The sequence below is a fragment of the Microtus ochrogaster genome, linkage group LG5, assembly GCF_000317375.1.
Source record: "Microtus ochrogaster isolate Prairie Vole_2 linkage group LG5, MicOch1.0, whole genome shotgun sequence".
NCBI classification, from domain to species: Eukaryota; Metazoa; Chordata; class Mammalia; order Rodentia; family Cricetidae; genus Microtus; species Microtus ochrogaster.
In genome coordinates this window covers 36,931,948-36,991,939 of record NC_022031.1, presented here as the reverse complement: position 1 = coordinate 36,991,939, position 59,992 = coordinate 36,931,948, and the positions used below count along the sequence as shown (strand labels likewise).

The window sequence follows — 59,992 nt, the reverse complement described above, 5'->3', positions numbered from 1 at the left end:
AGAGGAGAGGAGAGGAGAGGAGAGGAGAGGAGAGGAGAGAGTCACTTTTGAGCCACTCATGGTGGCAGCCCTTCCAGTGTTGAGGCAGGAAGATCAAAGCCAATAGTATTGGGGGTAGGGGTGGAGATTATTTTGGGTCAGAATTTTTCTGTGTTTGGTTTTGTTTTGCATAGTGATAGATCAAAGGTTGGCAAACTCTTTTTCTGTGAAAGATGAGGTAATGCACTAAGTATTTTCGGCTTTGTGGGCATCCAGCCTCTGTTACACCTCCCTAATTCTGCAGCTGTAGCCTGGAAGTCACCGTAGACAAGACACAAACACAAGCGCACTGCTGAGTTTTCATACATCAGCTACAGAAATGAGAGGTGGGACAGGTTCAGTGCAGGGGAACTCAGCTTCCCCAAGCTCTCCCGGAGATAACGGGCACAGAAACTGCAGCTTCCATGATAAAAACCTAAAGTGTGACATTTGCCTTTGGTGCCAGGAAGTCTGCAGTTATGAAGAGTCGTGAGGATGACCAAAGTTCAATGAGCAAAGTTTTACTAGTAGTGACCCACCCAACTCATGCATTGACGACATACCGTAACCAGATAGGATGCGGGCCTGACATGGGGATTTCTAAGTTCAATATTCCAAGTTCCAGCTGATTCCACTTAGCAACCCAACACTGGAGTCCAGCACCGAGATTGGGCTGTGGTCTATCCAAGGTTACTGCATATTGTATTTCTGCATTTCTGTTTCTGTTTGTTTTGTTTTGTTTGGGGCTATGTATTGCTCTAGGAGACTCCATTTTACAGGCAACTTTCTCCTCAACTTGAGGGGAGAGGTTGACTACGACCACTTGAGTGGGCCTAGAAACTGCCCCATCTGCTGGGTAAAAGCGATGGACGCCCAGCGCTGCAATGGCGTGGTCCTACCACAGCCTGTCACCTGACCTCTGGTGCTTATGTCAAGGACGGAGGACTCCCTGACTCAGCTCAGTCCCCCGCTGTTGAACATCTCCTGACCTGTCTGCTGGACCACCTGTTCCTCTGCCTGGACCTGGATCTGACCTGCCTTGTCCGGCTAGGCATTCAGTTCTGTTTAGCCTTTCTCCTCAAAGCTGAATTCTGCAGCTTCATTCTCAAACTGGCAGCTCCAGTAGCAGTGACTCCCAGCACTGGTCTGGTTCAGTATTTTATCAATACTACTACTGCTCAGCCCACTTCTGAAGCCTCTTGACCTCAGCGGCAGCCTCTTTTTACATATATGTATAGAACTATATAGGTATATTTGCTGTATGATATGAGAGTTAATTTTAATGACTAGGAAAAAAGAACTTACATTTGCTGTGGCCAGGCTACTAAGGGAGGTGGGTTTTATGACAAATTATTGTCACTGAAACTTCTAAATCTTGCAAATTTACCGCTATTCAGTAAATTCTGACATTGTGCAAAGACATAAATGTGTTCATCTATGTTTTTGGTTTTTTGCTTTTGTGACAACAGGAAGAAAAAAAACCTGCTGGTTTGGCAAAATTTAGAGAAACTAAAGAGGGTCCAGCCAGAACAGTCTCTAGAGGTAGAAAAAGAAGTATCTGGGACTGGAGAGACAGCTCAGAGTTTAAGAACACTGCCTGCTCTTCCAAAGGTCATGAGTTCAATTCCCAGCAATCACATGGTGGCTCACAACCATCTGTAATGAGATCTGGTGCCCTCTTCTGGTATGTAGGCATACATGAAGACAGAACACTGTATATATAATAAATAAATCTTTAAAATTAAAAAAAAAAAGTAACCTAAAACTTAGGACAGAGTAGCGTGTAGCAATAATCTCTAAGGATGCTGAGGCAGGAGGATCAAGAATTTATATACACAATTAACATAAAAAGTGGCCATGAGCCGGGCGATGGTGGCGCACGCCTTTAATCCCAGCACTTGGGAGGCAGAGGCAGGTGGATCTCTGTGAGTTCGAGACCAGCCTGGTCTACAGAGCTAGTTCCAGGACAGGCTCCAAAGCCACAGAGAAACCCTGTCTCGAAAAACCGAAAAAAAAAAAAAAAGTGGCCATGAATTTGAAAGAGAGTGGGTGGAGTGTATGGAGGGTTTAAAGGAGGAAATAAAGGGAGAAATGTAATAAAACTACAATCTTAAAACTAAAAAATTCTGTTTTGCACACATTATATTTTGTTGTGCATACATTATTATAAAGATGTATTAAGATATTTCTCTCTTTGTTTGCTAACGGTAGAGGCTGATATAGTTGATTTTCAGATATTGAATAAACCTTACATACCTTAACAAATCTCACAGGACATGGCCATCCCTAGCTATAGAGCTGGGCACTGTATAATCTTCATCAAGTTGCTGGATAAAAACATGGACTACCTCTTAGGAAAAAAAAAGAGTAGAGCCTCCAAGGATTAACTACTTTCTGAGCCAAGAGTTCAGCCATGAGCAGAAAGGGGAGAGGTAAGAGCTCACAGAGAAATAGATTCGCTGCCCCTGGAGCAGAGCCCGGGGAATTGTCCAAGAGAGCATGATTGGTTTTCAGGTTTACTAATGGCTGTTATGTGCTTCTAAATAACTCCTTCCTTAGTGGGAATTTCCACTGCGGTTTGCCTATTGTCTGTCTCCCCATTAGATATTGGAAGTGGGGGAAGATAAGTTACAGAAGAACTGCAATATGAATACAAATAATGCTGTGAGCTACTGGAGAGTAGTTTGATATGATTCCGCATTACCCCAAACCCTTTTGAAGAAATTAAGATTTTTTGAGACAGGGTTTCTCTGTGTGGCTTTGGTGCTGTCGTGGAACTTGCTCCGTAGACCAGGTTGGCCTTGAACTCACAAAGATCCACCAGCCTCTGCCTCCCGAGTGCTGGGATTAAAGGTGTGTGCCATGTGTATAATGTATTTTGGTCCTTTTCACTCCACATTGCCCTCTCTCATGTCCCTCCTACTCCCACTGAACCTCTTCCTCAGTTCCCTTCTGCTTTCCTACTTTCATGTCTTTGTTGTTTTGTGACTGCTAAGTTTGATTAGAATTGCTTCCGTGTGCGTGCGTGCGTGCGTGCGTGCGTGTGTGATTTCTTTCTTGGGGTATAGGCAACTTATTAGTGGCTACACTGATGAAGAAAATGATTAACCCACCCTTATCCCAAATCTTTAATATAACATGTTAGTATATATTATATATTTAACATATAACACTGTACATATAATATATGTAATATATACTTACATGTAAGGACATATAAAATCAAGGAATTGGCACTGGCAAACGACTGTCAGTTCACTGTGCACCCCAATACTACCCTCCGGCAGAGGAGCCACTGGAGTCACGTGCTCATTTAACGGCCATTCCTCTTTACTTTTCTTCAAATAGATTGGGCATAATTGCCCACTTTTCTTTTTGCTATCATGATAGTGACATTTTGGAAGGCTCTAAGAAATGGTTATTTTGTGAAAAAGCTAACCATTTGGAGTGCTCTGCTTCCCATAGACATTACTGGTATTTCGTGGAGCATTGCTCTGAAGTTCTGTGTCCTTCATCTGACTTCCATGTGCTTATTCGTGTGATTATGGACTCACGATCTCCATCCACTCTTCAACTGACCCCAAGCTTTTTCTGTCAGTGTTTAACTTCATGCTTACATTGTTCTGTACTTGGCTAACTGAATTAACCTCTGAATCCTTTTATAGATCTTCGATTTGATATGATTCATCTTTTTCAATCTTATCTTGTAATTTATCTGGCCTATCAAGGAGTTAGGCTTATCTTCTATAACACTTAGGCTGTTTAGGCTGTTTCTTTGGTTTTGATTTTTTTTGGTAGGGTAGGGTTTAAGGAACAAGAAACTAAGATTTGGTGGCTAGTGTGCTCATCAACTTGATAAATTTTTGCTTCCAGACAGTCATGCTTACTTAGAGATCCACCTGCCTCTGCCTTCCAAGTGCTGGGATTAAAGGGGTGCACGACCACTCCACAGCTATTATAGGTGTGGGACCTATACCTGGGTTATTTGGTGCTGAGGATGGAACGTAGGGCTTCAAGCATGCCAGGTAAGCACTCTATCTGTTGGGCTACACCCCAGCTCCCGTATCCATTGTCTGCCTTTCTTTCTTTTTTTTTTTTCTTTTTTTCCCAGATAGGGTCTCACTGAGCCCAGGCTAGTCAGGAATTCACTAGACAAGGATGACCTTAAACTCTGGATCCTCCTGCCCCCACTTCCTGAGTGCCATGACTATATTTAAATAGTACCACATACAATTTATAACGTAAATTTCCTGATGTCTCCATCAATTCCATTCTCTATAGCCTGAGTGGATGACAGGTACAACTCTGTGGTAGAGCCTTTGTGTAGCCTGTGTGTAGTTCTGGGTTCAAACCCCAGCAATGCAAAGTAATACCTCTGAGTGGAAAGTCATGAATTCATGTCACTTTCTCTCGTTCAAATAAAGCATCAGAAGATGAGTGTTTTGCTCTCTGCATTCACCTCTCTTTGGCGCCCAGCTGTGCTCTCCTTCTGCACAGACTTACGGAGCAGCTTCTTTCTAAAACCATCTGCATGGACTTAACCATGTCCTTTTCCCACTTGGGCTGATTTGGGTCACTCTACTTTGTAAAAGCTTTTGTGCCGTATGCTAGTCCTGGGAACCTCTAGATGCTGCCCCCTTTATTCTGCTTGGGCATTTGTACTATGTCCTTACCCAGCCCCATCCTCTTCCTCCTGCACGTGCCTGCCATCTGGACTACTGACCTTGCTGAACTCTTATTCCTGGCTTCTGGACTGACTTTCTCAGGAAGGGTGGAGCAGGAAGAGGAAGAAGGTGATTTATAATTTATATGTTCCTGTACTTAAGGGACTATACCGGGAACTGGTGTAGATGATGAAACTTTGCACTTGAATGAGCTTTTGGGGAGGACAGGACTTGGAACCACAGATACAAAGTACTATATATTTTATATGTGAGAAAAATCGAAGTAATTTGTAGCTACTGGAAAAGCTTGAAGATGCCTGCTAACTTCTTGCTCCTTCTACGACCATCAAGAAGTCTTTTTTTAAGCTCTCTTTGAACCTTGTTATCTTTTGTTGTTCATTTTTAGACAGAGTGCTCTGTAGTCCAGTCTAGATTACAACTTATTTATCTAAGGATGATCCTCCTGTCTCCACCTCCCAAATTATGAGGTTACAGGATTATGCCACCTTATCAGACTTTAAATTATTTAAAATTTTTGTTTGCAGACAGCAGAGTTTACTATGGAGCCCTGACTGACCTCAAACTCGAGATTCTCCTGTCTTCACCTTCTGAGTGATGCTTGGATTACAGGCCTGTACATCCATGTCTAGCTCTCAAGTTTATTTTAGCCAAAAGAACTCTCTCTCTCTCTCTCTCTGAGAAGTGATGCTTTGGCACCAACACGCTGGCTCAGCAGGCAAAAGTGCTTTCCATCCAAACCCAATAACCTGAGTTCAATCCTCAGATCCCACGGTAGAAGAAATGACTTCCGATGGTAACCTCACCCACTTGTGACATGTGGGAACACACACACACGTGAACAGAAGTGGTGTTTAAAGGCTGATTCTTACGAAATGCTCTTGCATTTGTGTGTCCTCCAGTTTGTGAGGGCACTAAGGCAGTTGTCAGCCTAAATCATTACCTGGAAAGGCCTTTGGGGAGAGGGTCAACTTGGGGAATGAAGGTCCCATTAACTTAGCCCAACTAGGCCTTCTGAGCTCCCAGCCTCCATGAGCACCCAATCACCAGGGCATACACAGGACCCTGGAGATACACTGTGTGAAGCTGTTTTGAAATTTCTAGCTGCCCTACTGCCTTGGTTATTATTACAGGAATCAGAACCGCCAGCCAACAGCCCATAGTGAAAAGCTGCTGCCGCCACACTGCCTGGGAGTTGTGTTATAGGCCTGTTAAGTGCCGGGCATTATTTTATGCCTTCTGATCTTCATACCCTTCTGATCTATGGAGGTGAAACAGAAGTGGAAACTGGCTGGTACAGAAAAGGTTTATTCCTTAGTGGGTTCTTCGTCTTCCCGATCCGTAGACAATTAGCAGACGGTGTTATTTTTCTTGGATTTCTGGCCCAGAAGATCCTGGGATAGATCTGTGGCCCTAATGCTCTTTTAATCCTGTTTCCTGGCTATTGTCTGGACCTAGACTTGTCTCCATTTTCCTCTGCTCCTTTTTCAGACAGGGAACTAATATGCCTCAACCCAGCTCAGTCCCAACCAGAATTTCCCCACTAGCATAGGATGGTGGAGTTAGCTTCACCTTGACCAACTGTCAGAAGAGAACTTGTGACTTTGCTCTTTAAAATAACTTAGCATGAGATGGCTCAGAGGTTAAGAGCATTGCCTGCTCTTCCAAAGGTCCTGAGTTCAATTCCCAGCAACCACATGGTGGCTCACAACCATCTGTAATGGTGCCCTCTTCTGGCCTGCAGGCATACACACAGAGAGAATATTGTATACATAATAAATAAATAAATATTTAAAAAAAATAAAATAACTTAGCAATAAAGGTCCCCTTTTCCTTTTCCCATACTAAGACAACCATTTCTAGAAGCCAGGTATGGTGGCTGACAAGTCTGGCACTTGGGAGATTGAGGTGAAAGAATTGCTGTGCGTCTTCTAGGCTAGCCTAGGTTTCATAGAGAGTTCTAGGCTAGCCTCGGCTATAGTGTGTGGTCTTCTGTCTTGAAAAAGGGAAGGAGGGAAGGAAAGAAGAAAGGAAGGAAGGAAGGAAGGAAGGAAGGAAGGAAGGAAAAAAGAAAAGTGCTCACAAGTATCCCTGGTCATAATAATTCAGTTCTACTTGTAGTGTCAGACTTGTGAGGCTGAGGCAGGAGGAAGCCAAATTTGAGACCACCCTGGGTTATTCAGAAATAAAACAAAGCAGAAGCAGACTGAGCTGATTTTGCAGAAGAGTAATTGGGAAGACCAAGAAGGTCTTCTCCATAAGGTAGGATTTGAGAAACCTGAATGAAATTTGAGGGAAGACTATCTCTAGTCCAGCGCAGAGCAGGAACAAAGGCCCTGAGATAGGAAGAGTAGGGAGGGGCGGAAACAGCTAACTACTTAGAAGGCAATTGTATAAAGCAGACCAAGATGATAATGGCTTAGACGGCTGCACATCTGCAGGTGGTAAACTTTGGCATTTGAAGGTAGCAGTGACAAATGTGCTGAGGGACTGGGAACAACATTTGGGAGCAAAGGATAGCTTTCGGGTTTTGGTCTTGGGGAACAGTGCAAACAATGGTGCCTCTTTCTGAGGGAGAAGAGGATGAAAGTGGACTGTAGGGTGTAGGGGTCAGGTTGTTGTGGGCAGGATTTGTTCAGGTGAGATGACACAGGAAGGTGAAGGTTAAGGAAGAGGTGTGGGCTAGACAGAAATTGTTGGTGTCATCGACCTACAGTTAATAGAATCACACCTGAGTAGTAAGTGTAGTCATAAAAAAGCCTCAGGGACCACAGCCTCAGGACCCCACCAACAAATGGAGATGAGGAGGAGCAGTCAAAAAAAGAGGCCAGAGGAGCCACCAGAAAGCCAACAGAGGACACGCACATTTTATATGATTGCAACCAAATGTCAAACTGCTCAGCCTGTTTTCTCATCTACGAAACTGAGACAGTTAACAATCCCTATTCCAGGGCATACACTGGTTAACAATACACCCTTCAAGCCCAGGAGTAGCTAGAATTAGTTAACATTTCCCATCTTAAGGGTTCTCACCACAGGGCGAGGTCGCATGCTTGTGGGCATGGGACCTGCACACAAGCCTGTGTGCAGAACAGTCCGTTTTACATCCTACACTGTTGCACCTAGAACCAAGTTGGGTTGGCCCCTGAGGTTTCCCCATCCCGACAAACACCAAAGCGGGATTAGAGCAACTTGGTCCTTTCCTCCTTGTAGGACTCCCAGTAAGCCACCCCTTCTTGCTAGACCCCCTCACAGGCCGGACGACCCAGCTAGGCTAAGACGATCTTTGGAACACCCCAGAGAATCGGTCCGCTGGCCTCGTGGGGCGTCGAAGCCGGTTTCCTAGACGACCTTTCTCCGCTCCAGTTTCTCACTATCCTCAAGGGCTACCAGCCAGTCCTTTAGGCTTCACGCTGCTGTCCCAAGCCCACACTCGAGTCTTTGGGTACGCCAGGAAGTGGTGGGACCGCCCGAGAGCAGTTCGTTTAGCGAGGAAGCGTGGTTCGAAGACACTTAAGTCCCACGGTGAACGCTCGAAAGAAAAGCCGAGCGCCGCTGGGCGTGGGATGCCGGTTCAAGCCCTGGATGCAGTCGGGCTGGCGGAGCGCCACGTTTAGTCCCCTGGGGCTGCTGCTCCCTGCGTTCCACCCTCCCGAGGGCCCGCCCCTCAAGCCCCGCCCTCCCGTAGCGGCCAGCATCCCCGGCTGCAGGTCCCGCCCCTTCGGCTCTCCCCCCCCCCCAGCCTCATCCTTCAAGCCCCGCCCTTCTCAGAAGGCCCCCGTTGCGGCCCCGCCCCTCCGGCCCCGCCCCCTCAGGTTCCGCTCTCCTCGCCTTCCGAAAACCCGGTTGAGGCCCCGCCCCCTACCGAGGCCCCGCCCCGTGCCCATCCGCGCCTGTGGCTCCCTGAGTCCCGCGGCCCGGGGTATCGGCTTTCTGCCGCGGGCGGCCGGCGCTGCCCTCCCTGCCACCCCCTCCCCGCCCCTCCCTCAATCGCTGTGGTCCGGTAGCTCCTGGCGGGCGGCCTGCGGGCGGGCCGCCCTCTCTTCCTTAGCCCACCCCCTCTTAAAGCCGCGGCGGGAAGATGAGGTTTCGGGAGCCGCTCCTGGGCGGCAACACCGCGATGCCCGGCTCGTCCCTGCAGCGGGCCTGCCGCCTGCTCGTGGCCGTCTGCGCGCTGCACCTCGGCGTCACCCTCGTCTATTACCTCTCGGGCCGCGACCTGAGCCGCCTGCCTCAGCTAGTGGGAGTCTCCTCTCCATTTAAGGGAGGCACGAACGGCACCGCCGCCAGCAAGCAGCCCCTGGGAGAGCTCCGGACTCGGGGCGCACGGCCGCCGCCTCCTCTAGGAGTCTCCTCGAAGCCTCGCCCGGGTCCCTCCAGCCCTGGAGCGGCTTTTGACCCCGGCCCGAAGAGCAACTTGACTTCGGTCCCAGTGCCCCCTACCACTGCACTGTTGTCGCTACCCGCTTGCCCTGAGGAGTCCCCGCTGCTCGGTAAGAACAAGGATCGGAGGTCAGGGACTCCTAGGATTTCCTCAGTAGGGTCACGGGGACGTCACCCTATGATCTCTTTCAGACTGCTAGTCTCAGGGTTTTGATCAGAGTACTTAATCCCCCTAGACCAACTTCGGGGCTGACCCTGGAGAGGTTGGCTGGTTGTGTCAGAGGCTGGGGCCCTGTTGGGAAGTTCTCAGGCTCTTCTGGCTCCAGCACCAGAAAAGGCCCTGGAAACACCCTTGTTCTTGCCCAAGGTTCTGGAAATTTTGGAGTTGGGGTCGGTTTAAAGTAGCCTGTAGACTGAAAGGCCGCTTACTGCCTTGCCTACCTGTAGCAACACCGGTAGCAACTTCTTCGGTTTGAGGACAGGACCGACTGAGGAAACCACCTCCTATCCCACCATCCTCCACTCTGCCTTTGAACAAATGGCTTAGCTTTCTCTTTAAGGGTCGCTTTCTGGTTAATGGAGATAATAGACCGCTTCTGGTTTTAGGGAGTTGTTTTGAAGGAGTAAATGAAACACTGTAACTAGTAGTTTAAATAATGAGGATGAACTTTTAGAAAGTTGCTACAGTTGTGGATTTCTTCCTATTGGTAGGTCCTGGACCTAGGGGTCTCCCGTCTCCCACTCCCAAGTTCCTTCTCCTGAAGGTTCCTCTGAACCAAAGTGAGCCTGACTTTCTCCAGGGTCAGCGTGCCTGTGTACTCAGGGGACTGGAGGCCTAAAATGAGCCAGATCGCTCCGGAGCGCTGGGGGCTGCACTTTTCTGGCACTGCTGTCTCGGTGATCTGAACCCTGACCCTTCCTTCACCAGGCAGGCAGTGGGTAGATGGGCTTACTTTCTAGTACTAAGGAGGCTGGCCCAGGGTAGACCTCTGTGTGGCCTGTAGACCACAGGTTGCTGCTGTCGTTACCAGCCAGGTGGCTGCTCTTTTCTAATTCAGGTTTGAGAGAATGTTGTTCAGAGGAGCCCCACCTCCCCACCAGCAGGCAGGCAGCCTGCCAAGAGCCCTGTCACGTTCCCGGAGAGCCCTGGCAGAACAGGCCTTCCTATAGTCTCTTGCTCAATTTCTCCAATAATTACTTCAATATTTTCATATCAAGTTTGGGAGGAACCTCTTGGAATTGGCCAAACACGAGCAGGAAATTGAATTCCTTTGGACTGGGTTGTTAATCTGGGAAACAGGAGTAGTTGTCTGGAGGGTGAAGGAGAATATTAGTCCTATTGGTAAATGCCAACTTCAAACATTGTAGTGTTCCTTCCTGGGGTGTTAGATAAGCTTGCCTGTGCTTACCTCACAGGGTTGTTGTAGGACTAATTGAGATTGTGTGCATAGTAAGCACAAGATAGCAAGTAATCAATAGTAGAGTTTGAGGCTGGGAGGCATTGTTTCCATAGACCCCGTAGAGATGTCACTGAAGAACACAGAGGAGGAGAGCAGGTCCCCAGATTACAGAGCGTCTGGGCCTTTTGCTTTTGTTTTTGGTTGTTGCCTGGGCATTATGCAGATAAAAAGACAAATTAGTTAGTAAAAAGTACTCCAGGGTCAGGCACACACCTCAGTCAGTGGAGTCCTTGCCTAGCATGCAGAGAGCATTGGGTGTGATCCCAGCACCACGTAAAACTGAGCTCTGTGAACATGCCTGGACCCTTAGCACTTAAGAGGTGGAGACAGCAGGATCAGAAGTTCAAGGTCATCTTCTGTGTTGTAAGTTGGAGGCTAGCCTGGGATACATCAGACCCTGTTCGTTTAAAATAAAAATCAGGTGCCCATGTTTATAGTTGTTTGGAGTATAGGGTCTTCCTGCTGAAATATGAGAGACAGTTGTGGCTATAGTTCTGCTGGGTTTGGCTTGGTAAATGTGGTGTTGCTAAATTAATTCTAAAACAGACAACTCAAAAGGACCTTTTAGAGAGACAACATTTTAGACTGCAGAGCCAGAGGCCAGGACCTGACTCTCTTCATGTGACTTGCATGGGACTGATGTTTAGGCTGCTGCAGAGGCCACAATCCCAGAGGTTTTTAATTAACTTATTTTTTAACTGTGCTCTTAGATTTGAATGTTTAGGTGCAACTTTTGGGGGGCAGGCAGTTTCCTGGCCAGGAGGAATCTTAAGAAAGCTTTCAATCTGCCAGGGACTGCGTGCGTGCGTGCGTGCGTGCGTGCGTGCGTGTGTGTGTGTGTGTGTGTGTGTGTGTGTCGGGGCGGATAATCAGGCCCATCTGTTCGGCTGGGCAGGTGTCAGTTGAAGCCCTTGGCCGTGGTTTTGAGGTTGGTGGGAGGAAGCATCCCTGGGGGTTAGCACTGTGGCCCTTTCACTACTTACAGTTCCTTTCCCCGAGTTCTCTACTTTCTGGTGTCCAGCGGTCTGAGCCAGACGCTTGGATCTTTTTCAGTTGATAGCTGGTGACTTTGAGGTGGTAAGGGACCAGACCAGGCTGCTGTTAGGTTGCTGTTAGATCTGGCTTCGGTTCACCAGGACACTTGAATGGACTTTAGATAGGCTGAGGTTAGAATCGTGCTTCTGCAATAGGTCTGACTGGGGGCAGGCTGCACTGTTTGGGGTACTAGTGACAGCGGGAGGACTCCTCTGTCCTGTGGGGCTAGTATGAGTCCCTGGCTGTCTGTTCCATCCTCCCCAGCCCCAGTGCAGGCTAGAGGGGCTGGCTGACCTTTCCTGAGAAGTTCTCCAACTTGCCCAGAGAATTCTAGTTAGTGCAGCCTTTTTTCCCTCTAGCCCCGTGACAGGCTTCCAGGTAACTGTGCGCTGTCCACTCTACTGACCATGGCAATGAGGCTCTCTTTTCTGGCCACCTGGATGTTTGCTGGAGATGGGAGGAGCTGCAGCCTTGCGGCTCTTTCCCAGAATGTTTATCTTTTTCTCGAATGTTTTATCTGCTCATATTTGGCACAGCTCAACATGATTTGACTGGCTGTGGCACAGGCATTTTGGGTGTGGTGTTGGTCGAGAAGGTAGACAGGCATATCAGGCTGGATTCATTGGGGGAAATAACAGGCTGAGCTGGGATCTGGGACAGATAGTGCAAATCCCTCAAGGGGGCAGGGAGTTCTGGGCATCTTCAATCTCAGAGGCCCTTCTTGCCCAACAATGCTTTAAGGAGATAACTCATCATTTGTTCAAAAGGGAAGATAATTGTGTGTGTGTGTGTGTGTGTGAGTGAGTTGCTTTTATTTATTTGTGTATGTGTGTATATGTGTGTGGACCTGTGTGCCATGGTGTGAGTGTGGAGATTGGAGGACACCTTGTGGGAGTCAGTAGTTTTCCACTCTGTGGGTTTCAGGGATAGAACTCGTGTTGTCAGGCTTGGTTGCAAATACCTTCACCTGCCGAGCCTTCTTGCTGGCCTAGGATTCTTATCTAGATGTAAACAGGAGCTCCTGATAGCCAAGGCCCTTTTAGATCACTTGTTGACGGGGCAATTTCCCTGGCTTTTGGAGGGGGCTGCTTTTAGCTGAGCCTCTGCCGTGGCTTGTGAGTGACACTGAAGATGAAGTACTTGCTAGGTCTGTTCTGGGCTCTTGGCTCTCAGGCATTTCTCTGTATCAGGCTGCTGCCTCCCTTCACCCGTGTGTGCGTGTGCGGACACAGGCAGGCTGATTAGAACAGCCTGTGCTGGGACACGTGGGAGAGGACTGTCCTTGACTTATCCACTCTGGGATGACTGTTGGGACCTCATCCCCCTTTCTTTTAAGGGTGAAATCTCATCCTGGGTATTAGAGGAGGTGCAGAGATCTTCACTTGGATGCAGATCTTGCAGCTTTAAATTTGAGTAACTAGCCCTTTAAGCCAGTTTTGTCTTGCTGCTTTTCTCTGGAGGCAATAATTTATTGATGTGCACACAGATCCTACTGTCTTTATCTAACAGTCATATTAGACAGAACCTAACTACCTGAAGCAGTGAGGTACATTCTAGGAAAAGCATTTCAAGGCCTCACCTCATTTCAGACACAGTCAGGTAGCCAGAAAGTGGATACCTGATTGCTAAAGTCCTTCAGAAATACCCTCCATGACAGTCTGGATCTTTTTTTTTATGGTAAAACCTGTTCATTTCTCCCAAATAACATTATGGCTGGAAAAATGAGCCCTGCCTGTTCTTTATTCTACACTTGCTAGGGCTGTGGCTCAGTGATTTGCATATATAACGCCTTGGGTTTAATTCCAGCACTGGGGGGAGGGGGGAATCCCAGGTTCGAGTGTGGAAACCACCTTGGCAGAAGGGCGTCAGATGATCTGGGGACGTGGAAAATAAGAGCCACATGTGGGGTTGGCTTTAAATCATGGTTTCTTGGTTTGGCATTCTTGGAGGGGACTCGGTGGTTTTCTTGCCTCAGGTTAATGCCCAGAAAGACTAGTTCGGAGGGCCAGGAGTTGCCTTGATAGGGTCCAGAGATTGGAGAGAAGATCCTTCTAAGGTGCTTGTGCATCCCTTCCTCTGAAAAGTCTTATGTGGATGTCGGGATGACTCTGGTAATTGCAGTGTGTACTGTGCACAGCACTAGAGCTACAAAGAAGGACAAGGATCTCCCTTGCAGCAATGTACAATTTAGACAAGAGAGACATGATTACTATGTCTCTGAACTGTGTGTGTGTATGTCCCTTTCCCTAACATTCTAACCTCCCTTCCTTCCGTTGAGAAAGAAACTCAGGCTTGATATCAGAGTTCTTCTGTCCTGATTTTATTTGATTGTGTGAAAATTTTCCTTTTCTTTCCTCAGCTGCCCATTAGCTCTGCTGGGTAACCTTAACTTGCTGCTTTATAATGATGATAATGAGATATCAACGGCCATCTGCCTGGGTATTATGGTCTTTGAGTAGCAGCAGGGTAGGGATTTCCAGGCTAATTTAGGGGTTGAGAATGATGGGGCAGCTGATGCCAAGTCAGCCTGAGCCCTCCCACAGGTTCCACCCTGGGACCGTTCAGACTTTGGAGGCACAGTCAACAGGCTTAGCTTGGGCTCAGTGGGCTAAGGGTCTCTGGGAAAGGGGCTTAGTTATTTTTTGGTCAAACCTGGAGATTCCTTCACTTCCAACTTACTTCTCCCTCTGTTCCTTATTCCCATTCTTTGTACCCTGTTTGTTCCTGCCAAGAGAGGCTGAGATTCTGCTTGAATTAATGTCTACTTGGAGTTTGCAGAGTTTTTTTTTAATGCAGTGGAATGGTAATCTTTTATAAGAAATTGTGTGCATGCATGCCTGTGTGTGTGAGAGCATCCGTATGTGTGTGCACATGTGTGTGTCCATGTGTAGGCATGCTTGCACCCTGTGGAGATCACAAGACAACTTTGGGTATTAGTCCTTGCCTTCCACAGTGTTTGAGGCAAGGTTTCTTGTTGTTTGCTGCTGCGTACAGCAGGGCTGCCTGTTCCATGAGCTGCTGGGATTCTCCTGTCTCCTCCTCCCAGACTGGTTGTAGGAGCCCTGGAAATATAGACATGCTATAGCCTGGCTTGTACTTGGGGATTCAGATTTAGGGGCTCCTGATTTCACAGCAAAAACTTTATCCACTGACCATCTCCCCAGCTTCAGAGTGGTCTTCTGATAAATCTGCTTCCCTTGGAGACTCTGGTTTTACATTTGATTCTGCCATAGTTGATGTGCTCCCTGGGCCACTGACCAGCCAGGCCCTGAAACTTTGAAGGGCCTTAGCAAGGTGTGAGGCTGAGCTTCATGATCTCCATAGAGCTAGCCTTCCTGTATCTCCTGAAAGCTGCCTGCAGCTGTGACTTAAAAGACCTCAGTTGTGAGCCTTTGTTTGTCTGGGTCTGTGCAGGGTGAGGTGAGGGTGCCTTTGTACCCGGGAGAGCTCTCTAAGTCCTGTTCTGAAAGTCAGAGACCTCTAGGTTAGAGGGTTGTGGCCTGATTTTAGTTCTAAGTGAACGTGGCCTAAGGGGATTTGTCCTTAGCAGAGAGAGGGATGATGAGTCACTTGCCGGGTGTTCTTGTTCTGGTTCCACGTTTTCAGCTTGTCCTCAGCCCTTACTTCCTTGTACAAATGGAGGCCAGGGGCTGTGTCATTTGTTGGTTGTGGCTGAACTCTTAGCAAGGTGTGGGATTTTAAGTGTGTTCTGGGTGTATTGTGTAACTATAATGATTTGCCTCATAGAGGTGTCAGGACAAAGACCGCGGGTCTTCACGTTTGCTTTTTTTTTCTATTTTAGGGTAGGAGCAACCGTGTGTGTGTGTGTGTGTGTGTGTGTGTGTGTGTGTGTGTGTGTGTAAAGTAATGAGGGGGTGGGTGTATAACTCAGTGCAGAGAACTTGTATGATTTGATGATCTCCAGCTCTGAAAACATACAAACAAAAATCAGGCACATTGAAAATAATTTGCGAAGTTAAAAGAAAGAAAAATACACCCACATTCTTTTCACCCAGATAAAAATGCTTTCCTATTTTCTGCTCGTCTTCTCTTTTGACATGTTTAAGAATATAGCTGCTGCCTTGTTTCTGGGTTTTTGTTGTTTGTTTGTTGTTGACAGTGTCTTCCTAGGTTTCCCAGGCTTGTAACTGCTGCTGTAGCCACTCCAGGACCAGCTCCAGATGGGCTGGTACCATACTCAGTGTACCGGCTAGTTTTTATGTCGTTCAACACAAGCTGGAGTCTCTTGGGAAGAGGGAACCTCTGTGGAGCAAATGCTCCCATCAGGTTTGCCTGTGAGTAAGCCTGTGGTCCATTTTCTTAGTGATCGATATCTGTAGGAGGGTCCATCTATTGTGAGTGGTTCCACCCCTGGGCAGACTGTCCTGGGTGCTGTAAGAAAGCAGCCAGGCAAGCCATGAAGGAGGAATAAGCCAACATGCAGCATCTCTTCATGGCTTAAGTGTCAGATGAAATAATTCATTTCCTCCCCAAGTTGCTTTTGGTCGTGGTCTTTATCACAGCAATAAAATCCTAACTAAGACACCCAGGATGACTGATATCTTTACAGGAGGAACAATAAACTGATGTAAATTCATACAGATAGCCTGGTTATCATTCTTTTTTTTTTTTATTCATTGCAATCTTGGTCCTGCATCTTTTAAATAATCACAGAGGTGGAATGGGGATAATTCAGTAGTAGAAGGGTGATTGCTAGCAGTTGCGAGGCCCCAGGCTTGATCCCTGTACTGCAAGAAAATAATAAAACAAAAGTAGCAAATAAATCACAGAAGCAGTATCATCTAGGTCGGCAGAGTATGCCTTAGCTGTCTTATAGTCAGCTGTTGTTAGACACATATATGTGGGTGTCTGGAGGTGTGGTGAGCCTTGTGCACCAAATTGTACTTTTTGTATGCTGTCTGTAGAACATTTTCCAAAAGAGAAAAAAAGGTGATTTTTTTTTTTTTGAGAAGCTCTAGGTTTCAAGCCTCCTACAAAGGGTTAAGTGCATTGGAAATGACAGGTTTGCACAGTGCTGCCAAATGATTACCACTTATGTGGAATGATAGGTCTAGAATTCTGATTAAGAGGAGAAAAGGGTCAGGAAGCGCCTGGGCGGGTCCTTAGAGCTGGCTGAGCAGATCTGCTGCGGATAGAACCCATGGGGATGGTGTGCCCTCAGTAACTTCTCGACTTGTTCCCTTAGCTGCCAGATCCCTGGGTAGGCTCATATGGCCTAATATGGCTCCAGGGCTGGGTGCTGGCTGAGTCCTGGTGGGCCAGCCACTGCTGTTGACATCATCAAGATGTGACAGAGGGGAGGTGGGAAGGAGCCAGCAAATCAGATTCTGAAACACACACAGCTTTCCTGCTACCCCGTGTTCCTGAGTTCCAGGGAGGGGCTGTGGAGTGAGACTCTGACGTTTCCGGGAATTCTCTTAAGGGAAAAGCCTGGGGAAGCCACAGAGCCTGGCTTTCAGTGAGGACTGTGGATTGCGTCAACAAAGCCTCAGGCTGCTGCGCTCTCGCTTGGCTCTTTCCAAGGAGTGTATTTTGAAGTTACTCCATTTTGAATGTCCTCAGTGGAGCTAAATTCTCTTCGGAGGGGATGTTTGGTGTGGAGAATCTGCCGGGGGTCATTTGGCACTGAGCTTTTTGGAGTTAGAGCAAGGTTGCATTGAAGGAAGGGGCAGGATTCTGCCAGACCAGCTTGACCCATGTAGCATCTGAGGTCAGGTTCCTTCCTGCCTTTCCATGTGGGCCTGGAGGGGCCTGATAGGAGCGTCAGCAAATGCTTGGCCCAATGACAGGGTTTCTCCTAAAAATGCCTTTAACATTTTCTTTGAAAGTTCATCCCTGTTTTGCTTAATATCCTCTTGCCTTTGACGTCCTGAAACCACAGAGCTGCTGTTGGTGCGACAAGACACCCAACAGCCTGAAGAAAGAGAAAGAGACGGCAGGCAGAAAAGTACTCTAAGATCGGGGAGACTCAGAGAAGCTGAGTGTCAGGCAAGCGTGGGGACATGGCCTGGTAGCTTCCTCTATTCAGATAAGCCTTGTAGGCAGCCTAAGCAGGGGCCCTGCTGGCCATCATATTTAAAAGAGACCCCCAAAGGAAGAGGACAGACGTGACCTCATTTGCTTATACAGCAGACTTTTATGGACAACCGTACTGTTGGAAGTGCGAGAGGTAGACACAGACAAGGTCCAGCCTTTGGCTATCGAAGAGTCCCTGCACAGTGGGTGAATTAGGTCCAGAGCCTTTCTGTTCAGAGGCTCTGAGGGGCAGGGAGTAAAATGGGTGGTCTGGACTAGGGCCAGCATCAGAAACCAAGGGCCCCTTGCACACAGTGATGCTGGCAACCCTGCCTTAGCCTGTCTGACTCTTCCCGGGCTGTGGTGGGCTGGGGTCTATTGCTGGAAATAGCTCCTGACCTCTTCTAGTTGCTGTCACGCAGCTAAATCTCCCCCTGTTGCCAACAGTGACCCACAGGAAGTGAAGGCCGATGGAGCCGGAAGACGCTAAAAGAGGCAGTGGCGCAGGCTGTTGGGACTGCTGTAGGCAGGAGGGACCTTGGGGAGGCAGTGGAGGGAGCTGGAGTGGAGAGGGCAGGGCGGGTCTGCAACACCGTGGATTCAGAGTTTTGCCCCTGGGGTGTTAGGCCAATCCAGACTCCTTTGGGTCCTGTTGCCTCCCTGAAGCTCAAGTGAACTGTTTCTCTCCTCCCTAAATTCTAGTGTGGGGTGTGTGTAGAGATACCAGCTCTCTCTGCAGCACGGAAGGCCTCAGAAATTCCTTGTGGGGCTCACCACCCACTGCTTTCAGAGCATTTGTGGTGAGGCTGCTTCTGAGGATTCTGGCCTCTTTGTCAAATAGGCGTGATGATGTAGCAGGTGCATCTAAGGCTGACTAAGAAACAGAGCGAGGGATGGCTTAGCGGTTAAGCGTGCCCTGCTTTTCTAGAGGAACCAAGTTTGGTTCCCAGCACCAACCCTGAGTGGTTCACAGCCACCTGACTCTTGCTCCTGGGATCTGATTGTCCGGACCTCTGAGGGCACTTGTACACACACAGTAAACACTCACACAGACAAACATGAACTGAGGAATGGCTCTGTCATACTAGGCAGCTGTGAGGTGTGAGAACGTTGTCTCTGCAGGCTTCAGTGTTCTCCTGTATAAAATGGGGTAATAATAGTATCACTTAAGAGATGAGAGGCTTAGGGAATGGCCATGAAATGGCCTAAAATAGCGCCTGGTACGTGTTAAGCTCTGATTGTGTTGTTTATCCTTGATAGTGGTAATGCTATATAGTCCCTTGAGGATACCTGAGGTCACACAAGTTGTACTGAACCCTATTTGCCTGTGACAAACCTTAATTTCCAAATCAAGCATAGGTAAGAGACAATAGTAGTAAAAATGGAACAATTTTATAATGGTTACCAATATGCTGCAATAAGAATTCTTTAAGACTAGTGGATGGTTTCTGGAATTTTGCATGTGGTATTTTAAGACAGTAGATAGGGCTAGCCCAGGGTGGTAACTGAAATTGTGGAATGGGAAGCTGAGTGGGGGCTGGAATGCCCATTTTTGATGAATTTCCCCCTTGCTAGGGGCCAGGAATTAAACTAGGAACCTTGCGTATTCTAGACAAGCACTCTACCCCTGAGCCACACCTCTGGCCCAGCCTCCCTGTGTGTTTGTGTGTGTGTATATACATACATGCTTGCTCACACGCACACATTGAAGTGTGGACGTGTGGAGGCTAGAGATCAATGTCCTATGTCTTCCTCGATAGTTCTCCACCTTACTTTTTGAGCAGGTTTCTCAGTAAGTCTGGAGCTCACTGCCTAGTGGGGGCTAGCAAGCTCTGGAACCCCACTCAGCTCATTCTTCCCACCACTAAGTTCACAGACATGTACCACCATGTCTGACTTTGATACGATGCAGGCCGTCTGAATTCAGGTTTTCCGGCTTGCACGGCAAGCACCTTACCCACTGAGCCATACCTTCCTTCTCTCACTCATGTGTCTCACTTTATGGGATCTCTTCTCTTTATAGTTAAAAATGATACCACACTAAATTTTTTTAAAAATTGTCCCTACCACTGTAATAAAGCTAAAATGTCAAAATGCATGCATAATTTACTGTTATATTCATAATTTCATAATTATTGTGTGAGACTAATTTAAATTCAGCTATTTCGATTACCTTCCAAAGTGTAATTTTGCCTATACTTAGCCTGATTATCTTTAGTTGTGGCTGCCTAGTATCTTTTTACCTTTTTTTTCCCCGTGGAACTTGCTCTGTAGGTCAGCCTAGCCTCGAACTCAGAGAGCTGACTGCCTCTGCCTCGAGAGTGCTGGGTTTAAAGAAATATGACACCACTTCCTGGCTTAACTGTTTTGTTTTTTAATTAAATATTTTCTTTCCTAATTAAAGGTTTTTCATATGATATACTTGGATCATGTTTTCCCCTCCCCTAGTTGCTCTAGTTCTCACTGTGTAGTTAAGGCTGACCTAAAATTCATAATCCTCCTGCCTCAACCTCATGTCTGTTTACTAACCTTACTGCTAATTCCTTAGTGTTCTTCATTCCAGGTTTCACTGTCCTAATCTTGAACACATTTTGTAGGACATAGTTCTTTATTTCAATTGAATTACTGAGGCATTTATCTAATTCTTCTTTATCAATAAAAAAAGCAGGAGTCAGACATTGGGGTAAGAACCTGAAAGATCAGAGAAGCAGGGGAGCAGCCACAGTGACTTCCTACCACTTCTGTTCCTTCCTCCAAAAGGGCTGAGATCCTCTCTCAGCCCCGCCTTACTACTTCCTGTCTCCTATCTGTCCATAGTCCTCCAAACCTCTATGGTTCGTTTCGGGTCAGCTAGTGGCTGACTCCATCCTCTGACCCAAAGCAAGCTTTGTTTTCAGAATGAAATCAAAATATCACACAACAAATTACTTCCTGGGGATATAATCTTAGAAAGAATCTGTAGGTCAGATACAGTCGTTCTGAACGTGGGTTCACATTGCCACACTGCTTTCTGAGAGGTCTGGAATTGTTCACAGGCTCTGAATTTGAAATTCCCAGCTTCTAAAGAATCTGAAGAGAGTGTTGAATCTATCTTGAGCTTCATGTGAACTTTCCTGGTGTGTCTCTCTCCCTCTTCCTCTCTCTTCTTCTCCTCCCCCACCCTTGTGTGTGTGTGTGTGTGTGTGTGTGTGTGACAGAGGGAGAGAGACAGAGATAGAGAGGATTTTCCCAAGCATGGCATGCTTTTTCAGACAGAGCCTCTGCCTCTGGGCTGTTCCTGCCTGGGTTCTCTAAAGAGAAGTCTGTGATTCTTTATACTCCATAAGCAGAGATGATTTATACAAGTCATCTTTTTCCTCCTTCCTTTAAAAGCAAAGCCAAGCTTATAGAATAGGATCGGATGTTGGCTATAAAAGCCTGACTTCAAAATGATATTGGTCTAAACCTTTGTGAGTTGGTTGCATGCAGCCAGTCATAGAGACTCTTAGGAATAGTTTGTGACAGACTAGCCTGGATGCTTGATCTTTTAACCTGAGTGGACAAATTCCTGTGTAACAGCTCTGGTTTATAGAAGCCAATAACAGCGCCCAAATCAAAGAACACTGAAATCATACTGGATTAAAAATAAGTTGATGCAGTTGTCTAAGATCTGTAACTACGAAGGGCTAAGTATTTTCCTTGCACATGCCTTCTGTCTGGCTTACAGGGCTGGAGGTTGAGTTCAGGGCCTCGTACATGCCAGGGCAGGCCTCTCTGGGAGGCCAGTAGGAGCTTGCTTAATTGCATAAATGGTAAAGTGATTAGAGCCAGTGATTTCAAATGACCACAAGTTTCTCGATCCAGGAGATGGGGCCGTATTCAACTTGTAAGGGGCACTGCCTTCCTCTTCTAGTCACTTCCTGTATCTTCTACCAAATTCACAGTTCCCTTCTGATGTAGTAAGACACTCTGGGTCCTTTGAATCAGGCAGAGCTGTTTTCTTCCTATGTGAAATGGGATCATTGCTTTCCTTGGAGGGTTCACAAGAGGATCCATGACATGAGGTGTATAATTGCTGATCAGTGATGCTCCTTGGGCACAGAAGTGTACATTCAGTTCAGGCTGACTTGGTCAAGTGTCTTGCCAATGGAGTGGTGAGAAGCTATGACCAAAGCTTATGGGATCGGAAAACTCAGAGTTGAGATTGGCCTGGCTGTGTGGACGGACCTCCTCCAGGCCACAGGGAGAAGGGCTTCACCTTGTTCATCCACACTGGGAACGAACTTGGACTGCGTGCTTCCACGTGTTAGGTGTGCCAGGTATTTGTAGAACCTGCACAGCCTTCTCAGGATGGACAGTTTGTGAGTATGCAAATCATAAACAGTTACAAGTTGTTCAGAGGGAGCCAGAAAGGAGTGTTTTGTGGAGTTGGATATTTTGTGGTGTCTCAAGAGGAGAGAAGGTGTGTTATTGAAATAGAAAACTGGAGAATTCTACACAGAGAAATCCTGTCTGGAAAAACAAACAAACAAACAAAATGGACACCACATGTAAGTGTGTTCAGTTAGGTCGTATGTCTGGTGTGTTGGCAGACCACCTAAGGCACAAACCTGGGATAGCCTTCTATGTTCTACATAGGGGCTGGAGTTGAAATCCAGGATGCCCAGTCCATAGGTCAGGTCTGTTGCCAATGTACTGAGTAGTCTCTGGGTCTCAGTTTCTCATGGGATAAGACCCAGGGTTAGCTTGGATGCTCATTGGAGTATCTTCCCGCCTGATGTTGCTAGAGTAGCCATGGTTAGCCGGAAGGCTTCACTGAGAGACACTGAAGTGTGTACGAGGGCTGCCTTGTAAAGCTGGGATGGTTGTCAGTGGGGCTTGAGAACCAGGCTTGAGTCTCAGCTCAAGAAATGCACACTTGCCCTGCCCTCACACGGTGTTGTGGTTTACAGATTCACACCTGAGAATTGTGCAACTGAGTTACAAGAAAGCGCTCTCTCTCTCTCTCTCTCTCTCTCTCTCTCTCTCTCTCTCTCTCTCTCACACACACACACACACACACACACACACACACACACACACACTGCACTCCATGCTTTATATAAATTATAATTGTGTTGGGCTGCATTCATAGCTATCCATGGGTGCCTTTGGTGCACACACACCTGCTTAGATTCATCGGGCAAGCCCAGGGCCTAAGCAGGACAGCAGATGCTCGGGCTCAGCTGTTGAGTGGCTCAGTGTGCAAACCTAGTCAGTGGGCACCAATCTGACTATAGAGTCCGAGACTGCAGCCACAGCCCCATCAGCCGTGCACAACTTTATATTTGTTCAGCGCTCCCTGCATGCCAGGTGCCCGGGAAAGTTTCCCGTTAGCACTCACAGCAGCACGTTTTCCTGCTGAATTGTTCTGATGTGACCTACTGTTATACTGCCGAGTAGCTATGATACACAAGGGCGTTCCTTTGTTCTTCCCAGGTGGGGAAATACTCAGGCTTCTACTGTTAAGAATTGTGTTGGAAAGGGAGTTTCATGGTGCACGCCTTTTATCCCAGCACTCGGGAGATGGAGGCAGGTGGATCTCTGTGAGTTTGAGGTCAGCCAAGTCTCCAGAGTAAGTTTCAGAACAGCCAGGGCTACACAGAGAAACCCTCTCTCAAAAAAACAAAAACAAAACAAAGCAAAAAGCAAAAGAATTCTGTAGATGCAGACAGCTGTACCCAGAAGGCCACAGGTTACTCGGGGAGCAGAGGAGTCAAAAGCCAGAGAAGAGAAGTAGGCTTACTCCAGCCTTAGATCATGTCAGACTGTCGCGGTGACCGCCCAGACCTGCAGGCCTAGGAGTACAGATGCTGTCCTCCCTTCCCCGGCAGCCCTTGGAGAGCCCCTCCCACTCCGCTGTCACTCCTAGTTTCTTCTTTCCTATCCACTTCTCAAACTCAATCTCATGGCCCGTTGTCATCTCTGTTCTAGTTACTGGTTTTATTGCCTTGTTTGCTATTTGTTGTGTTTTATCTTTATTCTCATTCCCATCACCGAGCCCCAACACGGGCAGCCCTGCTCCTGTGTTTACAGCACATGTGTGTGCTTCCACTGGCTACATTGAAACCCCTGGAATGTGTGTGTGTGTGCATTTCTCATTTCAAACCATTACATTTCTTAGTTTAACATGCAGTAAAGTGATTTCTTTGTCATGTAGTTTTGTGGACTCAAAGATGCTTATATTTGTGTCAATGCCACCGTAATCAAAATACAGGCCGGTTTAATTCCTTCCAACACCCGCCTCATGAGCCGCAGCCTCCTCTCGGTAACCCCACCCTCACCTCACAGTCTACACATCACAGAACTCACTGTTTAGGCCAGGCTGACGTTGGACTCTATATAATCCTCCTGCCTCCGCCTCCCACATGCTAGGATTGTTGAACTATCACACCCAGCGATTTGTTTTTTTTTATTACTCTTATCTTCCTCCATCCCAGAGCCTTACACAAAATAGATAAGCACCTTACCACTGAGCCCCTACCACTGAGCCCCAGCTTTAAAAGGAGAGAGACAAAGAGAGGGAGAGGGAAAGGGGGAGAGAGGACACATGCGCTTGTGTTTTGAGACCAGATCTCTGCTGTATGGTCTTGGCTGGCCTAGAATTCATGTTTCTTCTCCACTTCCTGAATCCTGGCCTGGCAGGCAACCCCTGCCTAGTTCCTTATGAAGGTTTTGTCAGTTGTACCAATAATGTGGTAAAAAGAAAATCAGAAACCATGCATTATTTTCAGCCTCTCCATCTGGCACCATATCCCAGACTGCCTTTGTATTTTCTGACAGGACATTGTTGAAGAGTAGAAGCCAGTTATTTGTAGGCATTTGCTGTCTGTTCATGATGACATGTTTTGTGTGTTTTGTTTGGACAGGGTCTCACTATGTAGCCCAGGCTAGCTTTACACTTGTGTTCCTCCAGGACTACCCCCTCAGCCTACTCTTACTATGTAAATATTCAATTTTCATCAAACTTCCCTTCACTGGATTGTTTTTTTTAACGTCTGTGGTTATTTATTCCTGAATTAATTACTGTAGTGGTTGATGTCTTTGCATTTGTTACTTAAAAGAATCCCCCCCCACACCAAATTTTTTTTTTTTTTTTTTTTTGGTTTTTCGAGACAGGGTTTCTCTGTGGCTTTGGAGCCTGTCCTGGAACTAGCTCTGTAGACCAGGCTGGTCTCGAACTCACAGAGATCCGCCTGCCTCTGCCTCCCGAGTGCTGGGATTAAAGGCGTGCGCCACCACCGCCCGGCTCCCCCCCCCCACCAATTCTGTTTTCCTCTGCTCTTTGAATTATAGATCAATGAAGACTGAATTCTTTTTTAATATTATTTTTCGAGATTATAATATAATTACATCTTTCCCTCCTTCCATTCCCTCCCTCCAAACTCCCCTATATGCTACTCCTTGCTCTCTTTCAGATTTATGCTCTTGTGTTTTCATTGGTTGTTACATACATACTGTTTATGCACTTGCATTCCTAAACGCCTAAGTACAGCCTGCTCACAGACTGTCGATTCTCAGGTTTTACTTTATCCATTGGGTTACAGCTTCTACTGCCATTCTAATGCTTACCATCCCAGGCTTCCCAGTGGATTCCCCACCGGCTGGCTCCTGTATCCTTTTGCTATATCCTTTTAGGAAAGAGTGAGTGTTTCAGGACGCTGCTCTTTCTCTGACAGCCCTGGCACAGCCGTTTCTCCAGTGAGTCCTAGTTCTTTTCAGGAGAGGATATATTTAGAAAATAAGAATTGACTGCCAGCTGTTCACTTTTGTGTTTAGGAGCCGTTTACCATGTGTGCTCGTAGCCTGTTGATTCTGACTGCCCAGTGATTCTTCTCTGATTTTCTCCTCTCCTTTTCTTTTCCCATGCTCCTTGCCCAGATAGCATCATGAGGAACATCTGTAGATAGGACTCTCCTGTCTCTGCCTTCTATGTCATCGGAGGAACACTGGGATTGCAGATGTGTGCTACCAAGCCCAGCTTTCTGTGGGTTTCTGAGGATTTGAACCCAGGTTCTAATACTTGTGCAGCAAGTGCTTTATCCTCTGAGCCATCTCCCCGCCTACCGTGGGCTTTCTAGGAGCCTTCTTTCTGAGATTGACAGCTAAAGGCGGGTACATTTTATACAAATCCCAGCTAAGGGATAAGAGAAGGAATCTCTCTTTAGGGTTGCACAAAAGGAAGCAGAAATTCATCCTTGGATTTCCCTACAAAGGTAAACACCAAGCTAATTGACTGGGCCACAGACAACCACAGACTCTTAACTTAAGAGCCGAGGGTCTCTGTTTTCAGTTCTGGTAGAAACCTTTCTCCCTTTGGACAGAAGGAAACGGTCACATCTCCAGTTCTGGAACCCCAAGAGGCTTCCCAGCACTGTCTTGTTTCTGTGGCACCACCAACAGACACGCGGGAGAAGGGTTAGCTCAGTGACGTCACAGGAGACACAGCTTTTATGCTGCCTCCCTAAGTCTACTCCCTGGATCCGAGGTTGAGAAGGATTCGGAGACACAGGTAGGCCATAGCATAGGGACAGAGGCGTGACTTACAATCTGCTCTCCTCCATGGAGTGATATCATGACCATCAAAACCCTAAAGGATTAGTGAAGGGCAGAGCTAGATGGCTCTTCAGAGCCACGACTGCTCCTATGCAGCTGTCAGCCCCTCTAGCCCTAACTTCTCTCCACGTGGAGGAACTGTGGGGCCCCTCCGGCCCTGGGCAGGAGTCCTTAGGGTCTGGTTTGTGTGGATCCTGACCCTTCAAGGTGATGTAATCTGGTCATAGCTTTGTTCCGTTAGGTCTTAATGCCTTTGGTGCAACCTCCATGGGCTGTGTGGCCAAGGCCAAGCCTTTTCTGGTCATCCCACAGCCTGAATAAGAAGACTCTGAGATTTGAAAACTTGGGCTTAATCTCAGAAGGGATGAGTAGCACGTGTAAAGAGTGTGTTTTCTGTGGCAGTGCGAGGCTCAGGTGAGGGAAGGCAACGAGTGTATTTTCATTAGGTTAGTTCATCCTTTGACACAACTCAAATTATAGGCCTATAGCCTAAAGAAAATTTTAACTTAAAATTTAACCTTATTTCGGGCAGTACCAGCAGCTGATGACTCAGGAGCTGTGCCTGGAAACAAAATGGAGGCCTACAGTCTAAAAATAAGTGGTTTTGTCTCAAAGCAAAACAAAACCTCAGCAAACAAATAAACAGAAAACAACCCTAGTACTCATATTAAGATGCAGGAGGGGAGATGGCTCAGTGGCTGAGATTAACTGCTGCTCTCCCAGAGGTCCTCTGGGTTCAATTCCCAGAATCCACATGGGGACTCCTAAGTGTCTCTAACTCCAGTTTCAGGCGATGCGATGTTCTGTTTTTATCTCCGAGGGCACTAGACACACCTGTGGTACACAGACATCATATACATGGAGATAAAACACTCATACACAGACACTTTTAAAAATAAAATAAAATTAGAAAACCAGAGCTGCGACTTCTGGGCTACTCAGCATGTGTGTGGGCACAGACATGCTACACAACAAGATTGTCCCTTCACCGCGCAGCTGAAGTGGGACAGGTGGCAGCCTCACCAGCACTGTGACAGCCAACCACAGTGCTTGGCCTTTGACGCTTAGGGAGGTCTTTAGTGATGCAGACAGCCTTGTGTCACTGTGAGAAATGACGGTTCCCTGCAGTAGAGGGCTCACGTAGGTGAGGCTACCTTCTGCACACCAACGGTTACACAGTAGGGCAGTGTGGGCATGTGACAAGGTGGCCCTGAGCAGAGAGACGGACAAAGGAGCAACTAGCCCCACTGTGATTCAACTTGCTGCTTGACCTTCTGGCTTTGCCTTGAGCAAATTCTTTGTGTTCCTCTTCTCTTAGCGTAGAGTTCCTGTACAACAGATGTTCTGTTTCCTGTCGAAAATGGTGATGAGTTGGCGGAAAGAAAACGGGTGTGGAACTTGCGTTCTGTGCAAGTTTGTACAGCTTGTGCCCAAGATGTGTCCGCAGTAGGAAAAGATGGGTTTCTTCTTCCTCTCTTTTTAAAAATTTATCTTATTCTGATAGCCAAGTCCCAGATTTGAAACCAGGCATAGTTGTGCACAACCTGTGATCCCAGCACATAAGGGTAGAGGTTGTAGCAGTTCAAGGCCATCCTCACCTATATAGTGAGTTTGAGCTGCTTGGGCTATATGAAAATCTGTCTCAAAGTAGAACAAAAATTCTTTGATTTGAATCTTTAAAAAAAAATGTATTTGCCAGGCATGGTGGCACGCATCCTTAATCCTAGTGCTCGGGAGGCAGAGGCAGATGGATCTCAGTGAGCTCCAGGCCGGCCTGGTCTACAAAGTGAGTTCCAAGACAGTCAGAGCTGTTACACAGAGAAACCCTGTTGTGAAAAAAAAATATTTATTTACTGTATGTCTTAGGGTTTTTATTGCTCTGAAGATACCATGATCATGGCAACGCTTATAAGGGGAACATTTAATTGGGGGGCACTTGCTTACAGTTTTAGAGGTTCAGTCCATTATCATCGAGCATGGTGGCGTGCACACAGACGTAGTGCTGGAGTAGCTGAGAGTTCTACATCTTGCAGGCAACAGGAAGTCGACTGAGACACTAGGGTTATCCTGAGCATAGGAAACCTCAAAGCCCACCCCCACAGTGACGCACTTCCTCCAACAAGGCGATACCCACTCCAACAAAGCCATACCTCCTAATAGTGCCACTCCCTATGAGATTATGAGGACCAATTACATTCAAACCACCACAAGGTATGTGTGTGCTTGAGGGTGTGCGCCATGGCACACGTGGCCACGCTATGGAAGGCAGTTGTCCCTCCCCCGTGTGGGGTCTGGAGACTGACCCCAGTTCATCAGACAGCAAACACCTTTACCTTTGATCTGCTGGGCCATCTTGCCAGCCCACATTTGATGTCTTTTTATTGGAAGATGTTTTCTTTGGAGATGGAACTAAAGGCTGGAATCACCTTTCCTTGGAGACATGTCCCAAATGTACAATAAATGACACAAACATTTGATGTTAGAAGTAAATTATGGCCAGGCGGTGGAGACATATGCCATTAATCCCAGTACTCGGAAGGCAGAGGCAGGTGGATCTCTGGGAGTTCCAAGTCAGTCAGGACTTCAGAGTGGGATTCTGTCTTTAAAAGAAAAAAAAAAAGATAAACTATTTATAGTGACTTGGAAATCCTCGAGAGTTAAGTGGTTTTTCTTAGTTAAAATAACATTTTATTTATTTCGTGTTTGTTGGGGGGCATATGCCGTGTATGCTTGTAGAAGTCACAGCTTGAGACAGCTCTCTCCACCCACCCTTTGGATCCCAGGGTTCAAACTCAGTCCTCGGGCTTGGCAGCAGGTGCCTTCATCCACTGAGCTATCTTGCTAACCCAGTTCTAGAAAATAATTTTAGCGTGTTTATAAGTGTACATGGTGTGTGTGCTCGTGTATGTGTGTGGGTGCCACAGCACAGGTGTAAAGGTCAGAGGACAGCTCTGAGGAGCCCGATCCCTCCTTCCACCATGTCGGTCCTGAGGCAGATTCTGGCTGTTCGGCATGGTAGTAAGTACCTTACTTACTCCCTGAGCTATTTGATTTGACAGCTCAGGGAGAAACGCTTCCTTCCCGTGGGAATTGCGAGTCCAGTCTGGTGTTCTTTACCCCTGTCCTATCACGCCTTCACTGAAATGCGTTGTTGCTTGTGTCAGTGGCAGAGCAGCAAGGAGGAGAGTGCAGGGCCAGTTGGGGAAGGTTGTATAGTTGTTTGTTTTTACTCCTGGGGGCCTGCCATCCAGCTCCCAAATAAATACATGGAGACTTATTCTTCCGTATGAATGCCAGCTTTAGCTTGGCTTGTTTCTAGCCAGTTTTTCTAATTTAAATTATCCTATTTCTCTTTCACGACGTTTTGCCTCTGGGCTTTTTTCTTTCCTTTATTCTATATATCTTTCTCTCCTTACTCTGTGATTGGCTGGGTAGCTTTCCCTGGAGTCCCCCTCTCCTCCTTTCCTTGCTCCTCACTTCCCTAGATTCCTCCTCCTGTTTATTCTCTCTGCCCGCCTGCCCCACCTCTTTCTCCTCCCTAGTTATTGGCTGTTCAGCTCTTTTTAGACCAATCAGGTCGTTGTAGACAAACAAAGTAACAGAGCCTTACAGGGTTAAACAAAGGCAGCGGAAAAGAAAGCAACACAGTTTTGCCCCATTAAACAAATACTCCCCAGCACAGATGAACGTAATACATCTTAAGCTAATATTCTACAGCAGAAGGTGTGCATGTGTGTTTTAGTGTGTGCTGTGTTTCAGAAGCAGAGGGACTCACTGGCAAGTGGATACAATCTGTGTGATCAACCCCCCCTCCCCACCCAGAGGCACCAAGGGGCCCAGCGGAGCTGTGCTGCAAAGCTTTCCTTGACTCTCTGCCCTGGCCCTGATGTCATTTCCCTCCTTGGGTATCAGGTCACCACTGTCACATGCCCCACCATGACCTGCTTTGCTGGGCCTCCTCATGTTTTGTCTTGGGCTCTCCCCAACTGCCACACTGAAAGCGGCAGCCGCTTCTTAAGGCACCTTCTGGGACCCCTGGCGCATGGTAACTGCTAGTGGGGTGCAGGTCTGAGTGAGCGTGATGTTGTGACTATTTCAGATAAGAGGATGAAAATAGAGCAAACCTCCTGGTCCAGCATGGGGGGTGGGGAGAGGTGACTAGGTTTAGTCATATCTGTTAGTCAGTCCGTGGAGGGATCTAGAGGGTGTGTCCTCCTCCAGAGGCTGAAGGGAAGGTTTGGGGTCAGCTCTCACTTCTAGACTAAAAACCACCTGAGTCTTGTTTTTTGGTTTTTGAGATAGAATCTCACGTAGCCCAGGCTGGTCTTGATCCTCTGACCAAGCTTTGCTTCCCAGGTGGTAAGATTATTGGCTTGTGTCATCAGCCCTGGTTTAATAATGTGTCTCTCCCAAGCCCAGACATCCTGTTGCACTGCCTGGCTGCTTCTGGTGCATTCCTGCCCTTTGGAATCCAGGGGCACCTAGAGGAGAGGCTCCCCCCCCCACATCTGTCTGTGGGCCAGCACGTTATTAGGGAGGTCAGAAGAAGGACTGGATGGTGAGATCTGGGACTTGGCCCCAAACACAGATCCAAAACCACAGCTCCTAGAGTACCAGCCTCCTAGGCCCTGTCTACTGAACACTCCCCAAATGGTGGGATTTCTTGCTTAGAACATTTTTGCAAGGAATTTAGAGGCCTGGCACTCAAAGATCTGGGAGGACATTTTGTAAAACATAAAATTAAAAAAATCAATCCAGTATTAAAAGCCACCATGGTTTCTTATTTTCCTAAGAAAAAATACCTTTGAATAGACTAAGATCCTCAATCCTGGACGAGAGACTGCGCCTCCAGTAGATTATTAGCTTGATGGACGTGAGTTCAGCATTTCTTTTCTTTCTTCTGGTTTTTTCAAGACAGGGTTTCTCTGTGTAGCCCTGGCTGTTCTAGAACTCACTGTGTAGACCAGGCTGGCCTTGAACTCAGAGATCTGCCAGCCTATGCCTCCCCGAGAGCTAAAATTAAAATCACTGCCCAGCGGTTACTGTTGTTACCGCCTAGCTTCAGGTGGGGATTATGTCCTAAACCACTCACTGGCCTGTCGGGTTGGAAATCAGTGACCTGAAGGTTCTAACCTGTTTACTAAGGCTGGAGGATTGATCTGGTGGCCTAGCCAATATGAAAGTGGGCCAGTGTTGAGGTTAGCTTAGATTAGCCCTGCTTTTTCTTTTCCTTTTCACTTTTTGGTTTTTTGAGACAAGAGTCTTTTTTTTTGTGTGTGTGTAGCCCTGGCAGTCCTGGAATTTGTTCTGTAGATCAGACTGGCCTTGAACTCAGAGATCTACCTGCCTCTGCCTCCCCAGTGCTGGAATTAAAGATGTGCACCACCAAGCCCAGCTTAGCCCTGCTTTTGACAGGAGGCACACGTGTGTCTGGATTTGCTGTGTCTTTTAAGGAAGCAGCGGAATTTGCAGAGTCGAACTCACACATTGAAGTTATTGAGTGACTTACACAAAAGGCCATGACCTGGACTCCCAGCCGCGAGGCCCACGTGGCAGTGCTTGGGCCTGGGGAGCCGAGGACAGCTCACGTCTCATCTGCTTACGTAACCCTGCTTTTCAGCTTTCAGAGCCAAGAAAACACACAAGCCAGCCCAGCGGGGCTGAGGGCTTGTGGAAGCAGACGCCATGCGCCACACAGCCAGGGTGCCTTGGCCCAGCCTGAGCATTGTCACGACGTTCTCAGGCTTTTGCTGCCCCTTGTACGCTTCCTGTGTCTATAGGCAGTGGCTCCGAGAACTGGTAGCAGAGGCGCATGTCTGTAAATGGTGCCAGTCCTTGCCTGCCTGGAGTCCAGCTCCTTGGATTTTCGTATTGAGGTGGAGCTGGGTGTGCAATGGAGGCTAGCCCCTCTGTATGACAAAAGCTCTGCAGCTTCCTGGCTGACATGGGACCCAAGAAGGCGTTTGCCTCTGGGCCTGCTGCTGCTTGTATGCTCTTCACCCTAGAGGCGGGAGCTGCAGGATTCCCAGAATGTGGGGGGTCAGAGGTGGGAGTCGGGGAAGAGTTGCCATGTGGAGAGGAGCATGGGGGTGAGGTATTCTCCATGTATTGAAGGCGTGGGCTGCGAGAGTGGAAAAGGCTATCAGTGGCCGAACTCTGTGTGGAGCCCCTGGAAGAGCGCATTCCTTGGACAGCTGGAAACCAGGGCAGGTTTCCTTTATATTTAGTATATACCCAGCAGGGAGCTTCTAGGAGGTGGGAACATTCTTGTCTGGCCTCTTTCTTCTCGTTCCTCAACTTGGCCTCCTTGGGCTGTCATACAAACTGGCACTCAGTTGGTGCCCAGAAAGCACTGGCTGACACAAAGAAAAATGTTCTTGTCTTAACCCAAGGAGAGTTTGTGTAATGTAAACATTCCGGGATAAAAGGCTGGTTTCATTCTTGGTAGGCTCCCAGGGACTTGGTCAGCATGCTTTTCATACCTTTGTGCGTGCATGCGTGTGTGCTTGTACGTGCAACAGAGGCCAGCAAAAACAGGGACAGAGTATTGGAGTTGGGTAGGAAGAGGAGGAAATGGAAGATAGACTGCCCATGTCAGCTCCTCCACTGGATAGGCAGCAGTGTTGTTGCCAAGGGAACCCTGGAGGAGAACCAAGTCAAAGGGTAGGTACTGAAGGATAGCGTGCACATGGGGTAGGTTAGTTAAGGTGTCTGTGGCACCTGGGTAGCCAGCAGAAAGACAGGGCCTGGGGACAGAATTTGGGGAGTGGGCATTATTTAAAACAGACCCGAATGAAAGGGAGAGAGATTGTTACCAAGGAAAGAGGCTGAGAAGGCATGGGTGGTAAGCAGGGGGACGTGAGAGGGCACGGCACTTGGTAATTAAGTATTCCTTCTTAGTCATCTCCCATTCAGGGCATCCATAGCTTCCTTTCTGCTTGGCCATTGATGCCATCCAGGGAGCAAGGAAGGTGAGAATAGGGTTTCCAGAAGATTCCAGTGTGGGGTCTGTTCTTCCTAGTTTTACCCAGCACTCCAACCTGTCGGGTATCTGTGAGAGCTCAGAGCTCATCCAGTCTAATCCTTGCAGTGTATGGACGGGAAACTAGGCACCCTGAGAGCAGAGGGAATCATCCAAGGATCGTCCAATAAGTCACTGAGGCAGCTGCACTGGGAATCCCGGGGTCCCCTCTCTTATTCGGGGCTCTTTACCTCAGCATCTTTCTGCTGGGACAACACAGGACACTTCCCCTGCAGGATCCTCGGGGAAGCTTGGCAGACCTCACGTGAACTCCTGTCTTCTGGGTTGGTTTGGAAGGTAACTCCGCTGCCTCTTGGGTTCTTGTAAATAGGGTTTTGTTTTCAGTATCTCTAGAACCAATGGACATGGTAGGGAACAGATGCTGTGGGGTCCCCGAAGGAAGAACCCAGTGATGGGTCATGAATTCACTGTACCTTGGGGTCTCCCAGAGAGAGGACTTGTCCTAGGGTTGGAGAGTTGAGCTTCTAAACTTAGTAGGTCTCGTGGGAAGGGGTGGGGATCCCTAAGAACCTTCATTGCTAGAAAGTGTCAGGTGTGAAAATGGGTCGTCAAGCTCTGTTGTCCATTTTGCCTAGTGAGAATTATCCGGGGTCTGGGGAGATGGCTCAGTCATAAAGGGCCCACTGCAAAAGCATGAGGCCCAAGTTGGTATCCCCAGAAGCTAGGTTTGGAGCATATACCTGTAGTCCCAGTGCTGGGGCAGAGAACAAGAATGGAGGACATGCCCACCCTAGAGCTCAACCTCAGTGAGAGACCCTGTCTCAGAAACTAAGGTGGAAAGCAATTAAGGGAAAAAAATAATGTTGACTTCTGGCCTCCAGACACGCACATACCTGTACACACCCATAGGAACACATGTCCATAGCACGCTGATACATTTAAAACCAAAATCTCTTGGGCTTTTTGTTAATTATCCACTTCTGTCCCTTCCAAGGTCAGCTGAGGTGGACTGAGGTTGTGTGTTGGTGCCAGTTACCCCAGGAAATTCTGTTGATAGGACTGAGGTATATTGTACCAGGTGACTATTACCATAGTTCTGGAGCAGAGTGCCTGCTCACCTAGGGGGCATCTTGGGAGGTCAGAACAGGGACAGTAGCAATATTGTTCAGAACTGGTTCTGCAAGACCCCTGGCCTCCAAAAGGGAGGTCCTAGCCTGGATTCGAGGCACAGCTCTTTTGAGTTTGAGGCTCTCCTTGACTAAGCTCTGCGGTCATCAAGAGGCCAAGGGATGGAGTTCTGCTGAGGGCTGCCTGTTGATGTAGAAGTCGGGTGGTTCAGGGTGAGCAGGCCAGGCTGAGGAAATAGGCACCGAGATGGGGAAGGCAGGCGAATGGTAGGCCTTGTTGCCCAGCTGAAGTGTCTGGCCTCGCTTTGATTCAAGGCCACACAGCTTTCACCACGAAGGTGATATAATCAGAGCTTCATCTCAGAAGAAAAGAAATGAATGGGAACAGGTCTTATAATGAAGGACACTGAGAGAAGATTGAGGAGGTTCCCAGGAAAGGGAGAGGAAGTGACAACTATCCAGAAACACTTACCAGGCAGGGGAGCAGGCTCACAGCTTCCTTTGCTAGAAGATTTTAGGAGGCAGCTGTTCTCAGAGCATGTGAGCGACATTGTTTTTATAAGCAGGACAGATTGGGGCCTGCACAGCAGTGAGCAGGAGTACTGGTTCTCACTCATGTATTTCAGGAGATTCTGATCTGTCAGTGTTCCTCCCACAGGGGTTCCTCCCTGTGTTCTAGTGCCTGGTCTGTTTCACGTGTGAAGCTGGCCATGGCACAGTAACAGTTCCCCAAATGACGACATTAGTTCAGTAATGATATAGGTTTAGGAAATGGTAAGCTAGCAAGCTGCAAGGGGTTTCTTGACAGCACGGGTTTTTCAGTGCCTTTGGGTGCTTTCCAGAAGCAGGATTTAGTTTGTGTGACTCCCACCCTGGCTTGTTCTGGGCATAATTCTCCACTGAGCATCTTGCTGGGGCTCATGTTTCTGGAACCTATTTCGAGGATCTCTGAGGATGGTGAAGCACTATGAGCCCTGGCTTGCAGACTTGGATCCTGTGTTTGCCTGGACCACTTTGTGCACAGGCTCCTTTCTTCCCTCTGTTCCTGGCCACCATGTCAGAATCTACTATCTGCCTTTCCTTAGTCCTCTGAGCCAAGCACTTTCTTACTGGTCTCTAACCACAGGACAGAAATTCTGGAGGCTGACTTTGCCTTAACAGCTCTGGCTGTCCTGGAACTCACCCTGTTGATCAGGTTGGCCTTGAGCTCACAGAGATAGATCTTCCTGCCTCTGCCTCCAAGTGCTGGGATTAAAGGTGTTATGCCATGACAGCTGGGAGGGCTTTTTGTTGTTGTTGTTGTTGTTGTTATTGTCTTTCTTTTTTTTTCTTAGTGATCTTTTCAACTGTTCCCTTTGTTTCCCCTCCTCTCCTCTGGCGTCACATTGCCTCCTTCCTTCTCCATTGACCCTTCGGCTCCTCACTATCTGCAGTGTGAGTCCCACACACCACACCCCTCCTTTCTTTCCTCTAGTTAGAATTTTGGTTTCTCCAGTTAGATTTTTCTTTTGTTTTGTTTTCCAGAGACAGAGTTTCTCTGTGTAACTACCCTAACTGTCCTGGAACTTGCTTTATAGACCAGGTTGACCTCAAACTCAGAGATCAGCCTGCCTCTGCCTCCCTGAGTGCTGGGACTAAAGGGTGCCACCATACCCTGCTTAGATTAAGTTTAGAAAGAGCTGTCTAAAGCCATACAGATGGCAGAGCTGGGTCTCAAGCTCAGGATTTCTGAGAAAAGGCTTTTGCATCTCTGCTCACCAGACTGTACTGCAACAGTCAAGTGTTGTGAGCAGAAATTGATTCCATTTTTTTCACAGTGCCACCCAAGTGGGAGAGGGTATCTTGGGCAGGGAGTGTTCCAGAGGTGACTGACTGTCTGGGTTTGCCAGGACTGGGAGTTCCTGGAACAAGGGGCTTCTGAGGTGATCAGTCACACCAGCGCTGGGCAAGGACTCGCTTTCTGCCGCACCCCATGTCCTCCCTCCTCCAGGAAGAGCTGTATCTGTAACTGTGGTCTGGTCTGCTGATGCAGTCTGTGGCATGGTGGGACCCGCAGCTGGCTAACGTCTTCCTTCCGCCTCTCCAGTTGGCCCCATGGTGATCGACTTTAATATTCCCGTGGATCTGGAGCTTTTGGCCAAGAAGAACCCAGAGATAAAGATGGGCGGTCGTTTCTCCCCCAAGGACTGTGTTTCTCCTCACAAGGTGGCCATCATTATCCCATTCCGCAACCGGCAGGAGCACCTCAAATATTGGCTGTATTATTTGCACCCAATCCTACAGCGCCAACAACTGGACTATGGCATCTACGTTATCAACCAGGTGAGGCTTGGGAAGATGGGGCGAGGGAGGTGGAACTCAGGTACACAAACGCCTGCGCAATTAGTACTAAAGGAAGGGAGTGATTTCATTGACAATCTGGCATTTTATAGTGAAATGCCAACCCTGCCACTGCTTCTGCCCTTAATTAAACACGCAGTGAGCTAAATGCCAAACGGTATGCTTGCTTATTGATAGTAGCTCTGCTAGCCAAGCCAACTGGGAAGGCCGTGATTGAGAAAAAAGCAAAAGGCATCTCCAATTATCACAAAGCACTGATTATCATTTTAAGGTAACTGTATATTTTTCTTCCTACTTTACAAAAATATTACAAACACAATATCCATTTTGTGTCAGACTTTTGAACAACTTTGAAATTGATCAAGCCAGACAGTAAGAGACCTATACCAAGTTGAGGTTGAATGTGTCTCCATACAAGCCAGCCGTGAGTGAGAAGTCTGGAAAGGTCCTATTCCAGAGCCTCAGAGAGTGGTGTAGGTTAGTCTGAGCTTGGCACTGCACTTCAGATCGTGTGTGTCAGGATGCTATCCGCCTAGGACACGAATGCTGAAGACTTTCCGGCCTCTGTCACCACAGTCTGGAGACAAAGAACCTTTTATAAGGTTCTTTTGAGACAGGATCTCACTATGGAACCCTGATTGTCCTGAAACTCACTCTGTAGACCAGGGTGGCCTCAAACTCACAGATATCTGCCTGCTTCTGCCTTCCGAGGGCTGGGATTAGAGGCATGCACCAAGAACTTTTATAAATAAATAAATAAACAAGCAAACAAACTTTGCTTATTTCAATACGCTTAATGAGAATTACTACTTGTTCCACGAATTTAACTTTGGTATTTCAACTTTATCTCCCATACTTAAATTCATGTTTCTATTGTAGGTGTGTTGACAGGTCTGACTTATCTGTGTGCCAGATTTCATTGAAATGTCTTTGAAAAGACAGTTTGCCCCCTCGGTTTCAAGCTCAGCTTTGAGCCTGCTTGAGGTAGTAAAATTGCTAACTGTTTTCTGCTTCCATCAAAGTCCAGGGACTTTGCATGTCTTCAAGGAAGCTGGGATAGTGTTTGCCTATCTGGCAGAGGGCTCCTGTGGCCTGGTGCTGCCTCAGGGATGTTCTAGAGAAGTGTGACATTGCAACATCCTGAAGCTTCCAGCCCACTTTAGACAGCTCATTAACAATTAAAAATAGTTATGAGCTGGGCCATGGTGCTGCACACTTTTAATTCCAGCACTCAGGAGGCAGAGGCAGGCAGATCGGTGAGTTCCAGGACAGTCAGGGCTACACAAAGAAACCCTGTCTCGAAAAGGCAAAAAAAAAAAAAAAAAAATGATTGCATGATGATTGTCTAATGCTTTGGAAATTTAGAGGAAGAAGAAAGCTGTGCCCTGATAATATAGTACAGGAGTTTCTAAATATGTGAGAAGGCAGATCTCATTGTTAAAGAGCCTTCCCATGCCCTGGCACACTGTGACCTCCGGAAGCGTTTCCTGAGCTAGTCTAGACAGAGAGCTGTTTTCCAAGAATGTCTCCAGTGATGAGTGTTCTGTGAGTCACACTTTGGAGAAAGCAACCCCAATTCAGCCCCTTTCTTTTTTCTGTTGCTCTCCCTAGGATATACTACGAACTCCTTTCTCTTATTCCCACTTGTACCTTAGTATCAGCAAAAGAATTTTTTGCTGGGCAGTAGTGGTGCAAGCCTTTAAATCCCAGCACTTGGGAGGCAGAGGCGGACAGATCTCTGAAAGTCTGAAGCTAACCTGGTCTACAGAGCAAGTTCCAGGATAGGCTCCAAAGCTACACAGAGAAATCTTGTCTTGAAAAATTAAAAAAGAAAGAAAGAGAGAGAAGAAAAAGAATCTTTTTTAGGAGTTGGTGTAGCTCAGTGGTAGAATGCCTGCCGAGCATTCAAGTGCCTATCTTTGAGCTCCAGCAGAGCCGCCCGTCACTGTTTGCTAGGACTTGCCTAGACCCTAGAGGGCAGGGAGCGAGTTTTCTGCTCAGTGTCGCAGCAAAGAGACTCAGAGAGGGTGAATAACAGCAGAGATACATACTGGTCACAAATAAGAGTGGTCTACAGCTATACCCCAACCCGGACTCCAAGTTTAATGTCCTTCTACTGGGTCACGGGAGCTCTTTTTGAAGCCATTTAGCCTCTTCCTGGGATGTTTCTCAAAGCCTTGTATCCAGGACTGGGGGCAAGCCCCATGCTGGAGAGCCATTTCCCAGTCAGTGATCATGGGCCGACCACGTAAGCCTTGCTAACCTGGTTCCCTCCAAGAGAGGAAAGGAAGTTAGTATTTCCTCACTGGGCCTCGAAGCACCTGTTGTGCGGCAAACCCTTAGTAAATATTAGCTGTTTAATAACAGCTAATTACCTTGATTCCGTCTTTCCCCTCTCCCCATTCTTCCTGCTTCTTGCCTCTGCCTGGTACTTTGCTGATAAGTTCTTTATTGTTCTTCCTGTCTCCTGCTTTATCCCAGCACAGTACCAATATCAGGGTCTTGCCTACCACCCGTTGGGACCTCTGTATGGACAGAAGATAGTAGATACTGGCGTGAGTCAGACGACAGGCCCAGAAGTCTCAGGGACCATGTCTTATCAACTTCTTCAGAGAGGTCCCCCACACAGAAATGAACTCCTACAAGTTTTTACGGTTTATACTTCTGTCTGTAGGAAGCTGTTGACCTTGTTCAATGTAGGCCCCCCAACCACTGTGAAACTTAAAGCTCAAAAGAAGTGTGCTGGAGATTGTGGGAGTGGAGAGTTGTGGGAGGGGCTTCCCAGCTGTTAGAGGGGAGCAAGTCTGGCTTTTGTCCTTTGAGTTTCTGTTTCTCCTCCTGCCATAGCATGTGTGGATCCTGTTAGAGATCCTGCACACCCTACTTAGTGCCATGTCCCGCTCTGAGACATAGATATCCAGCTAAGGCCAGCACTGGGGCGGACCTTGATGTAGAAATGAATGTCAAGGTATCAAATAGCAAACAGGATGCTTTCTGTCCCACATAGTTTATAGTCAGAGAAGGACAGAGCCAGGGAATAGGAAGGTGTTGCCACCTGGTAGCACCAACCTTAAATGAAAAAGAAGAAAGAAGAAAGGCCAGATGCTTTGAAGATTGTCTGTCTTAAAAAATACACACTGTTACACTGGATCATAACCGTGACCGTCCTTTGTCCCAGACTCAGCAACTAGGAATTGTTTCTGCAGTTTCATTCATTTTGCTTCTGACACTTCATGTCTCCTCACTCAGCTACTCAAGACCTTTCTGGTTCTGACCACATCACTTACCCTCTTTAAACCCTTCAACAATGTCCCCACTGCCGCAGGCCAGGGCCAGAGTGGTCTGAGACCTTAGCTGGGATACCACCCCTGGGGACTGGTCCTGACCTACCTCCAACCACTTCTTCCCTATCCGTCACCCTTCACACAGACACCTGTCCCCTCCTCCTTGTGCCTTTGCTTACACTGCCCCTGCCTCTGTCCATACCCCCACCAGGACTTTTTCTGAATGTGTTTTAAGCTTCTCTTCTCTGCCTCATTCCTCTGCCTCAGTAGCTCTGTGAAGCCCCTGGAGTAGAGGTGACTTCTCCCTCTTCACTGTTCCTGATCTACTTGATGCAAGAGACAGTCATATTTTTTTGTGCCTCATCTTGACCTTGGATTCCCAGTCCCCAGACAGATTCATCCCCACGTCTCTGACCATGTAGCTCCTCCACAGTCCAGTACGGACTCAGCAGGGTTTGAAATATGGAGAATCTGTCCTTGCATCCTGTCCATTTATTTATACCCACACTCAGGGTGTCTGTTCCTGGCTCTCTGGCTGGGTCCGTCACTGCTGAAAGCAAAGTCTCCTTTCCTAGCTTGGCCAGATCATGTCCCTTGCAAAATTGGCACTGCCCCTCCCACAGGATCCTTTCCCTGAAGTCCCTGTGAATTGCTGACTAGGACATAGGTTATCTACAGTACATCCCTTGGGTAACCTTCCTTTTCGGGAAAGATACAATATGCTTTATCCCTGTGTTTGTTCATGGTCATAAAACTCATTTTTGACCCTTACACGGTCAATGATTCATACCTGTGATTGTAGTAAGAAAGAGGAGGATTACAAGTTCGAGATCAGCTCCACTACGTAGTGTGTTAAGGCAAGCCTGGACTACATATCAAGACCAAAATCAAAAGCAAAGTCTCTTGTGTTCCTTTGCATCTTGACTTTCTTTGGTGAGGGCTTCTCATCTGTCCCTGCTATGAAGGCTGTAGAGGTAAGCATGTCATGGCCAGACATGGGATTAGACAGAGGTGCTAAGGAATATCCTACTTGTCATGTTTGTTTCCAGAACGTACCACAGGCATTTGCCCATGTGAGACGGGCAGCGACTTATGTGTAATAGCTACAGAGCCCCCGGGAGCCTGTCTCATTTGTTTTGTTTCCAGGCAGACCTGACTGCACAGGCTTTGGGGAAGCAGAAGAGCCCAGCCTGGGCTAGGATGGCAGATGGTGCTTTGGCTGGCCGTGATGTGACTTTGTTCTGTCTCCGTTTTTTATTTTGAAGATGGTTTGTCAAAAGTGTGTGTGTGTGTGTGTGTGTGTTAGTGCAGATGCCCACAGAGGCCAAAAGAGGCATCAGATCCACTGGAGTTTGAGTTGTGACCAGTTGTCCACCTCCTGATGTGGATACTGGGACTGAAACTCAGGCCCTCTGCAAGAGCAGTGTGTATTCTACACCACAGAGCCATCTCCAGCCCCTGCCTCTGTGGACTGTTTTAGGCTATCACATGTCATGTCCGTCAGCTTGTGGCTGTAGTTTGAGATAGACTTTTGTACCCTGTGAGCAAGAAGTGCCATTGCTGCACTTGTCATAGGCTGTGGTCCAGCCAACAGAATTCCTCCAAGAGGTCAGGATCTGTTGTGGTGAGGCATGAGGGTGATTTATGGCCCCCATAGTTATGGCCTCCAAGAGGCCAGGATCAGTTGTGGTGAGGCATGAGGGCGGCCTGTGGCCCCCATAGTTTGGCTTCTGCCTTGATCATCTCTGTGTCACCCCTGTCACTTGTGTCTGGTATTTCCTCCTCCAGCTGTCAGTGGATTGTAGGGGGATGGGACTTAAGTAGTGGGAGGGCTCAGGTTCACCCCCCCCTTTCCTTGGGACATTTGGACCTCTCAGCTTGCTGGCTGGCACAGAGGTGGTGTGGGAAGGTTGGGAGTGTCTGCTACCCAGTCCGAGTACCACCCTCTGCTCTGCTGTCCCCTCTCTGACCAAGTCTGTGTATTCTCCTGGGGAGTGCATCTTAGCACTTACTGGTCCTCAGTTGTTAGTGAGTAGCCCCAGATATTGTTCTGAGAAACGCCAGTTTGTCTCTACACGCCCTTGGTTCCACAAACGGGAAATGACAAGTATTTGAACTTCGCCTCGGAACAAGGGTGATCTGGATGGGTCCCTTTCCCTGGCGCAGCCTGGTTTGCCTGTCACCCAACTCTTTTTGCATATGCCTCCTTTTTCCTTTGTCCTTCTAGCCGGGGGACTTTTACCTTTACTTGTTAATCCTGTTAGCAAAGCAAGCTGAAGGAGAAGCTCCTATTTGCGGGCGGGCAGCTTCTTACTCTTCACCCACCTTCTCTTCTGTCCTCTCTGCCTCCTCCAAAGAAAGAAAAGTCGACTTATCTACTGCTGCTCTTCCTAACTACTGCCACCACCGCTGCCACCACCGCCAGTGCCACTGCCACCCTGGTAATGTTCTCACATCTGACACAGTGCCTGGCCTTGCTGGCCAGGGGAAGCTATGAACAAGCCCGTGACTGGGCTGTCCTCCAGCTGTGGGGCCTCCCAGACAAGCACAGGACTGCTGTGGGCTTTCTGGGAAAACATCGAGATCAGTGGAAAGCCAGCTCATGGTGCAGAGCCCGAGAGACTTCGCTGTCTTTAGAGTAGACCCTCCTAGAGCTAATAGTGTATGTATATAAATGTTTATATCTTGCCTTTCTCTTCGGGTCCATTCATTAACATTTTCCCACGCTGTTTCATAGTCTCCATATTCATAACTTCCATGCTTTCATAGTTGTTGATCCCTGAGTTCTACCGTAATTACCGTTTCCTTTATTAGAAGCCTAATAAACAGTGGCAAACATCCTCAAGTGTCAGGTTTGCTCTGTCTTGGCTTCTGCATTCAAGATTGTTTCCCCAGGCTGGATTTTCAGACATAGGATGATAGGATAGTTAAGAAATACTAATACTGATACAAATAGACAAACTGGTTTTTGAAAGAGAAGTCTTTATTTTAACCTGTGTCTTACACATCCTGGAAGTGTTCAGTACCACCTGTGGCTGTATTCTGCAGGAAGTCTCTGTGCCTTGGGCCCAGAAAGAGGCAAGCCTTCTAAGGCTCTGGCCTCGGAGAAACTACAGTTCTAAGCTGACCTCAGCATACATCACCCCCAACCTGTGACTTGGAAAGCAGATGTGCCCCATCCTTTTGAGTGACTGCTTCAGCTAACCAAGAACTGCCTCCTAAATAGTATGGGCCATCCTTCTGAAGGCCTGTGTCTTTCACTCACTGGGTGAAACACTTAAGCCTCAGATTCAAGTTTTGTTGAGGACTGTGTCTAAGCCCAAGACCACCATGTTATGGATAAAAACTAGAACCCCCAAAAAAAAAAAACTAGAACCCACTGCTAGGAACTCAAAGAAGAATGGCTATTACCCACTACAGTCCCCTCTAGTCTGTCTGCAGTTCTAAGATCCACACTGAGGCTGCAGGGATGCCCAGTCAGAGCTTCCCCAGCCCCAAGCCCTTCTCACAACCCACTCAGTCGAGGTGGGGGTGGCTTTGTAATGGGGCCACAACAACCCACTCAGTCGAGGTGGGGGTGGCTTTGTAATGGGGCCACAACAACCAAATCTCTCCCGTCACAGATATTTGGATTTGTAGAGAATCTGGGGAGCAACTTTGTTGTTGAGCTGTCTTGTGCCAGAGGAGAGGCATGTGTGGCTTATCCCCAGTCCATCTAGGTCTCAGGATGTAGCTGCTGATGGCACACATGGGCCTGCATTCCTGGAAGGCAGAACGATTGGGCAGAATGAATATTCGAGAGGTTGTTGGGACATGGACAAGGTGAACCATAGCTTTCTGTGGCTGCTCCTCTGGCCTTTGTTGCAATCAAGGGACTTCTCCTCTTGTCTTTCCTAGCTGCCCTCAAGATTTTCCTGGAGCCTAGACTAGACTCTGGTACCTATCCTGTCCTCCTCCTCCCCCAAAAGGCTCTTAGAAGTATACACACTTAGGGACAGGGGCATGAGAAGGAAGTGGAGCCTCTGAGAAATTACTCTTGTAATTTTGAAAATGTTCCTAGTTCTTCACATCCTCTTACTGTCTGGTGCCTTTCTGCACCCCCACCCCACCCCCACACTCAGAGTTGCTGCTCTCATCTGCAGCCTCAATCACTCAGAGATTTGAGCTATTTCTGGCCTCTCTTCTTTCTTCCTGTTTCTCCCTCTAATTAGGAAAAGGTAGCTATAATCTTGTCTACCAATGTAAAGTATGGGAAGAAGCTCACTTTTAAAAACTGGGTCATGCTGGTCATGGTGGTGGTGCATGCCTTTAATCCCAACACTCAATCTCTGTGATTTTGAGATTTTGAGGCCAGCCTGGTTCACACAGTAAGATCCTGTCTCAAAATACCCTAAACAGACCAAAAAAAAAAAAAAAAAAAAAGTCAGTTTTTAGAGAGCCGCTTACTTTGGTGTGAAGCTTCCCTTCCATACGGTCTTCCCCTGTGCGTTCCCACACTTTACCTTGGTCTCTGAAGGATCCCTTTCTTCTGCTGCTGGAGTCTCCATCACGTGAGCCTAGGCTGGCTCAGTTAAGCCTAATCCTTTTTAGCAGAGAAGCAGGAACTGATGGGACTATTGAAGCTGGCAAGAAAGGTCATAAGTAAACTCTATAGGAAACAGAGTCCCCAGGAGTGTTAAAAAAAAAAAAACAGCCACGTGACTCAAGAATCATTCTGCCCAGCACTCAGGAGGCAGAGGCAGGCGGATCTCTGTGAGTTCGAGACCAGCCTGGTCTACAAGAGCTAGTTCCAGGACAGGCTCCAAAACCACAGAGAAACCCTGTCTCGAAAAACCAAAAAAAAAAAAAAAGAATCATTCTGATAGTTCCAGATGGATGAAAAACTGTTTCCATAATTGTGGTAGTAGCTGAATTGTCACCAGGTAGGGTACTAAGGCCTTTTATGACCTATTTAATTTATTACAACTCATCTGGTATCTTCCCATGTAACAAAGCAGGAAACTGAGGCCAGAGGTGCGATTTCCCCATTCACTTCACTGGACATGGAGCAAAGTGTGTGTCTTGTCTCAGCTGGGTTATTCAGCCTGACCTGGCGTCAGGTACTTGATGAGTTTGAGTGAGTGAAGTGGCAGGAGGTTTGTGTGAGGAGGGGTGAGAAGAAGGCTTGGGGGAGGGGTCCCCCCATCTCTCGGGAGGTGGAGGGGTACATTTTAGAAAAAGATGATTGGAAGCTGACACACAGTAGCATGGACGTTTAATCCCAGCACTCATGAAGCAGAGACAGGTAAACCTCTGATCTGAAGCCAACCTGGTCTACAGAGTGAGTTCCAGGATAGTCAGGACTGTCACACAGAGAAACTCTGTCTTGAACCCCGACCCCCCCCCCCCGCTGCCGCCAAAAAAAAAAGATAGTTGACACACAGACAGAATATTATATACATAATAAATAAATAAATAAATAAATAAATAAATATTTTAAAAAAAGATGTTGGGTTTGCCATGCTATCGTTCTTACCAAGAAAGGTCAGCATTTCACCCAAAGAAACCTAGAAAATACTTTACTTTTCTGCAGTCTCAAGGGAGGAAGAGGAAGACACACACATTCTGCTCAGCTTCCCGTTTCAGGTTCCTGGTGGGCCATAGCACACCTGCTCAATTGTACCATCTACTTCCTCTCTTCCTTGTTCTTACAAGTAACTGGTTGGGAAGGAGGCTTAGGAGGAAGAATGTGGTTCAGGTTATTCGGAAAATTGTCTGACCAGTTCTAAATGTGGTTCAGATGCCAAGGTCCTTTCTGAGCTACAGGGAGTCTGTTACACTGCCCTAAGCCAAAAGCAGGTCTCCTGGACTTCTCCAGGCTGCGACTGTTTATGGCCTATGGTTCCAAGGTTTTAGCTCCTGCAAGGTATACTCTACTAGCCCAAGGCCGCGATTAGCTCAGACAGTCATTGCCAGTGGGTCTTGTGGGATGGAGTCGGCCACCAGGAACCCCCACCCCAGGTGGTGGGAGTGTACCCCGAGAGTCTCCTACAGAGGGGTTAGAGGCTTTGGGAATGTGTCCCTTTCACTTGTTAGGAAAGCTCTCACTGGGGCTTTGTGCTCCTAAGTGTTATTAGGGTTGGGACAGTGGTTGTTAAAAGATTGTCAAGATGAACTGGGCAGTGGTGGCACACGCCTTTAATCCTAGCACTCGGGAGGCAGAAGTGGGCAGATTTGAGCCTGGTCTACAAAGCAAGTTTCAGGACAACCAGGACTGTTACACAGAGAAACCCTGTGTTGGAAAAGAAAAAAAAAAAAAAAAAAAAAAAAGATGTCAAGATGGTCAAGCCATGCACCACAAGGGTAGAAACAATTCGTCTATGCCTTGTACACTAGCAATATGTTGTTATGGTAACAGGAATTCCCATAACTTCTCAGTTTTCCTATTCAATTTCTACTCTTTGGACTTTTTTGCCCCATGTCTTACATGAAATTAATTGAACTCAGGATTTCTGATCAAGTCTTTGCGGTAGAGCAGCCAAAGAACACAGTGTTCCTTTGGGCACAGCTTTCTTTCACTGTGCTTAGTTGAAGGGCTTTGTTAGGGCTGGAGAAAGGAGCTCTTGTGTGCTAAGTGGTTTCTTAATTTATTCATTGTTTGCTGACTTCCGGGTACCTGCCTTTCTCTGAGTAGTTTGTTTCTGTTATCTACCTGATGGCCTGTGGTACCAGCTTCCCAGTTTTTATCCAGGCACAGGGAGAGAGGACTGCAGGCCCTTGTGGGACAGTGGTCCTCAAAGTGGAGGTCCCAGGCTCTTGATCCCAAGAGTTCCAGGGAAAAGAGCCTAAGCAGGGATTCCAAAGTGTGGGGCTTCAGCGCCTCATGGCACAGCTACGAGGTCAAAAGGAAAGCACATGTTCAGGAAGGGCCCTATGAGTTGCTTAGTGTCAAGGGCAGCAAAGCTGATGCTGGGGCCATCTCTGCTGACCTTGGACCAGGAGCTGTAAGAGAAGACACCCCCAGAGGAACCCTCAAGGAGCTGCTTTGGTGGGAACTTTACAGAAAGTGCCACCATCTGCCTCTGTACATTGAAACTTGTCCATAAGTCTGTCCATCCATCCAATCCAATCCATCCATCCCATCCATCCATCCATCCATCCATCCATCCATCCATCCATCCATCCATCCATCACATCTATCCATCCATCCGTCCGTCCATCCATCGTCCATCCATTCATCAAGCTTGACAGCAACTATTATGTTTTTATTTTATGACAGTGGGGCACTAGGTGAATAAAACATAAAAGTGTAAGTTCTTTATCACGCTTATTTTCATGGACAATTCTGGAAATACACAGGTAAGTCATTAAAATATGAAGTATCTTCTCTGCCATCAGACTTGGCAACATGGGCCCATCAGCTGGGCGGAAGCAGGTGCTTTGTCTGTAGCTCTAACGCGTGTCCAACGGCTTCCTGCTGTCCACTGTTAACGTTATGAGGGTGAGGACCCAGTGGGCTTCACCACATTCCTGCAGCACCTAGTGCTGATCTGACATTCATGTAGAAGTCCAAAAATATGACAGTCAGGCACCTCATTTTCACTGTTTCCTGTGTTTTTCCCCTGGAGTCTGTTTGTAGTAATATAAATAACATATGACATATGTTTAAATGCCTTTTCACCTTTTCTTTTAGCGTTACACACACGCACACACTTTAAAACAGAGTCTTACTGTATTCCAAGCTGCTCTGAAGTTTTCTGTTCAGCCCTGGCTGGTCTCAGACTCATATTCTACATACTTGTTTGACCAGTTCCCCAGGGATGCTTATGTAACTGGCGCAGTCTGCTGCAGCGATGCCCACTTCACAGTGAACAGTGCTAGTCACAGGTTGTCACATGCCTGTAAGCCCTTCTCCCAGACAGATTCTAGGAGTGGGGTTGTTGACTCAGAGGGCTGACACTCAGGACTGACGTGTGCAGTGAGGGCAGAAAAATGAGGCCCGCCAGTTAACTGATGACCATGTGTAGCAGGCAAGTCACTGATCCTTGTGCGTGTTCTCTTCAGAGGTCTTGTGGATGTGACACCAACCACTTCTTGTTTCTGCACCAGGCTGGAGAAACCATGTTCAATCGAGCTAAGCTCCTCAATATTGGCTTTCAAGAGGCCTTGAAGGACTACGACTACAACTGCTTTGTGTTTAGTGACGTGGACCTCATTCCGATGGATGACCACAATGCCTACCGGTGTTTTGCGCAGCCAAGGCACATTTCTGTTGCAATGGACAAGTTCGGGTTTAGGTAAGACATTCTCAGCAAGAGCCTGCCGCAAATGTGCTACGTTTTAGGTGTGGTCTGTTTCCAAGAAGAACATGGGCTTCCACTCAAACATGGGGCTCTGCCAAAGAGTTTTCTGCCAAAGAGCTGGTGAAAAGGTCAGATATTCCTATCCCCAGGGGCAGCAGTGTGATCCAAACCTTATTGACACGTGGAACATAGCCTTACGGTCAGTTGTTTAATCTGAAAAGTCCAAAGGCCAGGAATAGTATGTGTGTGGATAAAAGTGCACACCTTTAATTCCAGCACTCCAGAGGCAGGTGGATCTCTACAGTTTAAGGCTAGCCTGGCTACATACCGAGTTCTAGGACAGACAGAGCTTTGTGCTAAGACTCTATCTTAAAAAAAAAAATCTAAGTAAGTAAATGGCTGCATTTTTGTTTCACAGTTGACATCCTTATTTGCACTAAGCATGGAAATCTTCGAATTACTCATATTTGAAAAGCACTATCTTTCCTTCGTCAAGTAAACTGAAGCTCCAGGAAGCTGTGCTGCAGCTACTTGGTTCAGGCTGGGTTCGCGTATACTTGGCCTGTGCAGATGGCCTTTGTGGGTATACAACTGCTCTCTGTCAGGCTCGGTTATTCTATCCTCTCTTTCTACTTCCCTTGATGGGGGGCATGAGCCATAGCTCCGTCTAGAACATGGGACTCCCTATGTCAGAGCTGTTTGGGGGTCTAAACAGAGGGTCACATTTAGGTTCTTCAGGAACTAATCTGTGCCCACTTGGGTCTTTCCTCCTTCTGGGTGTCTTCCCTTTAAAGGGTTTGTTCTTTGACCGTCTTATTCCTCTCTTGAAGTGTGATGATGCTGCCCAAGTAACCACTGATTTCGTTACTGTACCGCCAACAGGGACTTACAAACATCCTATGATGTTTGGTAAATAGAGCAGGTATATAAGAAAAATAACAGATAGCAAAACTGAATTTAGTCGAGATAGCAGGTTCTTCCAGTGAAACAGGAATCTGTTTTTAGAATAGCATTGATTAAAAAGACCAGTTGCTAGTCTAGCCACCTTTGCTTAACCGACATTAAAGATCTAGGCATAGGAGCCGGAACCATAGCTCGGTGATGGAGTAGTTGCCTGGCGTGCTTGAGGCCCTGGATTCAGATCCCAGTTCTGTACTTGCCCCCCCCCAAGGAAAGGTGTGTGAGGTGTGCCAAAAATGAATGATCTGATCCTTTACTGATAGCATCTTAATCTGAATTCATTGCTTTAGATTTATTCAAACAGAACCCCAGGGACCTTTGAAAAATAGTCCTTCCAAGTCAATGAAAGTGTCTGTCCCTGTAATTGTAACAACTGGGAAACTGAGGTTGGGAGGGTCATCTGTCCAAAGCTATCCCAGGTGACTTAGGGAGTGAGACCAGGATGTGGTGTGTGTGTAATGGATGGGGTGTATGTGTGGTGTGTGTAAATGGATGGGGAGTGCATGTGGTGTGTGTATAATGGGGTGTGCGTGTAATGCGTGTATAATGGATGGGGTGTGCGTGTGGTGCGTGTATAGTGGATGGGGTGTGCGTGTGGTGTGTGTATAATGGATGGGGTGTGCGTGTGGTATGTGTGTAATGGATGGGGTGTGCGTGTGGTGTGTGTGTAATGGATGGGGTGTGCGTGTGGTGTGTGTGTAATGGATGGGGTGTGCGTGTGGTGTGTGTGTAATGGATGGGGTGTGTATAATGGGGAGTAGGGTCCGAGTTCCAAACACTGTGGCCGGTAACTGTAGTCTTAGCACTTGGGAGGCCAAGAAAGGCAGGAAAATTGTGAGTTCAAGCTGGTCTGGGATACAAAGTGAGATCCTTGTCCACACACAACTTCCTCCCCAGAAAGAAAAGGAACCACTACCATCTTCAGATGTGTCTTCTGGTGGTTTGCCTGGCGTTTTCCTTAGTTGACAGGATGGTTCTCAGTCTCTCCGGAGTCCAGCAGAAACCTAAATGTCATTTGGAGCTGTGCTTAGGCTAACAGGAAACTGAAGACTTTGAGGGCCCTTGGGCAGACCTTTGCCTTTGGGGCAGAGGCTAACTTTCCTAACCACGACGGTGTTATAAAACACACACATATATATAAGGGTAAATACATCTATATCTATATTTATATCTATGTATCTATCTATCTATTTATCTATCTATCTATAAAAGATAGATAAAAGTGCATAAAAGGACAAAAGGTACCATGACTCAGTACTTGGAAAAGTACTGGAAAAGTAGGCTCGTCATCTTGCTAAGTCAGGATAAAATTTGAGGCAGTTTCCAGAGATGTAGCTGCTATGGTTAGTGTCTTTGGAAGAGAGAGAGATTGGTAGACATGAAGAACAAAGAAGCATGGTGTGGCCATGGGCAGAGCGGCCTGAATGAGCGCATCTCTGCAGGAACAAGGTAACAGAAAGGAGATTCCAGAGCCACAGTAGCAGAACTGCTTAGCCTTCCTGGAACCGACTGGTTTCCTATATAAGCGTAGGTACAGTACTGTACTCTAAGGGGGAAACTTCTACAGATGTGTGTCTCTAAGAGAATCTGAACACGGATACAAAAGCAAATTAAACAGCAAAAGGTATCTTTGGTTCAGGGCTGGAAAGATAGTTAGCAAATAAACTAGCTTTCTAAAGGGGAGGGGAAAAACAAATAAAGATTTCCTCTTAGTAACTAAGAAAAAAGCTTCAAAATATTCACTGTGGCCAGGTGCCTTTAATCCCAGCACTTGGGAGATAGGTAGGCAGATCTTTGAGTTCAAGGTCAGTCTGATCTATGCAGGGAGTTGTAGGCCTCCCAGGGTTACAGAGACCTTGTCTCAAAGGGAGAGATAAAAGTTGGTGTATTCCAGTCCTCGCTTGAGTCAGAGCGTACTCACCCGGCCTGTGTGTGTGCTTCCTCCCCAGCCTGCCCTACGTTCAGTACTTTGGAGGTGTCTCTGCTCTCAGTAAACAGCAGTTTCTTGCCATCAATGGATTTCCTAATAATTACTGGGGCTGGGGAGGAGAAGATGATGACATTTTTAACAGGTAATGCTCACAGTTCCTATCTCTCTGGTCTCTCAGGCTTCACTTCCAGTTTTGAGTCAGTGCTCGGTTATTCTGGGAGGATTAATACCCGGGGAGGGAGCAGCCCCCACTCCGCCCCTGCGCATAGGTCCATGCTCTTATAGGTCCTCCAAGTGCATCGCAGAGCCCTTAGAGAAATGGGCTTCTGGGGTTTTTACAACAGCTTTGGGAAATGTAAGCTAGCAGTGGATAGAGGGGCAGGTTTACTTTGACTTCCTACATGGGCTTTGTTTTCTCTACCAAAGAAGCAGACCTGTGTCCTATGTAAAGGGCTGGGGAGATGACTCAGAGGGGAAACCACTTCCCTTTGCGAGCATGAGAGCTGCAGCCTCAGCAGCCATGTGGAGGCAGATGTGCATCAGCGCGACTGGGACATGGGGACGGGGGTTGGGGGGGGTTGGGGGCAGACCGGAGGCGCTTCTTTTAAAGACTTTGCATCTCACTCCAGTCCCTTTTTGGTAGAGCGCAAGTTTCCTCCCACAGAATCTTTGTGCCGTATTGTTATTTTGGAAATTTTAACCACAAATAAGAAAAGACAGAGTAGGGGGCAGGAGCGATAGCTCAGCAGTTAAAAGCACATAACACTTCTGCAGAGAACCCAGATTTTGTTCCCAGCACCCTTCTCAGGTTTAAGTGTTTCACAGCTGCCTGTGACTCCAGCTCCAGAGGATCCAGGGCTTTATTCTGGAGTCTGAAGGCATCTGCACTCAGATACACATACACACACACACACACACACGCTAATTAAAAATAAAAGACATCAGGCAGGCACGGTAGAACACTTGGGAGTCAGAGGCAGGTGGATCTCTCTGAATTCAAGACTAGTCTGCTCTACAGAGTGAGTTCCACGGCAGCCACAGTTACATAGTGATACCCTTTCTCAAAAACAAAAAAAGAAAGACAATAGTTTAGTGAGCCTGGTCCATGCTCATTATGCCGTGACCAGTCTTACCACATCCACAGCCCCAGTCACTTTTAAAACGTGCCACAGCCAGGTGGTGGTGGCACATGCCTTTAATCCCAGTACTTGGGAGGCAGAGCAGGTGAATCTCGAGGCCCGCCTGGTCTACAAAGCAAGTTCCAAGACAGCCAGGACTGTTATACAGAGAAACCCTGTCTTGGAAAAAAAAAAAAAAAGCAGGTGGTAAAATCCATCTGGGAGCCAACCTGAACCCATTACCTGAATTGAGATATATTTGATGAGTTAGCAGAGGTATCTGTCAGAAGAACATCCATGCCATTCAAGGTTACCGCTGTGTTAGAACTTGCCAAAGCTCCGAGTCCTTAATAAGGACCTTGAGAAAACACTTGAGCATTGGAGTGTGCAAACTGGTTATCAAGCGTGCACACCTGAGTGTCTGTTGCATACAGAGCATGGAAAGGCCCATCCAGCAGGGAAGATGCTAAGCACCTTGACACAGGGTTCAGACACACCTACATCCTCAGCACCTTCCCTGGGCAAGCCCCCTGGAGTGCTGTAGCAGTGCACAGAGCTGATGGCATACCAAAGGGCTGGGGAGGAAAGAGACATTGAGGGCAGGACTAGAAAGATAGAGCAGTTCATGGATGGGGTAGCTGTCCAAAAGATAAAGGCTTTATGTACCTGCTTACTGTATTTTAAGCATGAAGATGAACCCACAGGGAAAACTTTGCCAGAAACATGCAACTCATCCATCTCGGCCAGTCTGCCCCTGTCTTGGATATTTGATGCTTTGATTTGAGGTCTTAATGGGCAGACACTACAAATTGCAGAATCGGTCATTTCAGGATATTGGGAAGGAGTCTAAATTTTAACTAAAGTCTTTCTGGGCTATGTCCCGGCATGATGCTGAGGGGCTGAGCTTAGTGAACAGCTTTTAGGTCCATGGATGAGTGCACAGTCTCCCAGCTGGGCTGCTAGAGCCACGCCTTATGACGCTTTGGTGACGATTGTTCCTTCACTCTGCAGAATAGTTCATAGAGGCATGTCTATATCGCGCCCAAATGCTGTGGTCGGAAAGTGTCGCATGATACGACACTCAAGAGACAAGAAAAATGAGCCCAATCCTCAGAGGTATGTCCTGTGTGTGTCCTCTTTTGGTTAATGTTAGATTTATTTGATAGTATGTATATGAGTGTTTTACCTACACATAAGTATGTGCACTACATGTGTGCTGGCTGCCCTTGGAGGTCAGAAGAGGTCATCTGGTCCTCTGGAACATCGTATAGGTTTCCTCTGCAAGAGTAGCCAGTGCCATCTTTCCAGCTCCCCGTTGGTTCTTGGTCATTCTTGTTTCTTTAAAGCTGGGCAGGCCTGAAAGTCAGAGGCTTTGCACAGAGCCTGGCCCTCCACTGAGGTAGAGGTATTCCATCTGTGGTAACCATCCTCAGCCAAGGGCTGTTGGGGAAGATGTCCAGATGTTGACCAGTTTTTCAAAATTTATGTTTTAACCCATTTCCTTTGTTCCTTTTCTCCTGGTAGGTTTGACCGGATTGCGCACACAAAGGAAACTATGCGTTTTGATGGTTTGAACTCACTTACATACCAGGTGTTGGAAATACAAAGATACCCATTATATACCAAAATCACAGTGGACATCGGGACGCCGAGATAGCATTTTGGAACAAAATAAGAGACCTGAAAATGGCCAGGGACCTCAGACCTGTGTCTCTGCCAGTCGACTGGGCTGGTCCCTCGCATTTGTATAATCCGAATGATAGTTGTCCTTGCTATCATCCAGCCGTCTTTCCAGATGCCCAGGGTGAATGTAATGTTTGCCTTGAACCTGGCTGGGCACTGGATGAAATTCTACCAGGTGTTGGTCAGTGGGAAAAAGGTTAGCCTTCGGAGGCTTCTTGGTCACAGCCCTTGTATCACCTCTCCAAAGAGGCAGAGCTGTACACAGAGCATAACTGAGTGACTGTGGCTCCCATTCCCACTGCTGAAACATGGGTAAGACTTGGCTTTAATCGGTGACGTTTATACTCTATGACAGATTGGAGGCTGCTGCTGGATTCAGATTGATGTGATATTCTTGGATTTTTTTTATACAAAAATCAAATTTCAATCAGTCTCATGTCCTGTGCCTGTCCTACGTTCTCTCATTGGTGTGCAGCTGATGCACACCAATGTGTGTGCTTTCTTAGCAAAAGAAGTTTAAAACTTGAGCCTGGAGCTTGGTGCCCTGTTAGGGTGTGGATTCCAAGGCCTTGCACTCAGAGCAGGGGCCTTGGGTACTCTCAACTTCAACTCACATGGCCTGTCTTCAAATCCCTGTCTGATTTCTGAATGTAAAGTTTTGGGGGTCTTAGGGGGCTTGTTTGTTTGTTTATTTGTTTTTTAAGAAGCAGTTTGCAGTGTTTTAAAGAATAAATCGAGTTCTGATTATGCTATAGCTTGTTTTTATGTTGATCCAAATTGAAATAGCTATTGAGTGTTAAGTCGTGACACTTTATTTTTCTAGGCATGCTATGTAAACTTGAATTTCCTATATATTTTTATTGTGGTATGTTAAATGTGGGGAAGGGATTGAGTATTTTTTAGGGAGAAAAATAATGTATGCTGTAGTGGTCACAAATAAGCCTCTGATTAGGCTGGCAGGCCAGGTTTTGTGAAGAACAAAATTACCCTCAGGTCCCCTGATGAGGGCAAAGCCTATAGGTCAGCGTTATCCTGCCAGACCTCTGGGTCAGGAATTTAGGAGACTTGGTAGAACTCTCTCTCCACCTCTGGGGAAGGGGGCTCAGTTTCCTAGACCCCCTCAGGGCCCTAGGCTGCTGGCTTGAAGATCTCAGCAATCAGGGCGGTTCCCATCCATACCATCCCTCAGAGCTTCGTGCCACACTCCCCTTCCCACCCAAAGTGACCAACTCTTACTTTGCTCCTCCTCCTTCTCCCTTTCACTCTGCTTCCTTTCCTGAAATTCCCTGTGGCACTCAGGGTCAAACTTGATTCTCCAGCACAACTGTGCCTTTTAATTAGAGGTCTAGAAAGTTCACCAGAACCCACACCCTGTTCTTCCTTGAGAATCCTGGTGCCTATAGAGCCCCTCATGACCACTCAGGGTTTTCGCAGGTGCTTCCCCCACTGCTCAGTCTAACCCACAAGGGTCCCTCACAAACTCGCCCATGCTGGGGTGCAGTGCCTGGGGTCACCGAGATCACTGGAGGCACTCAGACCACCAGGATGAGAGGGTTTGTAAAATACAGCCTGGGTCGAGAGCCCAAGATTAGCAGTCTAATCCCAGAGCTCAGCCTTTTCATGGTAGCGACCTGGACTCCAGCGAGTGTGGATGATGGCTGGAGGAATGGTCCTGGTTCTACCTGTGCCTTTATGGCTTTGAACGTCACAGTGTCTAACTTGCTGCTTTTTCCAGACACTTTATTTTTAGTGTGTGGGCTAGAAACGATTATTTCCCAACCAAAGCAGGCAGGCTGTGCAAGGTCCATGCTCTCTCGATTCCACGTGCCCCTAGAAGGCCATTAAAACCAAGACTGCCTACACCGAGAGTTTTGTTTTTCTGTCCCCAGATCCTGACTTTTCCAAAGTGCCTTAGAAGGGAGACAGATGCTGAGTGTGCCGTCTGTGTCACCTCCTTTATTCCTAAAGCAGAACTGCCTTTACTCTGTTTTGTTCATGTGGTCCTCAGAGCCGAGGGAAATCCTTCCGCCTGCTCCTCCGCCTTCCAGCTTTCTCTGGGGCACCTCAGGCCCAGGACACAGCGAAGATGCTGTCGCCTGGCCCAGGAGAGGCCGTTGTCTGCGTCCTCACTGGGGACTGGAGGATTGAGGAGTCAGCGAACGTTCCCTCCACCTGGGAGTTTGGACCCCGGTGTTATATACCGTGCCTTTCTCTGTATTTTTGCTGGTGACCTGTGTAAAGTGGCCTTTGGGAAAGATTGGTGGCCCAGGAAGGCAGGAAATGCCATGTTGGCCTTCAGCCTGGTAGGGTCTGCACTGACCACTGGGCTCTCTAGATACTTGTGATGCCGTGTATGTATTGTGATATCCTATGTATGCAAGTGTGTGTATTTACCTTTGGGGCTGGGGCGGAGGTGGGGGCGCTGTCTCTCTGACTTTGATGTTCAGAACAGACAACTGTATTTTTTGCCTTTGAAATGCAGTAATATAACACGAATAAATGACCCTATCTTTGTAACTGTGGTTTTTCTTCTAATTTAAGGGGTTTGGGTAGCGGGGGAAGGAGGCAGCAGCAGGCTACACCTGCCTCCCAGAAGTCACAGTTTTCCTCATCCACCCTTTGTTTTCCTGAAAGTGGGAACCATACCACGCGGAGACTCTTTCAGTCTTCAAGGACTGTGTTTAAGCCGATGACCAGTACCTCACAGGTAGTCGCTACATGTTATCTATTCCCAGTTCAAATAAAATTCTCCCTAGCAGTTCTCTGGCCACAGTCTGCTAGTCTCAACAAATGTCAGCCTGGTTAAGGATGGATCAGAGAGTCATTTGTGCAAGGTAAGTCACATGCTGTTATCCCAAAGAGGGTTTCTTGCCAGCGCAGAGAGTTTAGCCAGTGGATCTAAACTAGTTATTCGAATTGGAGGATTAGAACCTAAGGGCCGCCAGTCCTCAATAGGCCAATTAAACATAGTAAAAAGCAAGAAATGGAGATTTATTCACTGTGGGTACTTGTGCTCCTGTGCCCCTCCCCCAAGTCCTTAGCATCCTAACATAGGTGTAGGTTTGAATAGAGGGCAGGAGATACATGCCTGTCACCATTGCTCCAGTGTGGGAAATCTCTTTCCAGGTGACAAATTTCCTTTTTGCCTGACAAGTGAGCCTTTTCCTCCCAGCATGAGATTCCTGAGGAAATCCCGGGTCCCTGCAGGGTGCAGGGTGTGTAATACTCACTATGGTGTGATCTCTAAGGGAAGGGGCAGAAGGGTCTCCTCCCTTTCACTTAAGATTTGATTTTATTTTGGATTGTGGTTATGTGTGTGGGTATGCGCACATGCATGCAGGTGTCTGGGGAGGCCAGAAGAGGGCGTCGTATCCCCTTGATCTTGAGTTAGAAGTGGTTGTGAGCAGCCGGAAGTTAGAAGTGGTTGTGGGAACCAAATTTGGGTCCTCTGCCAGACAGTATGTGCTCTTAACCACTGAGCCATCTTTCAGAACATCTTCGTTGCCCCAGGACTATCAGAAAAGCATCTTCATTGTTACCAGAGTCCCAAGTGTGTCCTCTCATGCCGTGTGTCAGGCAGGACAGCCTCTCACAGGCTGACTGACTAGACTTGAAACAGGCCAAAGGGAGCCAGTGCACAGGAGAGGCGGCTCTGCCTGTCCTACAAGAATGAAGCAATGGCCGGGCGGTGGTGGTGCACACCTTTAATCCCAGCACTCGGGAGGCAGAGGCAGACGGATCTCTGTGAGTTTGAGGCCAGCCTGGTCTACAAGAGCTAGTTCCAGAACAGGAACCAAAAGCTACGGAGAAACCCTGTCTCGAAAATTCAAAAAAAAAAGAATGAAGCAAGGGAAATGAGCTTCGGCTAGCCTCCCCAGGGCCCTTGGGTTAGCTATACTGCTGGAGGAATCTGCAGTGGTTTCTGGCCTGAGCATCTATAGGGAATATTCAGAGGTGACCTTCAAACACGATGCACTTTGGCCTTTGGACAGTGCTCTTATGGAGCCTGACGGAAAAACAATGTATTTTCCTTCCCACACGTCATGTCTCTCGGAATGTCCCATCTGACACCAGGTGTATAGACTGTCCCTCCCAACAGGCCCGTCCAGTAGGATACTCTCCAGTGTAACTCACTCTGTTATCCACCTGGAGTCAGAATCTCATGCCACACGAGATTGCCCTGGCTCCAACACCAATAGCTAACAGGTTGGGACCTGTACTCCTGACCAGTTGGCTGATCCAGATTCCCAGAATCTTTACTGCAGGGTCAACTAATGTGCCAGGATGAGTCACAGTACTCGGGGAAACACACGTTTACGGTTGATTGTAAGATGGTAGTTCCACCCAGGCTTTACTCCTAGGAACTCAGAGCTGATGCAGAAGGATCACAAAATTTCTGGGCCTGCCTGAGCAGACCAGTGAGGCGCTGTCTTAAAAACACGGAAAGGAGGCTGCTGAAATCGTGCCCTGTGTGGGGGAGACTCTGGGTTCAATCATAGTGAGTATGAGTGGTGATAAAGGGTGTTGGGTCTAGGAAGTGGCTCCATGGACCAGAGAGCTTTCTGCTCAAATATAAAAACCTGACTTGAAACCCCAGAATCCATGTAAAAAGCCAGACATGGCTATAACCTCAGGTATGGAGAGAACAAACCCAGTGTCCTCTTGAGCTTCTCACACATGCCTGCACATACCTAACACACACACTACACACAGGGTCAGGCCTGTGGGAAGGAGAGGGGAACCCCACGCTTTCTCTGAGTGCACCCCCAAGACATCTCCCTGTGTTATCTATCCAGAGCCTCACCCAAACACTGAACTTCTGGGAAGTTCTGAAGTCTCCATCTTGTGAACCGTTGGTGATCTGCCAAACCTTTAGCCTGGTGTGACTGGGCTGGGGAGGCTGCAAGTTCTTAGCTTCTCCTCATGATTTTTGTTTTCCTAATGGCAGTTTCCATCCAGAGTCCACCAGAAGTCACCTTCTGGAACAAAGGACATGCCTGTCCTGAAGCTGAGCCCAAGGAATGTGTGCCGGGGCAGAACTAACTGTGAGATCCAAAGATTGTAGCACCGCTGTGACTAAGAAAGGTAGGAGAGTCTGAAGGACCCTCTGGAAACCCAGAGCAGAGACCAAGTGTGTGTCCCGTCAGCCACAGCCACACAGGCCTCGGCGACTTGGAAGGTCTGGGCTAAAAACAGAATGAGTAGGTGTGGTGGCTCATATGTGCAATCTCAGCACTCAGAAGGCTGAGATAGAATCGCTATGAGTTTGAGACCAACCTGGACTACACAGGTTGTCTCCTGTGTGGAGAGAGAAAGGAAATGAGATCTGGCTGAGCCAGTCCTGCCAGGCTTCATTTCCTCCTTTGACCATGTCCCCCGGCAGGGAATGTAGCTGCTGCATTCCTCTGTGCATGAGCCATTCAGAGGCGGTCATCTTTGTGGGTATGGTATTACAGGGTGAACGTCACTAGATCGAAATTCAGAGGTGCTTGAGCGGAACCATCACACTTGAGGACATGTGCACATCACCATGACACACAGCATGAGGACTGGAGGTGAAGAGCAGACGCTGTCACCGTCCTCACAGAAGGGCAGAGGCTGTCTGCCCATCACAGTCCTCACAGAAGGGCAGAGGCTGTCTGCCTGTCACAGTCCTCACAGAAGGGCAGAGGCTGTCTGCCCGTCACAGTCCTCACAGAAGGGCAGAGGCTGTCTGTCTGTCACAGTCCTCACAGAAGGGCAGAGGCTGTCTGTCTGTCACAGTCCTCACAGAAGGGCAGAGGCTGTCTGTCTGTCACAGTCCTCACAGAAGGGCAGAGGCTGTCTGTCTGTCACAGTCCACAGAGGTAGATGGGAAGACAGAGACCACACAAATGATGGTCCTTACTACTGTACTGGCTTCCTCTGCCCTCACCCTCACTGTGTAGCTCTGGGCAAATCAGTGTCCCTTTCTAGCCCCCTATTAGCTCTTGATTTTTTACTTTTTATTCTTATTATTTTGGTTTTTTAAAACAGGATTTCTTCTCAAGGTCCAAATCAGGAGCAGAAGGAGGGGGAGCACGAGCAAGAAACTCAGGACCGCGAGGGGTACACCCACA

General features: G+C 47.6%; 1 protein-coding gene across 1 annotated transcript; it reads left to right on the top strand.

Annotated features, from left to right (window-relative positions):
* The first annotated feature begins 8,617 nt into the window (after positions 1-8,617).
* Positions 8,618-56,407, top strand: B4galt1 (beta-1,4-galactosyltransferase 1). Its single transcript, XM_005361995.3, has 6 exons — positions 8,618-9,193; positions 36,384-36,619; positions 48,010-48,197; positions 51,113-51,235; positions 53,223-53,327; positions 53,736-56,407. The coding sequence occupies exons 1-6, from the start codon at positions 8,782-8,784 to the stop codon at positions 53,866-53,868; spliced, it is 1,197 nt and encodes a 398-aa protein (XP_005362052.1). The 5' UTR covers positions 8,618-8,781; the 3' UTR covers positions 53,869-56,407.
* Positions 56,408-59,992: the final 3,585 nt, after the last annotated feature.

Coding starts and splice junctions, on each gene's coding strand:
- B4galt1 (XM_005361995.3), top strand. CDS start 8,782: ATGAGGTTTCGGGAGCCGCTCCTGGGCGGCAACACCGCGATGCCCGGC. Junction 36,620..48,009: donor GCATCTACGTTATCAACCAG/GTGAGGCTTGGG, acceptor TTTCTGCACCAG/GCTGGAGAAACCATGTTCAA. Junction 53,328..53,735: donor AATGAGCCCAATCCTCAGAG/GTATGTCCTGTG, acceptor TTCTCCTGGTAG/GTTTGACCGGATTGCGCACA.